The 72,089-nt window shown below is 38.5% G+C and overlaps 2 protein-coding genes and 1 pseudogene across 2 annotated transcripts; 2 read left to right on the top strand and 1 right to left on the bottom strand.

Moving 5' to 3' along the window:
- Window positions 1–11,703: 11,703 nt before the first annotated feature.
- LOC149152973 (pentatricopeptide repeat-containing protein At2g33680-like) lies at window positions 11,704–35,751 on the top strand. The gene is made up of 4 exons (XM_089443653.1): window positions 11,704–11,965; window positions 34,372–34,932; window positions 35,067–35,467; window positions 35,560–35,751. The coding sequence occupies exons 1-4, from the start codon at window positions 11,704–11,706 to the stop codon at window positions 35,749–35,751; spliced, it is 1,416 nt and encodes a 471-aa protein (XP_089299779.1).
- Window positions 35,752–35,865: 114 nt separating this feature from the next.
- Window positions 35,866–36,576, top strand: LOC149152972 (pentatricopeptide repeat-containing protein At2g22070 pseudogene; annotated as a pseudogene).
- A 1,884-nt stretch (window positions 36,577–38,460) lies between these two features.
- LOC149152971 (uncharacterized) lies at window positions 38,461–46,343 on the bottom strand. Its single transcript, XM_089443652.1, has 8 exons — window positions 46,300–46,343; window positions 46,124–46,219; window positions 45,759–45,828; window positions 45,508–45,674; window positions 42,812–42,907; window positions 42,642–42,706; window positions 39,131–39,200; window positions 38,461–39,046 (listed from the first exon to the last, which is right to left on the bottom strand). The coding sequence occupies exons 1-8, from the start codon at window positions 46,341–46,343 to the stop codon at window positions 38,866–38,868; spliced, it is 789 nt and encodes a 262-aa protein (XP_089299778.1). The 3' UTR covers window positions 38,461–38,865.
- Window positions 46,344–72,089: the final 25,746 nt, after the last annotated feature.

The raw sequence follows: 72,089 nt of genomic DNA, 5'->3' as shown, positions 1-72,089 counted from the left end.
TAGTTGTCCTTGCTATTGCAATGCTTTCCCTTGCTGCTATAAAGATTGCCTGTGCTACTATGAAGGTTGCCCTTGCTGCTGCAAAGTTTGACCTTGTTGCTGCAAGTGTAGCTGGACAGTTCCTGGGGTTATACCCTGAGGATATTGATAGTTCCCGAATTGGATTTGGCCATACCCACCAGGAATAGCGGGTTGAATAGGCTGAACGTAAGGTCCAACTTGAGGGATGTAAGGTGGATTAACAAAGGCTTGTGAACCATATGGGACATAAGCCTATTGCAACGGGGCCTGAGCCATATATGGCTGCTGGTACTAGGCGTTACCTGACCCGGATAGACCAAAAGGGTTAGGAATGGTGCCATAAAAAGGTTGATTCATTCCAACCATGTGAGTTTGTAATCCACTCACACTGGTTTCACTTGACATGAGAGGAATATTTGGATCTTGCTCCCCAGGCGGCGACACAGTCTATCCACTCGATGGAGGGATAGAATAAATTACGAAGACCTAATCTAAGACAGTCGGTTGAACTGAAAGAGTTGGTTGAAACGATGAAATAGGTTAGGATGGAATGGTAGGTTGAACCGTAAGTGAAATGACTGCAATTTGTACAATTAGTCGAGAGGTTGTGTTCTGAATGAACGAACCTGACATAAGCATATCAGTAGAATACCATATGGGGTTCTGATAGAATGATGAGGCACTAGGAGTACCAGAGACTAACTAAGATAAAGTGGTATAGCCATGTGGCAACATGGGTCCACTAGTTTCAGGATAAGAGAGAGACGAGACTCTTCCTGTATAAGGAAAGCCTTTTGGAGGGAACTCATATCCCTACTCATCGTTTAAGTATGGGTAGTGGAAACTTTCAAATGACCTGGAAAGGAGACTGGGATTTCGCCTTCTGATTGCATAGAAGGAAACAACTGGCAACGAGGAACCAGAGATGTACAAGGAGATAACTCCAAAGGAATACCAGGCTGATCGTACAGACTATAAGGTTTCTGAGGAGATATCACAATAGGATAGAACAAAGGGTTCAGAGGATAGACAACCAGCCTTTGTGGACTTTCAGGAGTCTGCAGGCTCTCAGGGGTCTGGAGAGGATTATCAGAGGAATCCGGATCAGATTCTTGAGGTGACCAGGAACCTGATGGAGGTGGATGAGAAGACGAAGGTTGAATACTTAGAACAATTCCAAGTTCAATACCTTGATCCTCAAGTGATTGAGGAAGTTTTGGATGAACTCCTTAGGAGGACCCTTTAGAAGCAGACAATGAAGGGGAACTATGAGATGGACTCAATGGTTTAGCCATGATGGCTTCCTCTCAACAACAAAAAAGGAAAGGAAAAATTCGTTTAGGGCTTTAACAATCTTGAAATTAACAAGAAATTACTCAATTTGGTATAAGAATAAACTGCTTGGGATCGACATGTTTATCATGGGTAGTTAATTTTTAGAAATAAAAACATTTCCTTTTCATCTTTTAAGAGTCGAGAAAAGGAAAGAAAGGTGAATCTAGTTGCTTTCAATAGTTTTGCGATCTTGAAAGGACAAGGTGCTCGATGATATTTTCAAATTTAGAGAGTCAGAAAAGATCAAATGACTGCTCAGGTGAATCTAGGTAAAAGGAGTACCAAGTAACCGTGAACTGCAATATACACCTTAGCCAATAAATTGACCAAGGACTTGACATACATGCAGGAAATCTCACTGAGTGATGTGTTCAGTGTATCACGTTTACAGGGCGGTAGAATCAGCTTCATGTGGATAAAGGATTGCAACCTAGGGGGGTCTCCCTTTATATATGCGATGGTACGGGGATCACAAGTCCGTGCTAGCGTTGTCTAATGCCGAAGCGAATGACAACTGCTAAGTTTTTAAGACGTCGGAACACATCTCTAACCTAGACCACTAGATATGATTGTTAATGTTTCAAATTCTCCTTAGGTTAATTGATAGATTTTAAAGTTGATCTTGTAATTATGTGTCAATTTCAAGGCCTTAACGATGTTACCTGTTCCTAAAATGCAAACTATATGACGAAAAGAAATCCTTTAATTCGATGAAAGCTATCTATGTAGGGAAGAAGATCACTCAAATCATGCATCGAACCAAATGAAAAAATGCATCCATAACAATCTTCAAATGCTAAATGAAAAAAATGAAATCTAATCTTTCATATGATAAGCAAGTGCAATGCTAAAACAAATCTTAAAGAAAAATTTCCTTAAGATATAATGGTGATTTTTTCTCTTTTGCAAAATGCAACTAATGTAATCTAGTGAAAAGTGAAAAAGAATGCAAGCAATCCAACAAATATGAAAATCTCTTTCACATCAATGATTTGAATGCAATTCAAAATGCTTCAAAAAATATGAAAAGAATAACTCTTCCACTTCGAAACATAAAAACTTCAAAGAAAACACTTATTTTTTTATTCCAATGAGAATCGATTTGTAATCTATTGTTCGTCAAATGATGCTTAAGTAACTTTCACAATATCTGTTAATGAAAACAACTTAAGGCACAAAAACCAAAAAGTGAAATGCAAAGTATGTCTGAACACACAAAGACTCTTTAACACAGGCAATTGATCTCTGATTTATGATGGGAATACCAACGAGTGGACGAAGGTTGACCTAGAAGACTTAGAACCCTAAAAGGCTAATCAAACTTCAAGAATAATAAAGCCAAGTTAAAAGACAATTACAATTAGAGAATGAGAGATTCAATGAAGAACACACTGGAAAATCATAGGGAGAAGGCAACTAGAATTGAATTAAGAGAGAAAAGCCTAAATTTCTTAATTTTCTGCAATCATTCGCACCTGTCAGGAGTAAATTAGCGATCATTGCTACTGCAACTAGAAAACCCGTGATATCATCGTGACTGTCAGGATCTAATCCACAATGGTCAAGGAAAACAAAAAATAAATCCAAAATCTTCAATAATAACTCAAGTTAACAGTCTTCAGGCATCTACGAGATAGTGACACTGACTAAAAACAAGCAACGAAGTCTGAATATCAATGGTTGATCAAAATTGTCAAAAAACAAGGTGCAGGAAGGAAAGGAAAGGGTCATAGGCTCCCAAGCGGAGTTGCCATTTTGTTTACAAGGTTAATCCTCTTTGTGGAAAGATATGATCCCTCTAGCCCAATGAGTGGGTCTAGCAACTGAAGGGACAATCAACTAGACATCTTCCTATATTATAATTGAAAAGTAGAACAAAAGAGATGACCTACCTTGCTCTGATGCTAATCCGATTTCCTTTGTTGAGATCCTCAAACCGCTTGTGTTACGGACTTGTTCCTACTTCTTTCAATGCTTATGTACCTGCACAAGTGACCAAGAGACAACAAAGCATGCCAAAACCAATAGAAAATCCAATAATAAACTACTTAGCAGATCAAGGAATGCTAAGCCAATACATACATGAACATATATATATTGGGAAGACGAACCAACAGTTGTATTATTATTTAAAGAATAGAGTGGAAGCTTACAACTGTAGCCTTGATGTTGAAAGGCTCTCCTTGAGTGGTAATCCAAGTCCAAGCCAAGAAACTCTCCAACACTCCTTCTCCAAGTCTAATGAATAACCTCTAAGCACAAGCTCATCATAGGGGTGCAAATGGACATAGATCAACCATTTGGGAATGGTAGAGGGGAAATTTATAGGTTGGGAGAGGGAGTTAGGCCTCCTCCAAAGATAGGATTTGGCCCAAATCTCAAGGAGGTAGCTCATAGGGATGAGACAAAGATGTCAAATTAGGAGGATTCGACCTCATCTATGAGAAACCACCTCCAGCTTGCCACTCTGGAAGCTTCTAGATCACGAAGCTTCTCATCCTCTTTGGGAAAACTTCTTTTTTAGACCATCGCGGTTATGAGAGAGAACAAAGATATGCCATCATTGGATTAACAAGGTGCAATAGGCGATCATTGCGTTTTTGAGCTTCATAAGGGCAATGACTCTCATTTTAGGGTTTCAAGAGCCATTTCTGTAGGGAAAGCTCCAGATATTTTCCAAGAAAGTTAAAGGAGGGATCTGAGCTATATACATGAATGAGTATACTGTATAATGATCATGTTTTAGGCACTTCTGGGTATGTCATAGGGAAGTGCAGGAGGCATGACAAAATACTGTGTAACAGAGGCTGAAATATTCTAAAGAAAAGTTGTCTAGGTTGAGAGAGTAAGCCCAAAAACCCATGCAAGTGTCAAAATGAGATCAATTCAGTGGCATAAGGATGAGAGAGCACTAGAAGGTAAAACAACTCATTTCTAGTGATAAAGGGAGACTAGATGACCCAGTTGGAGGAAGTTCTAAAGGTCATACGACTTTCCAGGATAGCAGTGTGAGCAACCAGTCAGGTAGTGCGAGTAGGCTAGGAGGAGGTTGAATTATTTTGGGAGAGGGGGAATTTTCTCCTAAATATTTTTGGCGAGATTATCTATAGAGGATTGCCAGTCAAGAATCTAGATTATTGTAGTTATATTTTTTGTTGCATAATAATAAAATAAACCCTCATATGCTGCATCGGTTTTCCTTTTGAGGTTTTTCTAGGGATGTTAGTCCAAAAATATTTATGGCATTTTTATTGTGTATGCATCTATTCTTCTCTGTTCCAGTTTATTTGCCAAAGTGTAAATTAATTGTGAAGAATTGCAATGTGATTTATTCATTATTTGTCGTAAGAAATAAAATGCATAATTAATCAGTTAGAAGGACAATTTCCAGTTGTTCCAATTTCAAGAAATTTTCACATGGTATCAGAGCTACATTAAAGATCAGATCAGAGGCTCATAAGTGAGAGTGAGAAAATTTTGTAGTTTTAGAGGGAATTATGAGCATAATTATTTACGATTTGTGTAGGCCACCAGAAAAATTCGATCAACCTTAGTTGCAGATATTTGTAGGTGTGGATTTTCTAGATAGAGGGTTCGAGTGAGCAGATCAATCAGTTTGAGAAGATATGGGCATAGCTGGTTTGCAACAAGTTTTGCAACAACAAATAAACGTTGAGTGGAAGAGAAAAGTACACATAGGAAGAGGAATTTCCATAATTTCTCAGAGGATTTCTAGATCCAATTTTCAGGAGGAGATCCAAGATTTCTAGTTGCAGTAGGCCATAGCAGTTTTGCACTTAGCCAATGCGAGCTTTAGGAACAACAAATCATGTGCTAGATTCTGGAGAAAGACTTCTGACTGGTTGAGAGAGTTTCCCAGTTGAGGTGTTGTAGGTTATGTGAGAACTGAAGAAGGACTTTAGGAAGCAAGTAGTAGTAGATATGCATATACCTAAGAGAGTATGAGTAGAAGAAAGAGGCTTTGCAGGAAAGGGAGGAGATTCCCATTTATTTTCCATTATCTTTTAAATTTTGCAGAGATGGCTACATTAGGTATCAGACATCATGATAGACTTGATGGAACCTCGAACCTTGGCATCTAGAAGGCTAGGATGTTATTCATGTTGGATGAGCATGACCTAAAGGAGTTCGTGAAAACAATTATACTTCTACCGATAAACCCTATATAGTTCTAGGAGTATAGGAAGAATATGGACAAAGTAAAGAGGATGGTCTTGAAAAAAGTTCAAGTTCATATTGTTCCACATATTAGAGAGAAAGAAACAACAAAGGACATGTGGGATGTTGTTTTGAAGTTATAAAAAGATCCATATGAGAATCAAAAACTGGTTCTCAAGGAGAAGCTGAAGACCACAAAGACTGTAACACCCTCCTCCCACATCAACCCAAGTAACTGACCAACCTGGGTAAACATGTGACGAGAAGTTACTGTGATATGATTCAACTCCTTGTGTGTCAATTAAGGAAGTGGAATTGGAAAAACACATCACGTAGACCTTCCACATCAACAAAAGAACTCCCAGGAGCCATCCCAACCACTCAGGTAACCATTCCTTTAGACCAACTAAAGTTTTATTGCATCAAACCCCTGGAAGCTTCCTTGATATGGAGCAGGGTGTGTGTAGGAGACTCCATACGATCCCACAACAAGGGCAAGGGAGTGTCCGAGGACTTTTTTCCTCGGTGTGGTGCCTGTGACTCTGAGATTTGTTCCACTTTTTCAAGCCCAGAGCCTAGGTCACTACCCAGATCTCAATGACACCTTCAAAGATGAAATTTCACAGCGGAACATAGAAACATTTTTAAAAACATAAAAAAATACTAGACTAGACCCTTACTAGCCATGATAGGCATTTCATCAAACATGTCACAAACATGAAAGCTACATGTCTTAACAACAAAACTAAGGATAGGGGTCTCATACTTATATGAAAATCACTAAGAAGCATTGATTCCTAAACAAATTAGCTGCAATTTCATTTATTAGGTCATAGATACATTGTTCATTCATTTAAAATTAAAAACATGATGAGAGCCATGCATAGACAATGTCATAATACATGTTCATAACCAACATAACAACAACAAAAATACCAAGGAAACAATAACCATATAATCCACATATAAACCAATATAATACTCATGAATTAACAAGGAAGAAAACCTCATACTAATGAATCAAAGGCCAACCAGGTTTGGGACTTCCACCAACCACCCGACCATAGACATGGTTGAGCCAAATCTCTCTTCAGCCAGTCACCCCCATGCCATATTCCAAGCATGAACGTAGGATTTCATGGAACAATCCATCAATACTGAACCTGGGCTTCTAGAGGCCAAACCTCCTCAACCCATCAAATAGTGATTCTACCTCATGTTCATACGTCACAAACCATCACCAGATTAGTCTCTACCAAGCCTTCCAAGGTTCCAAAGCATTTATTCTAGCTGAGGCTTCTAGGACTAGTAACTCAACCCAGAACTGTAGTCGAGCTTTCAGAGCGTTTGTCAAACTAGGGCTTCCAAAACTGGTAACTCAAACCACCAAGTGCTTCCAGAGTGTTTTTCCAACCAAGGCTTCTAGGGCTGGTAACTCAACCCAAGCTGTTACAGGGCTTCTAGAGAATTTGTCCAACTAAGGCTTCTAGGAACTAGTAACTCAACCCAAGCTAAAGGAGACATGAGAACCAACCAGAAAAACAAAGAAATGAAACCACAACACCATGACTATCCCGAAAATGGCAAGGCTAGGAAAATCCACTGTCAATCTAGGCAATCCTCCATGCCAATGATAGATCATGACCAATAAACCACATATATATGCCACACATGCCAAAACTAGTAAGGAAAACAAACATGCAAATCAATACCTGCAAGAAAAACTCATTGTAGTTGCTGATCCCAATGTCCTCTTTCACTTTCCTACTATTCCTTTTCCTTCTTGCTTCAAGCATCCAAGTATTCTACACTCTTCAAGAGTGCTCCAAGAAAACTCTAAGTGTCCAAGAGTATGAGAGAGAGAGAGAGAATAGAATGAGAGCTCCAAAACTGAACTAACAAAGAGATACCAACTGATCCTCATAAGGCTTTTTATCAAAGAGTTCTCTAGTTTTCTTCATTTTTCCATTATTTTTCTTCATTTTCCTCTTCACATGATGTTAGGGTCCAACCCTAACCCCTTTATTTATGTAATAAACCCAATAGGGTCGAGTCATAGTTATAGTAGTTAAAGAGTCAATAAAACTTGTATTAATGATTGTAAGTGGTTGACCCGCATTTAAGAAAGGGGCCACAATTAGTTACAAATGGGCCATAATTAATAAATAAAGTGGTTAACCCATGTTATGCAAAGGACCGCTAGTTGTTAGGTTGTTGAAGGTAATTTAGCTATAAATAGTCATAGTTAGAAGGGAAAGATCATCAAGTCTTATTTGGTAATCAAGCTTTTCTCTGCTGGGGGTTTCCCCCCTCGAAGAGGCAAGTGAACATTGATTTTATCTCCGAATAATAAAATACTTGTTGTTTTTCTCATTTCATTCTATGTTTTGGGTTGTATTTCTTCACATATTTGGTATTCTGGAATTTCTCACAGGTCAAGAGCATAACAAGTGGTATCAGAGAACTTTCTATGGCTGGTGGTACCTCCATTTTCGGTAGATTTTTTTTTAGGCTAGAGACATGTTCCAACGTCTTTAAACCACGTGATCTATCATTGAGCGCATAAAACTATGGATTTGGGGAGGTATGCACGCAGGAAATACAAGAGGTGGTTACGCTTGTTGGACTCCCTTGTAACCCCTGTGGGTACCCCTTCGAGTAGTAGTGCATTAGACAGAATCGTGCACATAATTCCTTCCACGTACCCTTTGGGTATATCAGAAGCCCCCTAGGCTCACCTAAAACCTTTCCTTAGATAAGCCATCAGTTGTCTTGCTGCTACAGTACATTGAGAACCACACTCAAGGAGATTACTCGTGCATACGATAGGGTAGTCGGGTAGTATGACTAAGGGTACGGTTGATCCTCCTTAGTTAGTGGCCTGAAAGATTGGGTCGAGTACTATTGTTGGACCCTTATGCATATTGCGATCTGTAGCACCTAACACTCCTTTGTGACCATAGTTCCCTTGACTCTCTAAAGATCACCCATTATCTTATTTGAAATATCAGATCCAACAGTTGGGGTTCTACCACCGTAGTACAATTCAGATATTGCAGGTGGGGTTCTGTCACCGCTGCACCAATCATATCCACCTGTTGGGGTTCTTCTGCTGCAGTCCAACTCACATTCAACCATTGAGGTTTCGTAGGCATATCTGACCCTCTGCGCAGTGAGGCTTGTGGATATTATACTTTGGGCTTGATTTTCGCAGGACATTGGGCATGATCAAGTTCTCTGGAATTTGGCCACTGTAGTATTGAGGCATTCTCGAGACGCTTACAAGAGACTTAGCTCGTAAGATTCAGGATGACGAGCTGATCGCAGTGGTACCATTCACTTGTCAGCTTCAATTTTCTGGTGGTCCCGAATTTTTTTGAAGTGACTTCAAGTGATCGATATTTGTGTATGGTAGAAACCAGAGCTCAAGTCATGGCCAACGAGAAGATCGAGTGCAATGAAAAAAGGCTGGATACTTTCCAGGAAGATCTGCAGAAAATTACACATTTCATTTCACAAGTCACTACGAGCACGTCGGGGTCACATCAGGAGGCATCTGGTATTTATGAACACCTTGAAGGAGAATTTAGCCATCATATTCACTTCCACGGAAATCACCAACATTCCCACCCTTCACCACCCAAGATGGACATGTATAAATTTGATGGCTCTAATCTGGTAGTATGAGTAGCACAAATGGAACAATATTTAATTTTGAATGATATCCGGGATGATCCAACTAAAATACGTGTGGGCACCCTTTACTTGGACCAAGAGAGGTGGAAATGGTGGCAGCGACATCAGAAATGCTATCTCGAGAAAAAAACTTGGCAAGTGTTCTCAAAAACCCTTTGTGACCGCTTTGACAGAGAATCTATTTTTTTTGGGTCGTCTTACTAAGCTCCGATAGATAGGCACAATAAAACACTACATTTCAGCCTTTGAAACATTGGCCATTAGAAAAGAAGGTCTGGGAGATGAATTCTACTTGGAATGTTTCATAAGTGGTCTCAAAGAAGCCATCCAAGCACATGTTCGGATGCACCACCCACCTACTAGGATAGATTCTTACACAAATGTTGTCAAAGTGGAATGTGCTTTAGTTTCCCAGTCTACTTGTCCAAATTTCATAGCCAAGGGATGCCCCACCCAGCCTCAGGGCCCTACCCAAACACTTAAGGTTCAAAAGGTGTGTCCAACAGAAATGGCTGAAAGAAGAAAACAAGGATTGTAATATTATTGTGATGAAAAATATTCCTCGGGGCATAAATGCAAGGAACCAAAATTATTTCAAATTGATGTTACTGATCACAGCTCATCTGAGGAAGCCCCATCCCTTGGGGGACCAGAGGATGAAGTTGAGGAAACCCAACAGGACAATGAGCTCATAGCTATGCTAGAGGAACCAACTATCTCGCTACATGCTTTGGTAAGCATTTCTGCGCCCCAAACTCTCAAAATCAGAGGCTTTCTTAAACATCGCCCTCTAGTAGTATTGATTGATAGTGGAAACACTCATAACTTTATCCATAAGTGAGTTTCCGAAGCTATTCAGTTTTTGTAAAGGCAGTCTATAATTTCCAGGTCCTTATTGCTGATGGGGGGACAATGAAATGTGAAGGCCGTTGTGAAAATATTAAACTTCAGATGGGAGACTACCACCTAAAGACCCACATGTTTGTGATTACCATGGGTGGTTATGACATTATCTTGGGTGCTGAATGGATTCGTACACTAGGCCAAATCATAATGGATTTCCAAGAGTTATATATGAGATTTAAGCAAAAATATCACATGCATACAGTCCGTGGACTCTAGGCAAGTGCTCCTTCTATCATCAGCTCACATCGAATGGAAAATTTGTTGAAAAAGGGCCATCTTGGAGTCATCGCCCAGTTTAATGCCTGTAGGTTTTAATCCCATACATAAATTACCTGCATACGAATTCTAAAACACATAAAATAAACAATGTGAGATTATAAAACATAAAACACATATACACAGAGATTTTCCCCTGGATTCCAAAACCGGGACTACCAGATTGATTTTTCATTATGTTACTTTCAATGTTACAATACATATATATACATGCCGAAGCATCTAATACCATGGATCGAAAACCATTGCACTCAAAACTATGTGCAAAAACCATGCACAAAACCATAGATAGGTTTGCCCACCTAATATAGGGTCCAAAAGAAAAATTCCCCAGGGCATAAAGGGGGGCTACCCACCCCCCTCAAACCCCCTATGACCTGCTCGCTACGCTATCAGTGCAACGAAGGGGGGGCTCTGCCCCCCCTCTAACCTCTCGATTCACTAGGGGGCTAGTCGTGGAAAGAATATAACACAACCAAACAATGCCATCTAGGCCATAGAATCCACTAATATTCATATTCATCCTGAGATGCAGCATGTCCTAAACTGCCACCAACAGGTTTTTGAAAAACCTAAAGAGATTCCTCCCTCTAGAGGGGAACATGATCATAGCATCACTTTGGTCCTAGGGGCACAACCATTGAATGTGCACCCATATCAATATCCTTTTGCCCAAAAGAATGAGATTGAAAGAATCATCAAGGAACTCCTTGAAGCTGGTGTTATTCGTCCTAGCATTAGTCCTTATTCATCACCAGTGATCATGGTGCTCAAGAAAGATGGGGAATGGCGCATGTGTCTAGACTTTTGGGCCTTCAACAAGCTCACTGTCAAAGAAAAATTCTGTAATCTGGTTGTTAATGATCTGCTTGATGAACTACATGGTGCTCAATTCTTTACTATGTTAGATTTTCGCTCTGGCTATTACCAAATATGCATGAAATAAGTAGACATTCCTAAGACTGCTTTCCGAACTCATGAAGGCCATTATGAATTCTTGGTCATTCCATTTGGTCTCTGTAATGCCCCATCAACTTTTGAAAGCCTCATGAATCACCTGCTGAAACCATATCTCCGAAAATTTGTCCTCGTTTTCTTTGATGACATTATCATCTACAACTTACCCAAGGAAAAACATATTCAACATGTAGACCTGATCTTGCAACTGCTCCGGAATCATAAATTATTTGTCAAATTGTCCAAGTGCTCTTTTGGCATGGAAGAAGTCAAGCATTTGGGACACACTGTGGGTCGTGAAGGTGTCAGGGTTGATCCCAAAAGATACAGGTAATGCAAGAATGGACCCAACCAAAAACCTTGAAGAGTTTGAGGGGATTCTTTGGTCTCACCGATTACTATCACAAATTTGTTTGCAATTACGGTCGCATTGCTAGACCCATCACTAACCTTCTCAAGAAAAGTTCATTCGTTTGGACTGATGCAACACAACAGGCGTTTGTGGCTCTCAAACAGGCCATGTTTTCCACTCAAGTATTGGCACTACTCGACTTCACCAAATCTTTTGTGATTGAAAGTGATGCTTTAGGTACTGGTATTGGTGCTTTCTTAATGCAGGAAGGTCAACCCTTGGCTTTCACTAGCCAACAACTGAGTGGGAAACATCTGGGACAATCTACCTATGATAAAGAGATGATGGGCATTTTACATGCAGTAGATACCCGACGACCATACTTATTGGGGCAACGTTTCCAAATCCACACAGACCATCAAAGCATCAAATATGTTTTGGAGCAACATCTATCCTCACCACAACAAAATAAATGGCTGGCCAAAATGTTTGGATATGATTATGAGATTATTTACAAGAAAGGGCGTGACAATGTAGTAGAGGATGCTTTATCATGCGAATTTGAGGATGACAACACCCTTCTATCAATCTCTCTTCCCATACCAGATTGGATTGAAGCAGCCCGTAAGGAATGGTTTTCACACCCCTCTCTCCCAACTCATTAATAACTTAATACCAGATCCTAATTCCTCAATTGGCTACCCTTGGAAGGATGAGATTCTTCGCTACAAGGATCGAGTAGTTATATCGCCGAAATCCACCCTCAAAACGTGCATTTTGGTAGAGTTGCACTCATATCCCACTGCAGGGCATGCAGACTTTCAGAAGACTTATGCTCACACTCGTCATTCTTTCTTTTGGACGGGCATGAAAATTTAAATTCTTAATTTTGTAGCTGAATGTGACGTGTGTCAATGCCACAAAGGATAAACAATCAAGTTACCATGAACCTTACAACCATTGCCAATCCTTGTCTCCTCTAGATGAATTTTTCTATGGATTTCATTACTGGTCTCCCAAAGTCAGGCAAAAAATCAATCATCATGGTGGTTGAGGACAAAATTTCTAAATATGCTCATTTTTGCGCTCTACTCCACCCATTTACCCCCACTTTGGTGGCTTAATCTTTCATGGACCAGATCTTCAAACTGCATGGCATGCCCACTTCCATTGTGTCTAATTGTGACCCAAATTTCACTAGTAACTTTTGGCAAGAACTTTTCAAGCTACAAGGCACCCCACTCCAACTAGGTACTTCCTATCATCCCCAAACTGATGGTCAAACTGAAGCAGTCAACAAATGCTTGGAGACATACCTAAGGTGCTTCACTTCAGAACAGAAACATCAATGTGTACAGTGGCTACATTTAGTTGAATGGTGGTATAATACTAACTATCATGAATCCAACAAGATGAATCCATATGAGGCAGTATATGGCCAACTCCCACCTTCACCTATTTCTTATATCCTGGAATGCTCTAAGGTTCAAGTAGTGGATCAACTCCTACATAACGCTGCATCCATGCTAGCTCATCTCAAAGATAATCTCCATCAAGCTTAGAATCGAATGAAGCAACAGGAAAACCAACATCGTTCAGAGTGCACATTTCAAGAAGGGGATCAAGTATTCCTGTTGCTGCAACCATATAAGCAAACATAGCTCAAAGAAAAGGGATTCCAAAAATTAGCTCCAAAATTCTATGGACCTTATCAAATACTTCAGCGCATTGGAGTAGTAGCCTACAAGCTGGCCTTGCCACCAGCTTCAAAAATTCATCTAGTCTTCCATGTATCATGCCTCAAGAAATTCGTGGGGAACAAATGTAGAATTCAAACCAATCTAGTTGAATTGGATGAAGAAGGTTCACTCTGGCTCTAACCTGAACAGGTCCTCGATACTCGTGAAATACATCTGCGCGGCCGCACGATCAAGGAAGTCCTCGTCAAGTGGAAAGACACCTCTCCAGAAGATGCGACATGGGAACCAAATACTATTCTACAACAGTTTCTATAGCTTCAGCCTTGAGGACAAGGCTGATTTTGATGGGGGAGGGCATGTTAGGGTCCAACCCTAACCCATTTATTTATGTAATAAACCCAATAGGGTCGAGTCATAGTTATAGTTAGTTAAAGAGTCAATAAAGCTCGTATTAATAATTGTAAATGGTTGACCCACATTTAAGAAAGGGACCACAATTAGTTACAAACAGGCCATAATTAATAAATAAAGTGTTTAACCGATGTTATGTAAAGGACCACTAGTCGTTAGGTTGTTGAAGGTCATTTAGCTATAAATAGCCGTAGTTAGAAGGGAAAGATCATCGAGTATTATTTTGTAATCGAGCTTTGCTCTACTGGAAGTTTACCGCTCGAAGAGGCAAGTGAACATTGCTTTTATCTCTGAATAATTAAATACTTGTTGTTTTTTTCATTTCATTCTGTGTTCTAGGTTATATTTCTTCACATATTTGGTATTCTAGAATTTCTCGTAGGTCAAGAGAATAACATACGAAACTTGTGACCTTTCACCTCCCTTTTCTCCTAATTTCCATTATTTTCATAAATAAATGTGCCAAAATTCCACTTTGCCTTTCCAAAGCCTTTGCCATTTCCTTTTCCAATTTCCTTATCCATTAATCAATCACCAATTATCCCTATCACTATGATTTTTCCCAACATTCAACTTAGAATAAGTGTCCCATCAACCGTGGTTATTATTTTTGCCTTTATTAACTTTTATTACATGGAATTTTCACTATGGTTGTTATAGAACCCTCCCCCTTAGGGGAACACCGTCCTCGGTGTTCAACAACACCTACAACCAACAAGGCTACTGTAAGAAAAACATACTTCCCATGGAGCTTTATAACCTAGCTCGTTACAATATTTACAATGATCATCATGCTGAGAAGTAAACCAACATGACAACATAACAAGTATAACATCATAATGACATGAAACCCATACCGCTTATTGGAGCTTTATAACATATCTCATGGCGGTATTTACATCCATATACATATGTACATATACCAAACATAACCAAAAAATGTATAAAAAACATATACCAAAACATCCACTCAACCAGTGAATAAGGAAGGATACATAACCCGCATCTGATCTTCCATCTCCCATGTAGCTTCAACAGGCCCAAAGTGCTTCCATTTCACTTTAACTTCCTCGATTGCTTAGTTCTGGAGCATGAGCATATTTCTATATAAAATGCATTATGGTTCAGGCTGGAATTCTCCTTCTGGCTCCACCTACAATACAGACCAGTCAATCACATGATCAACATCTTTAGTATCCTTCTTAAGCAATGACACATGGAAAACATCATGAAATTTCACTGTAGGGGGCAATGCAAGTCAATAGGCTACTGGCCCAATCCTTTCAATAATCCTGAAAGGTCCACAAAATCGTGGTGCTAGCTTAGCACATGATCCAATCCATAAAGAGATCTTCTTTGGTTTGATGTGCAAGTACACCTGTTCCCCAACCTATAACTCCTTCAATAACCTATTCCGATCTTCATAGCTCTTCTGCCTATCCTGTGCTACTTCCAAATTCTTCTTGATTACCTGCATTTCATGTTCCATGTTTTCCAATATGTCTGGTCCAATCAACACCCTGTTAACTGGATCACTCCAACTGATGAGAGTATTACAACTCCGCCCATATGCTTCCTCAAAAGGAATCATCCTCAATGACTCTTGGTACCCATTTTTGTAAGTGAACTCTACTAGTGGAATGTACTCTTCCCACTTCCTCTGCTGATGCATGACATACATCCTCAACATGTCCTCTAATATCCTATTGACCCTCTCTGTTTGTTCATATGTCTGCGAATGGTAAGATTCACTGAAGGCCAATTCTGTGCTCAAACCTACAAATAACTCCTTACAAAACTTGGAAGTGAGCTTCACATCCCTGTATGACACAATATTCTTTAGAAATCCATGCAATTTAACCATATTCCTGATGAATACCTGTGCTACATCACTTACTGAGAACGTAGACTTCACTAGAATGAAGTGCGCTACCTTTGTCAACCTGTCCACCACTACCATGATGGAATCATGTTGTCTCATTGTCCTCGGAAAAGCTGTGATAAATTCCATAGAAATGATCTCCCATTTCAACTCTAGAATCATAATCGATTGTAGTAGTCCACCTGGATGCTTACACGTTGTCTTCACTTGCTGACAATCCAAGCACCTAGCGCAAACTCTGCTACGTTTCTCTTCAAATTCGACCAATAATAAAATTTCTTCATTTCTTTCATTGTCTTCTGATAACCTAGGACTTGGATATGGTTTCTCATAAAACTCCCTCAAGATCACCTTCTTGAACTCACTGTTATCTAGTGCATATATCCTGTCCCTAAATATATCCAATCCATCTTCCATAAGATTATAGTGTACATCCTATGCACCTACATTATGCCTGTACCTATACCACTACCTATACCCATACCACTACCTGTACCTGTACATGTACTTGTACCTATACCACTAGCTGTACCTGTACCTGTACTTTGCTGCAATCTATGAATAATCTCCATATACATGTCATCCTACTGACTTGTCTGCAAGATCTATCCTAAAATATGTCCTATAGGAGCTCATAGATGTTATGTGATTTACCTGTACCTGCCTGCTAAGAGCATCTGCTACCCTATTCTATTTACCTTTGATATACCCAATCTCAAAGTCGAACTCACTAATCGTGGCCAACCACCAAGCTTACCTACCATTCAAGTTCAGTTGGTCAAATAGATACTGAAAACCATTGTGATCGCTCATCAATACAAACCTCATGCCAAGAAGATAATGCATGCACATATTCAATGCATGTATGATCGCTGAAAACTCAAGATCACCTGTTGGGTAGTTCTGCTCATGCTCATTCAGTTTTCATGACTCATAACATACCACCTATCCATCCTGCATAAGGACTCCACCAAGTGCTCTCTTGAAAGCATCTGTACATACAACAAACTCTTTGTCTGGATCTACAATCTTTAACATTAGTGCATGTGTCAACAACTGCTTGATCTGATCAAAACTGGTCGCACACTCCTCTGACCATTCAAAATTATCACCTTTCCTTTGCAATGATGTGATATGATAAGAAATCTGTGAGAAGTTCATGATGAACCTCCTATAATAACTTGCTAACCCCATGAAATATCTCACCTCATCCACATTCCTGGGAGCTTCCCACTCCAATATAGCTCTTACCTCTTTTGGGTCCACTGCTATGCCATCCTTGGAAACCACATGTCCCAAGTAGTGTACCTCAATCTAAAAGAAACTACACTTGCTGATCTTAGCATACAAATGATGCTCTCTCAACAATCTCAACGCTTTGCTAAATGCTCGACATGCTCTTCTTAATTTTTTTAATATACCAATATATCATCAATGAACACAATAACAAACTTGTACAAATACAAATGCAACACACTATTCATTAAGCACATAAAGGTAGCTGGAGCATTAGTTAAATCAAATGGAACTACAACAAACTCATAATGCCCATACTTGGTCCAGAAAGTTGTCTTGTAGATGTCCTCTTCTTTAATTCGTACCTGATGATATCCGGATCTCAAATTAATCTTCGAGAACATTGCTGCTACCTTCAACTCATCAAACAAGTCGTCAATCCTTGGTAACGAATACCTATTCTTGATGGTCACTTTGTTTAACTACCTGTAGTCAATGCACAACCTGAGAGTACCATCCTTCTTTTTCACAAATAGTATCGTTGCGCCCCATGGTGATTCACTTGGTCTAATGTATCCCCTGTCCAACATTTCCTTCAATTGCAGCTTCAACTCTATCAACTCAAGTGTACTCATCCTGGAAGGTTCCTTTAATGCGAGAGGTTCCCCTGGCACCAACTCAATAGAAAAGTATACTTCCTTGCGGGGTGGAAACTCTGAAACATCTATAGGAAATACATCCTGAAACTACTGTAGAATTGGGTACCTACTCAAAACATTTACATCCTCAGCTTCCTTACCTTTGTCACTAGAAATGTGCACTGCAAATAACACACACCCTTTCCTATGACTGCGCTTGGCCTGCATGGCTATCACCATTCTAACTGATATTTCTTTCTTCTTACCCCACAAGACTCTTTGTTCCCCATTTTCATCCAAGCACTCAAATTATGGCTTTGTCATAAAAATCCACCTTGGTTCTATGAAGGTACAACTAATCCATGCCCAACAACATATTGTATGATCCCAACATCAATACATTCATATGTGCTGAGGTAGGAATATCATTCAAATCAAATGTACAAGCTCTTACTCAGTGATGAACTTTATTTTTGGTACCTATAGCTAACTACACTAACCAAGACTTTGCATGCACTTCTTTATTCAAAGTGCACTTATCCACCAGGTCAGGGGTAACATAACTATAATTAGATCGAGGGTTAATCAAAATAGAAACAACTCAATCAAAAATCTTACTGTCCATCTCAATGATAGATGCCTGATGGTTTTCCTGTCTGTTGTCCAGCGCTGCATAGCTACGAAGATTTTTTTTCCAACATCCCCAATAGTATGTGCCTCCTGATCAATGTAGATCTGTGATCTACCACCTTGATGTTGTGGACAATTTTTCCTACGGTACTCTCCTCCACATGTCCAACACTGCAAAGGCTTCCAACCTTCATCCTTATTCTTCTCCTCAGATTGAAGTCCCTGTCCTCTGTCAGATGCATTGAAATTCTTAGATGGTGTTGCATTCTCTTTATTACCTATACCTTGAGGTCTTGCTTACTTCTTTTCCCATTTGCCTTTGTTCTTTGCATTACCTTTCCAGTCCAACTTAGTGTCAGATTTGTTCTTTGATGGCTCGTAATAATGCTTTAGCTTCCAGATGGCCTCCTCCAGTGATCTGGGCTCATCAAACTCAATCCTACCTTTGAATTCTATCGAGAACCCACTGATGAATCTCTAAATCTTGGCCTTCTCCTCCTTGAGGTAAGGCACATACCTCAGTAGCTCCAAGAATCTGCTAGTGTACTTCTCATTGGTTATGGATCCCATCTTCAACTCATAGAATTATTTTTCCCTGTCATCAAAGCATCCCCCCATACTGCTTCGGGTGAGACTGTAGCCTGTGCTATGCAGGTTATTTCCGAAAGGGCTAGTAGTGTAGGGTTTTTATGGTTGCCACAACTAACTCTGAACCTGGGTCAGGACCCCCTAAGTCGACATTGTTGCTGAGCTTCATAACATGATGATTTCAGAGGTGTTGACTTCCTTTGTTTGCTAATGCATAGGTCATCACAACATGATGCTTTTGTCTATATGATGTAATATTTTTTGTGTTAAGGCCTCTTTCTGGCATTCAATCTATTGTTGTTCCAGCCCACATTCTAAACCTTTGTCTTCCAGTTACCTTGAGCAATTTCTCTTAATCAAATATGACATTCTTATAGTGCTAGGCTTGGCCATGGATGATGTTCACCTTCCCCACACTTTTTACAACTGTCGTACACCCTTCCAACACTTCATCTCACCATTCTTTTCCTCCAAAACCCCTCAGCCAACTTCCTGTAGCAGTACAGGACATCATGTAGCAATTCAAGACATCTTGTAGTAGTTTCCTGTAGCAAACTTGTTTTACCCATATCTCCCAAACAATATACTGGATTGACCTGAAATTTTCTAAGAATGTTTCCATCATACTTATGCACCTCCCCATAAAAAAATATTGGCCAATGCATGCAAGAATTTCTAAAAAAATTAAAAATGGTTGTAGGTGATGGAGGTCGATTTCTCGAAAAATGTGCACTGGAATTTTCTGAAATTGCTTGGGCATGTTACCATCATTGATCCGAATTGGATCCATGAAGAATAATCAAAGTACCATGACTTTATCAGATTGGGACAAACCTTGAATTCAAGAGCACAGAGTGATCAGAAAAACCTCTGAACAGTGGCAATTGGCAGCCAGCGTGGAACGACGAGGACCTCGGTCAAAGCGTGCTGACCGAGGCCCATGGAGACTACGCAGGAGGCAAAACTGGTACCTGGGAAGCCCGGATCCGGAAATGGAGGCAGTTTCTGATGCACGATTAGCGCTTAGCGCGCATCGCTGGGCAAAACCCCTCGAAATAGAAAGGCCCCGAAGCACTCGTTCGCATGGAAGCCAAAAAATCGCGGGGAAAAGCGCAAAAGGATAAAGGCGGGACCTGTGCTCCAAAATTGACGGTATATCGGGGGAACCCTTGAGCGGTAAGCGGATTTGGCTGAAACCTAGTGATTCCATTCAGCGCCAGACGCATGGCAAGCAGAGGAGAGAGAAAATTGCCTCTCATCGCACGCTAATGGTCGAGCAAGTCAACTGCACGAAATGTGCTAATGACGTTGGATTTGGGAGCGCCAGATCTAACAGCTGAGAACGCACTTGATGAAAGAACTAGATTTGACAGGGGATTAAGCTGAGATCTACAAAGATTTGAGATCCGATCTGATCACTGAGGTGGTGGATGAGTCATTTCCCGACGAAACCGAAGAACCGAACCGACGAGGAAGAGCTGGTGCAGTTCGCAAGAGGACAAGTGGCCACTCCCTGTGAGCCGATGACCATGACGCAGAGACAGGGAATTCCAAGCGAACAGTAGCAGGCGATCCGACGGAGGAAGAAGGGGAATCAAACAGTCGTGAGATCGATTGGCTTTAAAGCCATGAATAGACAAAGCAGAAGACACCGAAGACGGGGAAAAGAGAAGAAAAGGAAGAAGACAAAGAAAACGAAGAAAAGACAGTGAAGCAAAAAGCAAAAAGACACAGGGCCCAGCTAACCACAGGCAGCGTCGAGCACTAGAGAGCTTGAGAGGTTCAAGCCATCCCTGAGAGGATCTATTAGGATTGAGCACCACATTGGGCTCCTTCCATTAAAGACCAGAAAGGTCAAGAGCTGGTAAGGAAAAGAGTCTGTGCACTCTAGTGGCTTAGGGAATCCAAGAACCACCCTGCCAAGCAAATTCTGTTTTAGGAGACTCATATTGAACTCATTCATTGTAATTCTCTCCTTTAAAGACACAATAAAATAAGGCCACCAATGAAATCTTGACCAGAGACGTAGCCCTGGAGGATAGGGTGAACTCCTTATTAATTTGTTGTGTTCTTGTATTTTCTTACTGTGTTTCTCTGTTGTTTTCCATTTTCCAGTGTCTGTGTATTTTGCAATCTAATCGATCCGTTGCCTAAAATAACATAGACACACACCAACACGAGTCTGTAATACCTTCATTCAATAAATCTTTAACTGAGATCACTCATAGGGTGATTTTCAGATCAATCATCCATATGCATCTCCCCATGAAATGGCTTGGCAAATGGATGAAAAATAATCGAGAAAATGTAAAAATGGTTGTAGGTGATGGAGGTCAATTTCTCAAAAATTGTTCACCTGAATTTTTTGAAATTTCTTGGGCATGTTACTATCATCCATATGCATACCTCCATAAACATATTCGCAAATGGATACACGGTTTTCAAGATATGACAAGAATAATTTTCTGCTCTATGTATTTTTACTTCTTGTAGCAAAACAGAGCCTTCCTGTAGCATTTTAGGACAACAAGGAAAATGAGTGGTAAAAGGTTGGGAATGATGAGAAGATGGTGCAAAAAGACAATGGAAATGGATTGGCATGGCCTTAGTCCTTCTGGAGAATCTGAGCAAAGGAGGAGAAAGTCCAAGTTTGACTTCCTTTGACTAGGCTTTTGATCAACTTTTCTTTTGGTGGCTAACTTGTTTTTGTTGCTTTCAGAGGTTTGAGAACACCTGCATTGATGAGAGAGAGAGATACATGGAGAAAAGATTTATTTTTTTACCCTTTTTTTTCTTCTAGGCCTACTAGCCGCCTTAACGAGGTTTTCAACTAGTAGGTTTGTTTAGGTGCCTCAAATGAGGTTTTCACCTATGATCTTTTCTTTTTCTCTTTTTTTTATCTTTCTTCCAACCCATTGACCGCCTCATGGAGGTTCTCAATCAATGAGCCAATCTCAGGCACCTCAAAGGAGGTTTTCACTTGAGATTTTATGTTTCTCTTATTTTCCATTTTTTTTATTTTTTCTATCCTACTGTACTTGAAAAACAAAGTCTCTTTCAAGTATAAGAATACTTCCAATGGAGCCATGTGCACATCAAGATGACAGATAAACTCACGTGTAGGCTTGAAATATATGCTTTGACATGTACCTGAATTTTAGAGACCAAATGATTTGATTGAGCTGAGATAAAAAAATTTATTGAAGAAGAGTGTGTGGCTGCAAATTACTGATTGTTTGGAACCATATTTCAATATATTTTTTATGCCCCTATTGCACTTGCTGGTTTGGATCATCTTGGATGTCTTCTTCTTCCATGAAGTTCAGATCTACTTCTTTTTGTTGATTATTCTCTTGAAAACATGGATGATTTGATGGTAAACATGAGGGAACTTTCTCAATCTTTGATTTTGATCTCTGCTCTTCATCAAGTGCAACCCATGATTCTTTGGTCTTCTCATTTGCATCTTGTTTTTTTGAATGTTGTCCTTCAATGACATTAAGAGAATCTCTTTTTTGCAATGTTAGTCTTGAGCTAATATGAATACCATTGAGATCAAGAGGAGATGTTTGAAAGTGTTGTGCCTCAACATTGTAAGTGGCTTGAGATACTTCCTTGCGTGGGTTTGGAAATGGTGGTACAGGTAGTTGAGTGGGAATGGATCTTTGAGATGGATGTGGTTGGGGTTGTGGTTGTGGTGGAGGTGGATGGTAGGGATAGAATGGATTTGGGTATGGAAAATATTGAGGAAAATATTCAGGATATTGTGGATGACACCCATAAGTTCCTTACCAACCTTGTTTCCAAGATTGGTTTTGGGGTTGAGATGGCCAAGGTTTCCAAGAAAAGGGTATGTTGTAATTACTTTGAGATGGATGTGCATAATCTTGAAATAATGAATTAGGCTCTTGAATCATATAAGGTTGAATAGGCTATCATGGTCCTCTTGGAGCTACATAACATAGCTACATTGGAAATTGACTTTCTCCATTGTCCTCTTGGTAAACTTCCTTCAACCTTGGTAGTGAGGGGCAATATTTAACATCATGTGTTTCTGTGTGTACAACACAAATATCAACATCTTCTTTTTGCTCATTTTGTATTCTTAACATATCTACTTGTTCACTTAGATTGCTAAGAATTTATGTTTTAAAGCTATAAAGCAAATTTCCAAGTTTAGCTTGACTTGCCAATATTGATGTTGATTGACCTACTCTTGCCCTTCCTCTTGATATGTGTTTGCATGTTTCGCAAATTTCTTCAAATGATAATTGGTATACATCACCTCTACTCATGAGATCAAGGAGATCAATCCATTCATCCCTAATTGTTCTAAGTAAGAGGGTTTTAGTGTGTTAGATCCTAAATGATGTAGTTTTTCCCTCTTAACATTATACATGAACCTCTTTGTTAGATCCTCAAGGCACTCATCATTTTTTTTGTTCATTCTAAATATTTCTTCTTTGAAATCATGATCTTTCTATTTTTTTAGAAATAGATTTTGCATATCATTCCATGATATTATTGAATTAGTCCCTAAAATCATGAACCATTGAAGAGCTCTATCCTTCAATGTTGCCGGAAAAAATCTCAATTTTTGAGTGTTTAATAAGCAACCATAAGATCTACAAACAATTTCAAATTCAAAGAGAAAGGTTTCTGGATCCTCTGACCTTAGACCATGAAAGTTTGGAAGAAAATATGGAGGGATGTTCTTCACACACACATTGACATCAGTATCTTGAATGGAAATCAAAGAGGATCTTCTTCATTGTCAACATATCCATCCATTTCTTCTACCTTTTATGTCACATCTTCTTCTTCTACTTGCAAAAGTGGATGGTGGTGCGGCTATTACTGCACCACGTGATCAAATGGGGGGGTTGGTGTTGGAGAAGTATATTTTTGTTTTTATAAAAAAAATTGAATTAGAATGCTAATGCAATGCAAGATGCCTAATGCAATTTTTGTGTTTTTTTGAAAGTAAAAAGAAATGAAACAACTAGGGAAAAAACAATTCATACTTTGGCACCTCCCTAACAATGATGCCAAAAAGTGATGAGCCCCAGTATTGCAACGAGAATGTTGCAACTCCAAAGGCTACCAACTTTAATTATCAACCCGGGGTTTGTACAAACCTAAGAGTTATTGAAACTATATGTGCAAAGTACAATGTGTCCTTTCTTCACTATCATGATGTAATGGAGTGAATGTAATGAAATCAAATCCTAAAATAATTGTAGAAATGGAAATGTTCGTAATGGAAACCTTAACCTATTGCAGGAAAGTAAATACAAGGAAAGAAACCTTATTCTAATTTCATAAAGAAAATATCATGAACTAAATATCAATCATTACATTTCAAAGAGTTCAGATCCATTGACAGAGTTCATTGGATGTGGCAATCAAGAAAATCATCATTGTATTATCCATTTAATAAATTTGTCTATTAATGCAAATTGTTGAGACATTTTGCATGGGTAAAAAGATAAGTCCTATGTGGTGTTTATTTCTTGTCAACCATTTATTTAGAGCCTAGGGGTCATGATTCAAGCCTAAGTGATGAAAAACAATATTTTTTAGCAAACCTAGCCAAGTATATACACGCTGGAAGAGTGCTACATGAAACTACAAGATGCTACAGGAAGTTATAATTCACTGAATGACCAAGAAAATCCAATCCAAATTGGATAGGAAAATTTTCTTTATTGACTAGGATGTCTTAGGTCTCCATTCCAAGTGGAATCATTCAAAAATACCCCTATTAACCCATGCTAAAAAATAGCAGAAAATTACTAGTCTAAAATCTAGAAATTCAAGAACTAGTGAGCTAGTAAATCTATCAAACGGCTAACCTAATCAAATGAAAATGTAATCGGGTAATTTTTTTTATTAACAAGAATTTTTTTTGATCTAATGCAAGTGGAATAAACTTGATTGAATCTTGTTAGCATGTTCTAAAAAATAGCAGAAATTTACTACTATTTGCCACAAAGGGACTTCTAGAAAATTATATTTTGGAATAAGAAAATTAATCCAAGTAGCTCAATGATTACTACGACTTTCCAAAGCTGTTCCAAGGATGAAATTATGTTTTTGGTCATGAAAAATAACTTAATTCAACCATTTAACGCAATCCTACAACAAAAAATCATCAATACTAAATGTAGAAATAGAAAAAACAAGAATAAGAGATGCATGTGAATAAGAAGTGAAAGGAAGAAAAGTAAATGCTGCAAAAGGGGTTTGAGGCTCCTGGGATGGCCAATCTTAAGGAAAATCAGAGTCCTATAAAGGAGACCAAGATTTAGAAGCTGAACATGGCACCAATCTTCATTATTTCCATAAATACAATTACATCCCTGCAAGAAATGACAATGGAGCTACAAAAATATGAGTTCTCTCCACAAGGAGACTAATAAAAATTAATCCCTAGAGAAAAATTCGACTTGGTACTTATACAAAATGATTAGGAAGCATTCCCCATGAAAGGAGGAATATTTCCCCTCCAAAATCCCTCAAATAGTGGATCTGGTCCCAACACTAGGAATTTGCATTAAATGACAGGGAACACATTCCTAGATTTTCTCAATTATTGGAGCTCCAGAATCTGTGCAATAATTTTAGAATATCTTGTTGATTTATTATCTAATATTGATCCTCCTGTAGTAGGGAGCAAGCCCCTAAATTATCTCCTCCAAATCTCCATAATCTGCCCAATACTCTCACAATATTCTACAAAAATAAATAATATTAGGCACACATATGTAATTATCCACAAACATTCCTAATGAACATATTAAAGCTAAAACAATTACTAAGTGTAGAAGGATAGGTTTAATATAGCCTTCACATGCCTAACAAATGTTAGATGGGCCTTAATTTATGCCTAATTTGGAGGCCCATCACCCTAGTTGAGAAGTGACATGAAGAATAATGCATATGTTGTGTATATGGCATTGTCACCTCCATGTTTGTATGAAACCCCGGGTTGATAAAGTAAAGATGGTAGCCCTAAGAGTTGCAACAATCTTGTTGCAATACTAAGGCTCATCAAAACCAATAGAGGGAAGAGGGATTCAAAAAATGCTATATAAGAAGGTCATTGGAGAAGCAAAGAGAAGAGAATGTTATGCTGGCCAAATTGCTATTAGAGAAATCCTTCATTTCATTGTTGAAGCAGAAAAAGTATAACACTATTGTGTTGGCATAATTTCTTCTTAGCAATCCATCACTCTAGTGTGGAGAGTATTTCACCATTGAGAGAGCCTTGATACTTCTACAATAGAGAGGAGAAGCTTGCAAAGAGAGTGAAGAAAGGAACCTCCTTGTTGAGGATGTTTTAGCACCATATATCAAAGAATTCTCTTCCAATACTTCGTATTCTACTATTTGTGTTTATCTTCTACCACCGATAGTCAATAAAGGGAGCCATTTTCCATATTTGTGTTGACTATTTTCTTCATTAAGAATTATTTGTGTGTTTATTTCTTTGTTTTAGTTTATGTTTGTATATCCATTGTTTTCACCATTTGCAATGCTTTGTTTCTTCATGTTTTCCCACTGACAACAACCAAACTACTTGTATTTGTTTGTAGGGAACAACCAACTACTAAGAAGGTGTCTTTTGGTACCCCATTGCTACAAAAACACTACAACACATTTGAGAGGATTAAAAAAAGAAGGCTTGATTAGGAGGGCACAATCAAACTCATCAAGGCTCACAGGCAGCCTTTAAGGTGTGCTTATGCACTCAAGCTAGAGGGAGAGAACTCAAGGGCGTATGATGCAGGTTCGAAGCATAGAGGAGAATCATTCGTTGTTTCATGATGTTCTCATGCGTTCAAGGAATCTAAGGAGGGCACAAGGGTGCACACCGAAGGGAAAAAGGGGTCATGCTTCAACCCTTTGAAGTGCACCCATTCACTCAAGAGGAACACAAAGGGCGCAGGGTGCATAATCGAAGCATGAAGGAGAAAACATCTATTGGTTTAGGGCATTATCATGTGCTCAAGGAAAAAAGGAGTGCACAAGGGTGCACACCAAAGGGACGAAGGGGTCAGGATTTAAGCCTTCATAGTGCGCTTGTGTGTTCAAGAGGAATTAGGAGCACGCAATTCTTTGAGTCGAAGGAGTATTCTCAAATGAAGGCTTCAAGCTTCGTGATTGGGTTGTGCACTCTATAAGATAAGGATGAATACTTCTTGCTTCAAGAGTGCGCCATGTGATCAAAGGGAAGGATGAAGGCTTAATGCTTCAAGAATGCGGCATGTGCTCAAATGCTTCAGGCTTCAAGAGTGCACCATGCGCTCAAAGGCTTTAGGCTTCAAGAGTGCACCATGTGCTCAAAGGGTCCTTGTTATTCCGAAATGCACTTCACTATTACAAAGTGTGCTTCTTCATTTTAGAGTGCACTTTGTTGTTTCGAAGTTTTCTTTGTTGTTTTGAAGTGCACTTAGGCTTGGGAGGGTGCATTTCTCTCCAACAATGGCTACTTGTTTATCTAGAATGTTCTTTTCACTGAGGGAGGCAGCCCAAGGCTAGGTGACTTATCCTTATGAAGTACTAATGCACTGTGATAGGGAAAATACCTGAAAAAAGATTTATTTCACAAGTACAGGAGGAAAATATACATCAATGAAGCTCATGAATGAGTTGCACTCATCGCCTAGTAAGGGGGTTAATGCCTTTACAACTTGCACTGAATAGGAGGACCAAAAAGAGCTCTTGAAATGGCTAAGAGTGGGACTAACATAGTAAGATAAATAAATGCATCCTAACATGAATCAAACATGGACCACACACATAAATTCCATCAATACAAGTCAATGGAATGCACATGGCTCATGAACAATAATCACACCTTAAAAGAACAACAAAGCAACACCTATTTCTAAGTGCAACAATTGAAATGTCACATTACAACATAGAACACAAGTTATGAACAATTTTTTCACTAATACCAAAAGGTGCGCTAAGTTATAGGAATGTTCTGGCACATATTCTAATGATATAGAACATTTGTGTAATGTAGAAGGGTGTGCCAAAACTAACTTTGGTGGTATGTGGAGGTGTGACACACGTAGGAGTGAAAACACGAAAGTGACACCTGTAATAGGAGGAAATCATGAACATGACACTTTCAAAATGTGAACGAACTTAAAATCGACACATGCCAAAGCGAAGATAACATGAGAACAACACTTATTAAAGTAAAATAAAGTCAAGCGACAATTGCGAATGTGAAAGTGACACTTGTGAAAGCAAAACTGCACAAAATATGACATTTGATAAAACTCATAAAAATAGAAGTACAAACGCAACAAACTGGAGGGGACTATCAATAAAAGTGCACAATGACTATTGACATGAGTTGAACATCACATAAGCATTGCCTTGATGGACAAGGCTATGCCTGTCCAAGCTTGCATAAAGGAAGTGCTCTCATGAATTCATTGAAGACTGAGCATGTGTGTGCAAGTGACTTGAAGACTCAAACTCTTTTCAAAACATCAAACAACCATGGAGTAACCATAGGATGACAAATCATAAGATCCCCAATAAGCTCCAAATTCAAGTGTGGGAAAAATTGTGGAAGGCAGCAACAAAACTTGGGTAAATAAGAAGCAAGTTTAGCGTTGGGAGAAAACATGAGCAATCATCTATATAATTTTTTTTTTTACTATGTACAAGGCTTGGATTCTAAGGTTTGAAGTGTTAGATTTTTTGGTCTATAGTTAGAGTATCTTTCTTGAGAGAAAGTGAGTTTCTTCATGCTTCAAACTTAAATTTTTGTATGATATATGCTTGATGACTTTGGTTTGAAGTGATGTATTTCTATTGAGGGTTTGAAGTGATGAGAGGGAAAAACATGATTCTTTTGAGGCATAATCTTGTGATTGAATTATGGATGATACTTTTTTACATTTCTGTGAATGATGCATCTGTCATTGTTTTGCATTTTTTCATGCATAATTCTCCATCATGAAAAAAATATTTTTCAATTGATGTGGTTATCAAATAGAAGTGAACAATATTGTATTTTTTCAAATAACTATTTATTTAAAAAAATAACAATTTAAGTGTTTGTGCATTAAATGTTATTAAATAAATGAATTATTTATTTTACTTGATGATAAATCTTTATCTCCTATTTGATACTAATTAACATTTTCTCTTGACCAAGATAGGAAAAAAAATATATTATTAGTTATATTTCATTTACTTAAATTAGTATAGATGTTAGATTAGATTCATGATTTAATTAGATCAGCTTTATAGTCCATTCAAAATATGTTTTGGTGATAGCCGATCCTTTATTCCAATGCATATCACCACATCAAATGAGAGAAGATCTAATTGGGACTTGCAATCATGATCCTCTGTTATTGTTGTTGGTATAGAAATTTTTCTAGCCATCAATAGGTTGACAATAATTTAAAAGCTATCTTGAATATTTTATCACATAATACATTGCAATACTAATTAAGGGATATGTTGCATTATGAGAGTAAGAGGTTACATCTAATGTGATATTCATATAAATTGATTTATTTCGACAGTTTCATCAAGAGTTATATTGCATTGTGACATTCCTAAGTTTATGTTGGATTGTGACCTTACTCAATAAGTGTTTCACATTGAAACATTCATCTCAGCTAAATTTGTTAAATTTCTATGGCCCTCAATGTTTATGTGGCATCATTATGTTAATTAAGGGTTATGCCATATTGAATTTGGTTGATTTTGGTGGGCCATGGTTGAATATGGTTGACTATGGTCGATTATGTTTGATTGTGTTTGAGTGTGATTGATTATGGTTAAACATGTTTGACCACGTTCACTATGGTTAAACATGGTTAACCATATTTGACTATGATTGAAAATGCTTGAACATGGTTGGTCATGTTTGGCCATGGTTGACTATAGTTGGAAATGTTTCACTATGATTAACTATCGTTGGCTATGGTGGCCCATATTCAACCATGGTTTAATATGGTTGACCATGTTAGGTTGTTGTTAATGATGGTTGGATGTGTTATACCATGCTTTACCATAGTTGACCTTCTTTCACCATGGTTTATTATATTTGAAAATGTTTGATTATGATTCACTATGCTTGACCATAATTGACAATGTAAGGCTATGGTTAAATAGCTACATTTATCAATGGTTATGTTACATCATAACATTCATTAAGGGTTGATCATGGATGACTATGGTTAATTATGGTTGACCATCTTCTTTTTGCATCTTCTAAAAATTTTCTTGCTTGCATTATATCACATGTGAACTTCCTTTAGTTGCATATTGCACCTAAAATAACTTTGGCCATGGCATATCACATTTCTCTAACCTCTCCTTTGTTGTGAAATCATACATCATATTAAAGTTTCTATATGTGTGACACTTCATACTTTCTTAAAATTTCCTTCATAGAGACAAAGGGAAAATCTATAAGAGAACTCCTTTGCATCTCCCTAACATTACTTTTTGAATCTTTCTTTTCTTGGAAGTGATTGCATGAACCAAAAGTTTGCAATTGTGTGACTATCCAAGAGGATGGAGTTCTCTTCCCTTTTGATATATCACACAAATATTTTATTCATCGAACCTATTGCATCTCCTCAAACTTTCTATCTTTGTGACACATTGCATTGCATCAAAGTTTTGTTTCATATGATACAGAAAGGACAAAAAATATTTCTCTATGACACTATATATATATATATATATCACCTAAAATTCATTTTGTTCTGACTTATTGCATTAGTGCAAATTTTCCTTTGTCATGAAATATTGCATCACATCAAAGTTTGTTTCCATATGGCACATTACACTTTTTCAAACTTTCCTTCATTGTGAGAAAGGAGAAATTTCTAAAAGAGATCCTCTTCATCCTCCTTGACATGACATTCTTCGAAGCTTTATTTCCTTGCAAGTCATCATGTGGACTAAAATTTTCCATTTGCATGGCATATCGTAGAGGATGAAGTTTTATCCCCTTAGGTTATATTGCACAAAGTTTTTGTTTGTCCATCACATCTCTTCAAATTTTGTATCTTTGTTACATAGCACAATGCACCAAATATTCTATGCACACGATACATTAAGAATAAAATGCTAGTATGCATAAGAGAAACACATAAGAGATACATCATTGATAATGAGAGGATGAATGGCTAGAAATGCATGCTGCCAATCAAAAGGGTGCTAATGGTTGTGGATGAATTTGACAACGATAAAGTGACTTAAAAGGTGGTGGACATTAGGGGAATTTTAAGGTAAAAAATGGACCTCAAAATAAAAAATGTACTAACAAAATCAACCTTAAAAGAACTAATAGGATTCAATATGATAATGTCATCCTCGAGAGTAAATATTACTTGAAGAGAAAGGAGGAAATGTTCTTTTTTTAATCATATTTTTTACTTATCTCATTATAGGTTTACTCAAATTTCAAGTTTGAGTATCCACTATGCATACCCTTGAGTAGACCAACACTAATTGACAATACAAGAAAAAACATATTTCTTTGAAGAAAAATGTTTTCATGTATTTTCAATTTTTACAAGTGTGAGTCTACTTAAACTATTCAAAGCAAGTGCACGTTAAATGAAAAATCTAATTCTTCATTCAATGAGTGCTCACACATGAAATTTGAGTAAACCTTTAAGGAGATAAGTCAAAAATATGATTAAAAGGATAATTTTCTTTCTTTTTATTTAATAATTTATTATTTTTTTCTCAAGAGACCTAATTTAAATATCAAAATTCCTTGGACATCTACTTATTTAAACATAAATGCACATTTATGGTTCAAAGTAGCCTAATAGTCATCAAATATATTTTGATAACCAAAAGAATGTAACAAATCAAAATCAACACATTTATTTATATCAAATGTATAAAAAAAAAATTGCACACAAACAATTTAGAGAAACCCAACAATCATTGAATGAATATAGGCTACCAAAACAATATAACAAGTAAAAATCAAGCACATTTTTGTAACGAAAAAACCTTAGGGTGTAAGTAAAGTTATGTAAAACATCTTATTGGTTTAGGTCAAGAGTATTTGGGATAATTGTTTGCTACCCCTCTATCCAATTTCAATTCATGTGAGGGACATGTTGACCCATTGTGATAAGGCTTCAAGAGTAGGCAACCCCTAGGATAGAGCTCTCTTGTGGGGTTGAGGATGTCTTAGCTCTTGCTCAATCATAATTTATTTGTATATTTGGCTTGTAGATTGTTAGATATACTTTTGGTGTTATAGTGACGGTCAATAGATTTGATCTTGGACTTCACCCAAATTATTCCGTTGAATTACCGATTCACCATATTTGAAAAAAAAATACATAGAAAGTGACGAGCATAAAAAAGATTCATTTGGTTGCATGAACTAGAAAACCTTTAATGGCTATTCAAACATTGTATCTTGAAACTAAAAATTTAAACATATAAACTAGAATTGTGTTGATATTCTATATCTCTTTCTTTATATATATATATATAAAATTATACCGATATAAAACACCAAATTAATATATAAAACTCACTTATCTATAATATAAAAGACCTACCTATACACCACAATTTAATTACTAAAACATACAAAAATGTACTAACCCTAATAATTTATCATAAGGAAACACATTTTCCTTCTTCCATCCACCGTCTCCTTTCCTTTATGCCTCTTATGAATTTTGGTAAGTCTAGATGTTGGTTATTAATCTCCACCAACCAACTTGACATTAACTTGCACTGTGGATGACATTTTTGGCCACAAAACAGATGTTGGAAAGCATTTGTTAACCCCAAAAAAAAATCACTTTGTGACGTGCAATTTTCCTTGTCAAATTCCATCTTAGGTGCAACCGACTTGGAGCGGCCGCTACACAGAACTTCCTACGAAAGACTCCTACCTGGATAATGACCAGATGGTTGTTCTTCATTGGTCGGATTAATGGACTCATTAACCGAGGAGGTAAATGCAAATCTCTAGTAATGTAAGATATTTACATTGCAGAAACATTTTAGATTTATTTATGAATTAACGTTCTGAATGGTTTTTACATGACGGAAAAGGAGTAGTCTAACTAGCATTTGCACCTCATGTTGCAAAGGAAACGCCGTAAGGCATAAAGTGTGGAAGAATAGGAACATGTGAATGGGCATTGTTTAAAGCAAGGGTGGATGATAAAGAGTTGCAATTGAGATTGTTAGTTATGTGTACGCTGAATATAAATATTTTATAGATAATAGTGTGTAGAAAAATAATGACATGTGAATGGACATTGTTGAACGCAAAGGTGGATGATATTGAGTTACACTTGAAACTATTAGTTATGTGTGTTTTGAATATGGATAAGTAATAGTAGTGTGTGGAAGAATAGAAACATGTGAATGGGCATTCTTGAAAGCAAGGCTGGATGATAATGAGTTATAGTTAATGTTATATAGAGGTTATCCATTATTCATGTAACAGTTGTTGTTTATGTGAACATATTTTTGTACATTATTTTAAGTTTCTTTTTGTATTTGGAGATTTTGTTTTTCCATATGTTACATATTTAAGAACGAATTGTCACTTTTAAAGAGGGCACACAAGGTTGCTAGCTGTCACAAACCATCATGAAAGTAAAAATTAAATGTCCTTTTCCTACTACATGGTTCTGTCAACTAGGTGTTTCGAAAAATACAAGTGAAAGCCATCAAACTCCTTGCTGAAATCAAACTCTCTCGTGAAATTTTCGTAAATATAGGGATGCACAAATTCCTTAACTTGCCAGAACTCTATTAAAACGACATTTTTCACTACTAACTTCATATGAGATGTTATGAACTTTCTTTTGGATAAAACCTCAAATGTGAAATTTTCGTAAATATAGGGATGCACAAATTCCTTAACTTGCCAGAACTCTATTAAAATGACATTTTTCACTACTAACTTCATATGAGATGTCATGAAATTTCTTTTGGATAAAACCTCGAATGTGTTTTTAATATCCCAATTCAACTCTCGGTGACATTTTTGTAGATATAGGGATGCACAAATTCCTTAACTTGCTAGAAATCTATTAAAATGACATTTTTCTCTACTAAGTTCATATGAGATGTCAATTAAACTGTTTTATTATTATTATTTTAGTTTAATGTTTCATTATGCATACTAAATCTTTTTTCATATAAAACTAAATTTGAATGTTTACTCATTTACAAATACTACAACACATACTCCTTTTTTGGATTGATGTTTATGAGTAGTAGGCCAAAACTTGCCAAATGCTTAAATTTCTTTTCCAAAATTTTAGAGATGCCCATTTGAAAACCCTGGATATATTAGTGTCTGATATGAACAAGTTTCGAGCTTACTAGTTGTTGGGGTACAGAGTTTTCTGTAAATTGCTACCAAGCAAGGAAGAAGTCAAAAGTGGATTGGTATTAAAACCATGGCCGCAGCTCAAGGACCTGTGTTCTTGTCCCCAAATAAGGATGCATGCCAAGTGTTTGACACAATCCCTGAATGAGATGTCTGTTCATGGACTACGGTTCTTACAGGCTATGCAAAATGTGGGTATGTGGAAAATGCACGATGTCTGTTTGACAAAATGCATGAACGTAGCATAGTTTCCTGGAATGCAATGATTGCGGCGTATGCTCGATGTGGTGATCAGGTTGAAGCCATGGATTTATATGGCCAGATGCAATGGATGGGCACAAAACCTCATGGGTTCACCTTAGCCAGCGTTGTAAGTGCATGTGCAAGCATGGTGGATTTGGGATATGGGAGGAAAATTCATGGACAGGTTGTTAAGCTCAGATTTGAGTCAAATGTATTTGTTGGGACTCCTCTTGTTGATATGTATGCCAAATGTGGGAGAGTGGATGGTGCATGCCAAATGTTTTATTTAATGCCGGTTCGAAACAATGTTTCTTGGACTACCATGGTTGCAGGATATGCCCAAAATGGGCAAGCGAACGAGGCCACAAGGTTTTTTAATGAAATTCACCAGACCGGTATGAAGCCAAATGAGTTGACATTTGTCAGTGTCGTCAATGCGTGTGCTATTCTCATTGATTTGAGGTTTGGCAGACAGGTCCATGCGTACATTATCAAAAGTGGATTCCAGTCCCAAGTTTCTATGTGCAATGCTATTGTTACAATGTATGCCAAAACTCAAACCATAGAAGATGCACTATGTGTGTTTGATAAAATGCAGGAGACTTAATCTCATGGAATGCAATTATTGCAGGATATGCACATAATAACCATTATCAAGAGGCCTTAAAGGTTAGTTTCCAAATGAAACAGATAGGTGTGAAACTGAATCAATTCACTTATGCAAGCATTCTCAGTGTAAGTTGCAGCTTACCTACTTTTGAAGAAGGTAAACAACTTCACGACCACATTATCGAGACTGGTTTTGAATCAAATATGTTTGTTGGAAGTGCTCTTGTAGACATGTATGCTAAATCTGGCAGCCTACAATATGCTCGTCAAGTGTTAGACAAAATTCCTGAACAAGATGTGATCTCTTGCAATGCAATGATTGCAGGGTATGTGCAGCATAGGTATAGTGAAGAGGCTCTAAAACTCTTTTGTCAAATGCAACACACTGGTTTGAAGCCAAATGAGGCAACTTTTGCTAGCATTGTTAGTGCGTGTACCAACGTAGCAGTGCTTGAGCATGGAAGACACATCCATGCCCACATTCTCTGTATGGGGTTTGAGTCACCCATGTCTAGATGTCTATGGTCAACGCCCTAGTTACTATGTATGCCAAATGTGGAGGCATAAAAGATGCACGAAAAGTTTTCGAGAAGATGATTGAGTGTGATGTTGTCTCATGGAATGAAATGATTGTTGGTCATGCTCAGCATGGAGATGGGGTGGAAACCTTGAAACTTTTTGAGCAAAATGCTACTGACAGGCATTAGTCCAGATGCCATATCCTTCCTTGGTTTCTCTCTACTTGCAGCCATATAGGTCTAGTAGATTGAGGACATTATTACTTTCATTCCATGAGGCATGAACATAACATCACACCAAGAATGGATCATCATGCTTGCATGATTGACCTTCTTAGTCGTGCTGGTCGTCTAGACGAGGCAGAAGATTTCATCAATAAGATGCCATTTGAACCTTATGTCAGTATCTGGGTGGTACTACTCAGTGCTTGCAGAGTTCACGGCAATATGGAAATAGGAAAGCGTGTCGCACAATTTCTTTTCGATTTGGAGCCGAAAAATACTTTGGAATATGTGCTGCTTTCAAATATCTATTCTGCAGCTGGCAGGTGGGATGATGCAGCCAAGGTTAGAAAAATGATGAAAGACAGAGACGCTAAAAAGAAGCCAGGGTTCAGCGGGATTGAGGTCAAGAATAGAGTACATGCATTCATGTCAGCAGATAGATCACACCCACAAATAGAGGAAGTTCATGCAATGTTGAATACATTGGCTGGGCCAATGGAGGAGGCGGGTTATGTACCGAACAAAAACTTTGTCCTCCATGATATGGAGGATGAACATAAGGAACATGTCCTCTACCATCACAGTGAGAAGCTAGCCATTGCATTTGGGCTTATGAGCACACCTCCGGGGGCCCCTATTCGAATAATAAATAACCTTCATGTATGTGGTGACTGTCATAATGCTGTCAAGTTTATTTATAAGATTGTTGGACGTGAAATTGTAGTAAGGGACGCTATACGTTTTCACCATTTTAGGAATGGAACGTGCTCTTGTCAGGATTATTGGTAATACAAGATGAAGTTTGAGCACTATTTGGGAGTGGGTTGAATGCTTCTCTATACTATCCTCTATTGGTCTAGAAGTTGCTTCTTGTGACACGTGGAAATAAGGAGAAACATGCTGAGAATATGTCAATTGTCTCGTAGCTTCTTCATGTGGAGCAAGCTCACCTCTGGTAAGTTTCATACAAGATTCTGCATTGCTTTGATAGCATGAATGGATGCGTTAAAAATTTAGTATGTTAAGCTTGATTATTGACAAGACGGTTCTGATCTTGTTGCATGACACATAAGACACTTTCTTTTATAGTACTCATTTCTAACATTTTTGGCTGTCTTTATAGCTGCACCAGTTTGGCAAATTGTCAAAATTTCCCTTTGGATAAATGTTAGGAACATCACTTTCTAAAGAGAACAAAAAAATGGGTGAGAAGCAACATTACAAAACATATGTTTTTTCACAATTCTGCTTTTTATATGTTGAAGTGTTAATTCAGTCATTTATCATTATTGAGTTGCTAAGAAGGAGGGATGCAATCGATATTTCTTGATCAGGAAACCAAGTTGAACTTTTAAATGGAAGGGAACAAATGGCATGTTGATTAATGTCAAACATTGATAAATCCCAACTTTGGAACGGCGCGACATTGTTTATGTAAGCCCCCATCATTGTAAGTCAGGTTTATACTAATTTTATATTATTTCAGAATCAAGTTTTGATTTAATTTAATTATAATTTTAAGCTAGTAAAATATCAAGTACCCTAGAAGAATAAGACCTTTAAATTATGGTCCAATTAAATGTTTAAAAATTATTATTATTTTTAATAATATTGAAATATAAATATTTGTTTTTCAAAGTTAAACATTATAAATTACATTGGTCAATAAATCAATAAACAAAAAAAATACTCTAATCTTATCTCAGTAAAAACTAATAATAATTATTTGTTTTTCAAAATTAAACATTGCATAATTACATTGTTCAATAAAGTCAATAATCTTTTTATATTGTAAAGTCACTTTTTATATTGCAAAGTCTTACCTCAGTAAAAACTAATAATAATCCAATTACTATAAGAAAATAGATCCTTATATCATAAACAAATTATCTTTATACTAATTCAATATTTAACTTCACCATAATATTATATAGAAACTTAACATATGTTCTTTCTCAATAAAGAAATAAAAAATTACTTGTTTTATATGGAAACTCATTTAGAATTGAAGTCACAGAGGCTTAGAAACAAAAATGGGATATTGCCTAAAACAGCCTGCATATCTTGACAATTGTGAGTTATATTTGCCTAAAACAGCCTGCATATCTTGACAATTGTGAGTTATATAATCCGTGGTATTATCTTTTTCTAAGAAGACAGAAGGCTCGAAAAAAAATGGGATATTGCCTTAAACAACCTGCATATCTCGACTTATTGCAAGTTATATAATCCGTGGTATTATCTTGTTTTAAGAAGACAGAAGGTGCACTGGAGCAACAATATCATATAATGGATTGAAAATAGAATGTGTTGTAATCGGATCGAATAACGGATTGAAAATATCAAAATTAGCAGACTGAAAGTAGATTCTGTATCCAGTAACAAATTTGGCATCAAAATAGTAAGGATGCCAGATTAAGCGACATAAAAAAATTGACAGAAAACAGATAGAAAATATCAAAAAATTGAAAATAAATACTGTGCACAGGAGCTCCACAATATTTCAGAACTGTGAATAATGGATAACTTTGTGTGATCATGCCTCGCATGCATAAAAGGCAAAGAAATAAGTTATTTAACCTGAATTTTAAAACCCTCCAACTCAGTATACTCTCATAATATAGAGGATCCTTTATTTTTTAAAAGCAAAGGAATATCAATGCATGTATGGTATCTGCAACTTTGAATAAAAGGCATGGTTTGACCACTGAAAAAACCTTGTGTTCTTTAAAATATTATTCATACAGTTTTTGTCTCCATGGACAAAAATAGTGCTTTCAACAAGTCAGCCAACCAGCTACCCTTGCAAAGGACAGAGGAGGTTCAAACATATCTAGAAAGAGCAGATCTAATTTTCTCAACCAATCTCTCATGCAATCCAAATTGACATGATTTGCCAAGAAGACAAGGCTCCCAAGGAGTCAATCATGCAGCTTGTTGGACTTATTTATATACTAGATCTTTATTACACAACACCTTACATGTACTATTTTCCACAATAATAATTTGAAAATTTTAAGTAGGGAGTCAAGATGGCTTTACAAATATGGCACTGTTTAGGCCTGACACCTGGTTAAATTAAAATATATACCCTTTAACGAGGAATATGAACGGCACACAGATAAGGCACACAGCAGCAATGGTGGGGACAACAACTCCCTGATCAAAAGCCTTTTTAATACCCCCTGTCCTGGTGACATGTTGATAGATCAAGTATGCAGAAGCCGCTATGGAAATGACCATTCCAGCTTGAGTTCCTCTGCAAACCAACAACATCCCATAAACTACCATCCACATTTCTAAACACCAATCCAATCATTTGTTAAGGAAAACAACAACTTGCCTCAGGTTCATGGCTTGATAAGGAGCAATAATCACCAGTAACACAAATAAAAATGGCAGTTCCAATTCCCCTGTTCCCAACAAATTAAGTTTGTCAAACACTACAGTTATGTCATGCAATTCAACTCAATATACTGTGCAGGAAAGAACGACCAAGTAAGTAAAATAGGATGGCATTTGAGTTCTTGTGACTCACCAAGAATGTAGTAAAATAGTCTAACAAGGAAGACCAAAAAGGCAGTCCACAAACCATAATCACCTCTGTAATAATGTAGACAAACAAATCCAAATGTGGGGCGAAGTTTAAACTCTCAGTTCACTTCAATGGAATTTGTCTAATTTTGCAACTGGGAAATACCTGGTCACCTGATCCAAGAAATGACATCTCTAGGTGCCTCTAGGGCCAACAGTGGAGCAAGGAAAGATTTTTCGATGGCTGTGTGCTTTGATAACATCAAAACCCTGCAACACCATAATTGAATCATTTTTTGCCTCAACAACTACTTGAGTCCCAAAAATAAAAGTTGAATTATGACTCAAAAAAGCCTAATGCCTTTTTTAGAGTACTGACCTTTGGATACATTCTTGGATATGTGGGCACATTGTAATATTTTCCTACTGCTATTTGGATTTGAATCCATGAATACATTCTAGGATATGTTGGAATTTCTGTACACCCTACAACTGTTAAGAATGTTTTTTCTTGTCCCATTTAATGACAACAAGGAACCCACCTGTTTTTGAGGAATTAAGTAAGCTAATGTGGGTGTCCTAGCAAATAAAAATGTATAGCTTGTTATAGTTAAGTGTTTCTTGTAATGGATTTTGTTAATCTCAAGGTAATGGACTGAATGTTTATATGATGTGCATAGTTGACTATTTCCAAATAAAGGTATGCAAAGAGTGAACAATGCAGAAATATTTTTAAATGAAAACTATCAACTGATTTTTGATGGACATGAGCAAAGTCAACTGTTTGACTTTGATCATATCAATCATATCGGGTATTCCACTATAATAAGGTAGCTTGCCATCACATATATGACAACTACAAGTTAAATTTTCTAAGAGGATTTGAAATCTTTTGCATCCCTGTTGATGAAAATTGTTTCACCATTGATTGCCTTTAGGTTCAAGGATTATATCAGAGGACACGCCGATAACATTTGTGGATTATATTTTCTACTTGCTGAATGTTGTAATCAATGTACTGAAGGAATTTTTCATAAGCTAATGGTTCATCTGAGGATCTAAATGTGTAGATTACAGAGGGCTTGTTTAGGCCTGCCTCTGAGGGAAGTCTGAGGATCTCTTATGATACTTGGAGAAAGGACCTACAATTGACACAAAGTCAAACGCTTGTTCACTATCTATGCAACAAATTCCAGGTGATCAATGAGAGGTTTGAAATGATATGATGGCATCCAATATTGACTACAGCAGGATAAATTTGCACATGTCAAGTCTGATGAAATTTTGGGCTTCGGGTTTGTAAGCCCTAGAAGATCTGAAGCAAATCTTGAGTTAATTCTAAATTCTGTGGCATTATTGAAGCCGTGGCATAAAATCGGATACTTTGAAACAAAACCTGAGCCCCATTCTAAATTGATATTTAGACTTTTGTTGTAGTGAGTTTGTGCTTGTTGCTGTTCAAGGGTTCATTAATAAACTGATGTTTAACTTTCCATGGCTATGTTGAGCTCATAATGATGCCATTGACTATAGTAAGATTGTTGGTTGTGTCATGATTAATGTATTTAAGTATGCTGAGTGAAAGGCTGCCTGAGCTAAGATGGCAATTGTTGCCATGATGACCAGGAAGAGGTTTTATACTGCGATGTGTATTGCTCTATCCAAGAATCTTTTTTACTAAAGCCTGCTACTGCCAGTTTTGTTGAAACAGGAAGGGTATATGGAAGAATCATTTATAGCAGGAGTGCTAACAGGAGAGTGGTGATACAAGTTAAATTTTCTAAGAGGATTTGAAATCTTTTGCATCCCTGTTGATGAAAATTGTTTCACCATTGATTGCCTTTAGCTTCAAGGATTATATCAGAGGACACGCAGATAACATTTGTGGATTATATCTTCTACTTGCTGCATGTTGTAATCTATGTACTGACGGAATTTTTCATAAGCTAATGGTTCATCTGAGGATCTAAATGTGTAGATTACAAAGGGCTTGTTTAGGCCTGCCTCTGAGGGAAGTCTGAGGATCTCTTATGATACTTGGAGAAAAGGCCTACAATTGACACAAATTCAAACTCTTGTTCACTATCTATGCAACAAATTCCAGGTTATCAATGAGAGGTTTGAAATGATATGATGGCATCCAATATTGACTACAGTAGGATAAATTTGCACATGTCAAGTCTGATGAAATTTTGGGCTTCGGGTTTGTAAGCCCTAGAAGACCTGTAGCAAATCCTGAGTTAATTCTAAATTCTGTGGCATTATTGAAGCCATGGCATAAAATCGAATATTTTGAAACAAAACCTGAACCCCATTCTAAATGGATCTTTAGACTTTTGTTGTACGCGAGTTTGTGCTCGTTGCTGTTCAAGGGTTCATTAATAAACTCATGTTTAACTTGCCATGGCTATGTTGAGCTCATAATGATGCCATTGACTATAGTGAGACTGTTGGTTGTGTCATGATTAAATGTACTTAAGTATGCTGAGTGAAAAAAACCTTGTGTTCTTTAAAATATTATTCATACAGTTTTTGTCTCCATGGACAAAAATAGTGCTTTCAACAAGTCAGCCAACCAGCTACCCTTGCAAAGGACAGAGGAGGTTGAAACATATCCATAAAGAGTAGATCTAATTTTCTCAACCAATCTCTCATGCAATCCAAATTGACATGATTTTCCAAGAAGACAAGGCTCCCAAGGAGTCAATCATGTAGCTTGTTGGACTTATTTATATACTCGATCTTTATTACACACCACCTTACATGTACTAGCTTCCACAATAATAATTTGAAAATTTGAAGTAGGGAGTCCAGATGGCATTACAAAAATGGCACTTTTTAGGCCTAACACCTGGTTAAATTAAAATATATACCCTTTAACAAGGAATATGAATGGCACACAGATAAGGCACGCAACAGCAATGGTGGATACAACAACTCCCTGATAAAAAGCCTTTTTAATACCCCCTGTCCTGGTAACGTGTTGATAGATCAAGTATGCAGAAGCCGCTATGGAAAAGACCATTCCAGCTTGGGTTCCTCTGCAAACCAACAACATCCCGTAAACTACCATCCACATTTCCAAACACCAATTTAATCATTTGTTAAGGAAAACAACAACTTGCCTCAGGTTCATGGCTTGATAAGGAGCAATATTCACTAGTAATACAAATAAAAATGGCAGTTCCAATTCCCCTGTTACCAACAAATTAAGTTTGTAAAACACTACAGTTATGTCATGCAATTCAACTCAATATACTGTGTAGGAAAGAATGAGCAAGTAAGTAAAATAGGATGGCATTTGAGTTCTTGTGACTCACCAGGAATGTAGTAAAATAGTCTAACAAGGAAGACCAAAAAGGCAGTCCACAAACCATAATCACCTCTGTAATAATGTAGACAAACAAATCCAAATGTGGGGTGAAGTTTAAACTCTCAGTTCACTTCACTGGAATTTGTCCAATTTTGCAACTGGGAAGAACCTGGTCACCTGATCCAAGAAATGACATCTCCAGGTGCCTCTAGGGCCAACAGTGGAGCAAGGAAAGATTTGTCGATGGCTGTGTGCTTTGATAACATCAAAACCCTGCAACACCATAATTGAATAATTTTTTGCCTCAACAACTACTTGAGTCCCAAAAATGAAAGTTGAATTATGACTCAAAAAATCCTAATGCCTTTTTTAGAGTACTGACCTTTGGATACATTCTTGGATATGTGGGCACATTGTAATATTTTCCTAATGCTATTTGGATTCGAATCCATGAATACATTCTAGGATATGTTGGAATTTCTGTACACCCTACAATTGTTAAGAATGTTTTTTCTTGTCCCATTTAATGACAACAAGAAACCCACCTGTTTTTGAGGAATAAAGTAAGCTAATGTGGGTGTCCTAGCAAATAAAAATGTATAGCTTGTTATAGTTAAGTGTTTCTTGTAATGGATTTTGTTAATCTCAAGGTAATGGACTGAATGTTTATATGATGTGCATAGTTGACTATTTCCAAATAAAGGCATGCAAAGAGTGAACAATGCAGAAATATTTTTAAATGAAAACTATCAACTGATTTTTGATGGACATGAGCAAAGTCAACTGTTTGACTTTGATCATATCAATCATATCATGTATTCCACTATAATAAGATAGCTTGCCATCACATATATAACAACTACAAGTTAAATTGTCTAAGAGGATTTGAAATCTTTTGCATCTCTGTTGATGAAAATTGTTTCACCATTGATTGCCTTTAGCTTCAAGGATTATATCAGAGGACACGCAGATAACATTTGTGGATTATATCTTCTACTTGCTGCATGTTGTAATCTATGTACTGCAGGAATTTTTCATAAGCTAATGGTTCATCTGAGGATCTAAATGTGTAGATTACAGAGGGCTTGTTTAGGCCTGCCTCTGAGGGAGGTTTGAGGATCTCTTATGATACGTGGAGAAAAGACCTACAATTGACACAAAGTCAAACTCTTGTTCACTATCTATGCAACAAATTCCAGGTGATCAATGAGAGGTTTGAAATGATACGATGGCATCCAATATTGACTACAGCAGGATAAATTTGCACATGTCAAGTCTGATGAAATTTTGGGCTTCGGGTTTGTAAGCCCTAGAAGAACTAAAGCAAATCCTGAGTTAATTCTAAATTCTGTGGCATTATTGAAGCCGTGGCATAAAATCGAATATTTTGAAACAAAACCCGAGCCCCATTCTAAATTGATCTTTAGACTTGTGTTGTAGCGAGTTTTTGCTTGTTGCTGTTCAAGGGTTCATTAATAAACTTATGCTTATCTTGCCATGGCTATGTTGAGCTCATAATGATGCCATTCACTATAGTAAGATTGTTGGTTGTGTCATGATTAATGTATTTAAGTATGCTGAGTGAAAGGCTGCCCGAGCTAAGATGGCAATTGTTGCCTTGATGACCAGGAAGAGGTTTTATACTGCGATATGTATTGCTCTATCCAAGAATATTTTTCACTAAAACCTGCTACTGCCAGCTTTGTTAAAACAGGAAGGGTATATGGAAGAATCATTTATAGTAGGAGTGCTAACAGGAGAGTGATGATACAAGTTAAATTGTCTAAGAGGATTTGAAATCTTTTGCATCCTTGTTGATGAAAATTGTTCACCATTGATTGCCTTTAGCTTCAAGGATTATATCAGAGGACACGCAGATAACATTTGTGGATTATATCTTCTACTTGCTGCATGTTGTAATCTATGTACTGAAGGAATTTTTCATAAGCTAATGGTTCATCTGAGGATCTAAATGTGTAGATTACAGAGGGCTTGTTTAGGCCTGCCTCTGAGGGAAGTCTGAGGATCTCTTATGATACTTGGAGAAAAGACCTACAATTGACACAAAGTCAAACTCTTGTTCACTATCTATGCAACAAATTCCACGTGATCAATGAGAGGTTTGAAATGATATGATGGCATCCAATATTGACTACAGCAGGATAAATTTGCACATGTCAAGTCTGATGAAATTTTGGGCTTCGGGTTTGTAAGCCCTAGAAGATCTGAAGCAAATCTTGAGTTAATTCTAAATTCTGTGGCATTATTGAAGCCGTGGCATAAAATCGAATATTTTGAACCAAAACCTGAGCCCCATTCTAAATTTATCTTTAGACTTTTGTTGTAGCGAGTTTGTGCTCATTGCTGTTCAAGGGTTCATTAACAAACTCATGTTTAACTTGCCATGGCTATGTTGAGCTCATAATGATGCCATTGACTATAGTAAGATTGTTGGTTGTGTCACGATTAATGCACTTAAGTATGCTGAGTGAAAAAAACCTTGTGTTCTTTAAAATATTATTCATACAGTTTTTGTCTCCATGGACAAAAATAGTGCTTTCAACAAGTCAGCCAACCCGCTACCCTTGCAAAGGACAAAGGAGGTTCAAACATATCCAGAAAGAGCTGATCTAATTTTCTCAACCAATCTCTCATGCAGTCCAAATTGACATGATTGTCCAAGAAGACAAGGCTCCCAAGGAGTCAATCATGCAGCTTGTTGGACTTATTTATATACTAGATCTTTATTACACACCACCTTACATGTACTATTTTCCACAATAATAATTTGAAAATTTTAAGTAGGGAGTCAAGATGGCTTTACGAATATGGCACTGTTTAGGCATGACACCTGGTTAAATTAAAATATATACCCTTTAATGAGGAATATGAACGGCACACAGATAAGGCACGCAGCAGCAATGGTGGGTACAACAACTCCCTGATCAAAAGCCTTTTTAATACCCCTGTCCTGGTGACGTGTTGATAGATCAAGTATGCAGAAGCCGCTATGGAAATGACCATTCCAGCTTGGGTTCCTCTACAAACCAACAACATCCCATAAACTACCATCCACATCTCCAAAGACCAATTCAATCATTTGTTAAGGAAAACAACAACTTGCCTCAGGTTCATGGCTTGATAAGAAGCAATAATCACCAGTAACACAAATAAAAATGGCAGTTCCAATTCCCCTGTTCCCAACAAATTAAGTTTGTCAAACACTACAGTTATGTCATGCAATTCAACTCAATATATTGTGCAGGAAAGAACGACCAAGTAAGTAAAATAGGATGGCATTTGAGCTCTTGTGACTCACTAGGAATGTAGTAAAATAGTCTAACAAGGAATACCAAAAAGGCAGTCCACAAACCATAATCACCTATGTAATAATGTAGACAAACAAATCCAAATGTGGGGTGAAGTTTAAACTCTCAGTTCACTTCACTGGAATTTGTCCAATTTTGCAACTGGGAAGAACCTGGTCACCTGATCCAAGAAATGACATCTCCAGGTGCCTCTAGGGCCAACAGTGGAACGAGGAAAGATTTGTCGATGGCTGTGTACTTTGATAACATCAAAACCCTGCAACACCATAATTGAATCATTTTTTGCCTCAACAACTATTTGAGTCCCAAAAATAAAAGTTGAATTAGAGTACTGACCTTTGGAAACGGGCAAAAGCAAAAGCAAATAAAACGTGAGACATTTGTGTATAAAGATCTAAAGCTGAAATAAAAATTAAATTATGAACCCCAAGAGAGCCTTTGAGGTATTCCATTTTCTGAGAGGAATATATTGACAATTGGAAACAGCCAGAAAGCAAAAGCTAAAAAGCTCAACAGATTGTTGTAGTAGAAAAATCTAGTAAATTGAGGTTGCCTATCCCAAATTAGTTAGCATTCTGAAGGAGCCCCTTGTCTCAACAGTAGGCTTGAGAGAGATTGTCCTTAACAAAGTTATCCTTAGCAGAGTTTTGAACTTGAGAGAGATTGTCCTTAACAAAGTTATCCTTAGCAGAGTTTTGAGCTGATCTTTAGAGGGGGGGATTGTATAGCTGGAAAACCAATCCGAGATGCTCTAAGAGAGATTGTCATTAACAAATTTATCCTTGGCAGAGTTTTGAGCTGATCTTTAGAGAGGGGATTGTATAGCTGTAAAACCAATCCAGGATGCTCTAAGAAAGGCTTATCTAATCATTGTTTTACACAAATTCTGCACAAAACGAAAGATGATCGAGAAAGCAATCATACTCACTTAATTGATCAACCACTAAGTTAGTAGGAGACACCACTTCATTGAAAACACCACTCTGTTATCCATATCATTAGGTTAGTAAGATAACACCATTTCATTATAACTAAACTTTAAACTGTATCCGACCAATCATCACAACCATTGTGTGACCAACCCTCACAACCAATGTGGATCAAAAATATTTATGCAACTACAATACAACACAACATGAATGGAATCATACTCACACGGCCGCAACGCCAAAAAGCCAACGGAAAGCTTTGGTTGAGAGTGCACCGCCACAACTGCTTCTTGGTATACTGTGAATGAACTTATCCACTTCCGATCTCAACAAACCCGAGTTCATGAAGGACGAGGAAGTGGATCTGTCGATAAAACCCCCCATTGCTTCTTAATTCCACATTGCCCACTCATCATTTCAATTCAAGCAGCTCAAAATGAATTCAATTTGTTCAAGCAGCCCAGCATGGAAGAATCTTAAGGAAAAAACAAGAAAGCATGAATAAGTGAGTTTTATATGATAGAAAATTAAAAACCTGCGAGAGGTAGGAGGGGTTGTAAAACGGGCATTATTGATCATCTTCTGCTGCTACTTTGGAGTCCTAATGGGATTAAGGGCAGAATTAACCTTGCAGAGCGAAGGCCCTAGATTCACCACAGATGCGCTTCCTCCATACATTAATGCCATGCTCATCATCCTGATCAAAATGATTTATGAAACTACAATACAACACAACATGAATGGAATCATACTCACACGGCCGCAACGCCGAACAGCCAACACAAAGCTTCGGTTGAGAGCGCAACTGAGCATTCACACGACCGCACCACCGAACAGGCAACTGAGCATTCAGTGGAGAGCACACCGCCACAGCTGCTTCTTGGTATACTGTGAATGAACTTGTCCACTTCGGATCTCAACAAAGCCGAGTTCATGAAGCGCACTGAGGCTAAGGTCGGTGAATTTCATATCGCCATTTTCGTCTATCCGACTTCCGGTGATATGAAGCCATTTTCGTCTCTCCGACTTCGGTGATATGAACCCGGCTATGGCAGAAATCGACCGCGCTAATCAACGGCTCAACCTCTCTCCATCGTCTAACATATAATCTGACGGTATTTGAGGGTGACAGATAGACAATAAGGGGAGTTCATTTCAGAGGGGAACGCCTTACGGCGTAACTAGTCGACTATTTCCCCTTTGCTTTTTGCACTCTCCCCTAGCCGTCCACCATCCTCCAGCAACCTCGAATTTCTGTGACGCTAGTTGTCTATTCTGTTACGTCCTTCGCTCTCTAGCTCTGTTATCGTCTCCCATCGTTTTCCAACATTTGTTGCCTGACACCCATCTCATCCATGTATTTACCATGCCATGGATCCATCGAATATAATTTAAATTTGAAACTTTGAAATATTTACGCGCTTGAAAGTTTAAATATCCAGATTTGAAATCTGAATCTCGTCATTTTTTGCCCGGTGTTTTGTTCACTGGAAGTTGCAGGCGAGAATTCTGTAGAAAGTAGAGGAAGAAATTGAGGGGAGTATCGTTACTTGTTCGGGGGCGTGAAGGGTACGTGCAATGGTGGAAGGGAGTTGACCCTCCTGTTTGTATGTTTCCCATGCCCGGACTTCTCTCCAAACGGCTTCCCCGCCTGTTTCCTCCGCCAACTTGCAACCTCTACTTCCAGACGATTTGCAGATGTGGGTGGAAAATGTGCAGATCTCTCTCAAAAACCCATCAACATCCCTAGTCCCAACGCTTCCAGTGATCCGATTTTCTGCTTCTGCAACAGAAGGCTTTGATTCTTTGCTTTTGTTAGCTATACTTTTTAGCTGCCACAATGTTGTTCATTGTTGAATCTATGTTGCGGCAACTCCCTGGGGTGGAAACTCCCTTTACTTTGCGGCAACTCTTTGTAGCTTGTTAAAATACAATATTGTATATTAAAATTAAGGATTTATATTTGAATTTTCCTTTGGAGGTTGGTATATGAAGCACATGTGTATAATGTAGAGACAACGAAATATATCTATGGGCATGGCATGGATCCCAAGCCCCGCTTTTAAGCTTGTGCTTCAACCTAGAATTTTAATAAATAAATGCTCAAAATATAGTTATGGTTTCAAATGCTTGCTAGAAGGTGGGTTATTTGTTTCAATCTTCTAGTTCATGGTTTCACTAGTTACTACATTACCATCCTAGTTCCACTGTTGAAAATTAAAGCATTGCTACAATGAAAGAAATCTCTAGATAACTTTTGGTTGCACGAAAGGCACATCATTTATGAGACTCATAACTTCAAGAAACTAGCCATGATGGTGCTTTGAGTAGAAAGCACAAACTAGAAAAAACAAATCATTATGGTGCTTTGAACAAAATGAATAAAGAGATTGTTTCAATCTATTACTGATGAAAAACTTACTACAATTACTCCAAACTAGTGGTTCTAATTTATTGTTGATTAATAATAGATAGTGGTTTCTACAGTAATACAGTAATCAAACCAGTAGTTTCAATTACTACTACATTTTATATAACTAATCCAACCATGTTGTGGAATATGTAATTCTTAATTGTCTCAGTTGTGATTATTTCTATCTTGAGGACTCTGTTCCTAACTATGTTCCTAGATTTGTGTGTGGTTGAGATATTCTTTCAACCAACAGATTATGTGTTCAAGATAGTTTTCCTATCTTGAGAAAACACTTCCTATATATATGTAATATCATATTTGATTAATGAATGGTAAGATAGTTTGCACTATCTTATTTTAACATGGTATCGAGGCTCCTAAGGGCCTATCCTCCCTTGGGCTTGGCCCGTCCGGCTGACGGAAATAGCGAGTATGTACATTTGTTTTAAGAAAGTATAATGTGTTAATTTTTGTTTGTCCATATAAATAAAAGTTGAATGAGCGTGGTGCAGACAAGGCCTGGTGCTAGAGGAAGCTGACATAAAGCCTGGATCTTTGTCAGATGAGGCCGAGAGTATATCAAAGCTTTCTCTTGATCAGGCAGAGTATATCAATGTGCATGTTGAGGGACCTTACAAACCTGCATTGTGTAGACCTACGTTGGAGAAAAATTGTGTTTCTCCCTCGTGGGCCGTTGTAGTGAACCCAACGAGAATCAGCGGATCGATTCATAATTCACAGTGGTGGAGATGTGGGGTATCGATCCCCGCACCTCTTGATGAGATCCGTTCGACAAGCTGCAGAGAAGACAACATTGGAGAAGATGTGTTGTGTTGGGACTTTTCTGTTTAATTCCAAAACAAATAACTTGAACAGAACAGAGATTGATGCTCTGTTTTTACCACAGGATCTTAGCACAGCGGAACAATTTTTTTTTTTCCAGAACACAGGGTTTTACCCACACACATAAAAACTTGTATTCATTAAAAGACTGTTGTTACAACAAAAACATATTCCTCTTATAGAGGGACTTCACCAGGAACACTTTAGTTCCATACAAAAAAAATTACTCTCTCTCTCTCCAGAAAATTTTTCTGTCTCAGCTTGCACAAAATTACACTGCTATGTGTGCAAAATTTTCAATACATTCACTGCCAAAAAAAAAATCTTCTCGTCTCATTCACGCTGCTGCATATTTCATTTCAACAACAAAAAACTTTCTCTGCACTGCTGTGCATTACTGAGAGGAAATTACATTTACACTGCTGTGTGTTTTTTTTGATATGCGCTGCTGCATACTACACTTTTCTCACAATGGACAACTAACTAAAAAAAACATAACACTTTGTTTTACTTGTGCGGTAAAAACAAAATACAACTCCCGTGAATAATAAAAAAATAAAATTAAAAGTTTTTACCTACATCTACCAACCGCATTTACAATTTTGATTTCCGGTCATCTGATTCAATCTGAACAAGATGGAGTCCCATGCTGCGAACTGCTCGAGGCTGTCCTACTCATCCTTAGCCATGCTGCTCTTTAACTGCGGTAGCTGAGAATTCATTGCGCAGGTAGCTGAATCGCAACCTGCTTCTTCGCGCGTCCAAAAAATCGGGCAACTTGAACAAATGGATCAGTTTGACTAAGGTGCGATCTGCGATAGCGATCAGATCGCATCGCGGAATCGCAATCGGCATAAGAACATAGGGCGGAGCATTGATCATATGGGCGTGATATGCGATCTGTGATCGGATCGCATCGCAACATCGCTTCGGAAGACATCAAGGGAACTTGACAAAAATAGGTAGGGATGCGACTGGCGATTTGCGATTAGATCGCATCGCAAATAAAAAATTTTTGCTGTCGCTGTTTAATTTTTGCTGCAGTTGAAATTATCATTTCAACACTCCCCTTTAATTTCAACTACTGGGTTATCGGTCATACCCAGACATTTCCTCAAAACTTCAAAGCTTTTCTGTCCCAGTGGTTTGGTTAGAATGTCTGCAACCTGCTCCTGAGTTCTGCAATGTTGGAAGGCAATTTCTCCATTGTTTACCAATTCCCTGATGTAGTGAAACTTTGTGTCAATGTGTTTTGTTCTCTTATGAAACACAAAATTCTTGGATAATGCAATAGCAGAGCTATTGTCACAAAATATCACAGTTCCTTTTACTTGCTCTTGGCATAAGCTCCTTAACATCCTTCTCATCCAAACTTCTTGACATGCTGCTGCTGTAGCTGCCACATATTCTGCCTCTGCTGTAGACAACGCTACAATAGGGTGTTTTTTAGAAGCCCATGAGATGGCTCCTGAACCCATGTGAAAAACAAAATTGGATGTGCTTTTCCGATCATCTACACTTCCAACCCAATCACTATTAGTGTATCCAACTAAATCTGAACATTCTGAGACAGTATATAGAATGCTAAACCTTTTAGTACCTTTAACATACCTCAAAATCCTTTTTTATGCCTGCCAATGTGCTTCTTTTGGCCTTTCCATGAATCTGGAAATTAAACTAACAACAAGCATTATATCTGGCCTAGTTGCAGTCAAATACATAAGGCTGCCAACTATTCTCTTGTACAAACTAGGATCAAAATCCTTGCTGTTGTCCTCTTTGCTGAGTTTTAATCCCATCACTGTGGGAGTGATTGCTACCTTGCTCTCCTACGTATTAAATCTTTTCAACACTTCATTAACATATTTTTCTTGTGAAATAAAAATCCCATTTTCATTTTGATCTACTTCTATTCCTAAGAAGTATCTTAGCAAACCCATGTCAGTCATTTCAAATTCCTCTTTCATGACTGCTTTGAAATTTTCAATGAGATATTCATCATTACCTATGAAGATAACATCATCAACATATAACACAACGATTAGCATTTTACCATCCTTTTCTTTGATGTAGGGGGTGGGTTCTCCCTCACACTTGTCAAATCCATTTTCCAGTAGATAGGAATCTATCCTACTGTACCATGCTCTTGGTGCTTGCTTCAGCCCATAAATAGATTTCTTCAATCTGCACACTTTATGCTCTTGGCCTTTCTTTTCATAGCTAGGAGGTTGTTCAATGTAAACCTCTTTCTTTAACACTCCATTTAGGAATGCTGACTTCACGTCCATTTGGTAAACTTTCCACTTGTTTTGTGCTGCTATGGATAGCACTGCTCTCACGGTTTCCATTCTAGCAACCGGTGCGAAAGTTTCCTCATAGTCTCTCCCATACTGCTGCTTATATCCTTTGACAACCAATCTTGCCTTGTGTCTTTCTATTTTGCCTTCAACATTACTTTTGGTCTTGTAGACCCATTTAACTCCAATGACTTCTTTTCCTTTTGGTAGTTCAACCAAATCCCATGTGTTGTTTCTTTCTATGGCATTGATCTCCTCATCCATAGCTTCTATCCATTTCCTATCCTTAATTGCATCTTCGAAATGAATAGGGTCATCAACACGACAATATAATGCAAACAAAGAATTCATACCTTCATCATAAATGTCACTTAAATTTCTGAACTTCTTACCTCTTTCATTTGGTGTGCAAGTGCTTGAAGAAGCACTTGAATTTCCTCCTTGTGGTCTGCTTGGAGAAGCACTTTCATTTCTCCTCAAGGGTGTCCCTTGCTGTCCTTATGTTGGCGCTACTGTTTGGGGATGTATTTCAGCCATCTCCTCCTCATCTTCATCATGAGACAAACAGTGTTTAACATTCACTGTTTTCTCTATGCTTCCATCCCAAGCTTCCTCCTCAATGAATTGAACATCTCTGCTCACAAAAAACTTCTTGATAGATGGGATATACAACCTGTAAGCTTTGGATTCCTCACTGTATCCAATGAAAATACATTTCTCCCCTTTGTTGTCCAACTTCCTCCTTAGCTGATCTGGAATGTGTGCATAAGCCACACAACCAAAAAATTTCATGTGGGTGACTCCTTGCTTTCTCCCACTCCATGCTTCTTCCGGCACTCTGTTCATGACTGCTTTTGTAGGACACCTATTCAAAATATATACTGCACAGTGTACAGCTTCAGCCCAATAATCATTTGGCAAATGCTTTGCCTTTAACATACTCCTCGCCATATCCATGATTGCCCTATTCTTCCTTTCAGCAACTCCATTTTGCTGCGGGGTGTACCTAGCTGTAAACTGCTTATGGATTCCATTTTCTCTACAAAACCGTAGAAAGTCTTTGGAGATATACTCACCTCCTCTATCAGTTCTTAGAACTTTGATATGCAGCCTGCTTTGGTTTTCCACAAGTTCCTTGAAATTCCGAAATTTTTCAAACACTTCACTTTTGTTCTTCAAGAAATAAACCCAAGTCTTTCTTGTAAAATCATCAATGAATGTTAGAAAATATTGGCTTCCTGCTAGTGATGGAATTTGCATCGGTCCACATAAGTTTGAGTGGACAATCTCTAAGGGTGCCTTTGCCCTTATGCTTTTCCCTGATGGAAAACTTTCTCTGTGTTGTTTCTCCAAGATACAACCTTCACAAAGGTTGTCCGGTTTCTATATCAATGGTAATCCTCTTACCATTCCTTTTCTACTCAACAAGTTAAGACCTCCAAAGTTGAGATGTCCAAATCTCAAGTGCCACAACCAATTTTCATCCTTTGGTTCGCTTTTGAAAGCCTCTTGTGTAACTGCTGCAATTACTTCTTTATTTTTTAAATCTGCCGTTATCCTGAGAAGGAACATCCTGTTCCTTGTCATTATCACTTCAGCAATACATCGTTTGCTGGGTGCTCTATCCATGATGGTGCATACATCATTCACAAAGAAGACATTGTAACCCTTTTGAACAAGCTGTCCAATACTTAAGAGGTTACATCTCATTCCGGGAACATAATAGACATCTGCTATGGTTTTGTTTTCAGCTTTCTTTGTAAATATTTTTACTTCTCCTTTTCCCATAACAGAAATTTTACTATCAGTGCCAAGTGTGACTTGTGATTTCACATTTTGATCTAAAGCAGAAAGCAGGGCTATGTTTCCTGTCATATGGTTGCTGCAACCGGAGTCTAGAAACCATATATCATCACTATTTGTTTCAACCATGTTACAAGCTAAAAGCACATTATCTTGGCTGATATTTTCTCTAGTGATATTTGCACTAGATCTATTATTTATATCATGCTGCTTATTCTTACATTCATTGTCATAATGCCCATATTTTTTATAGTAATAACATTGGACATTGGTTTTTTCATACCTTTGTCCTTGAGCATGATGTTGTCCACTTTGTTGGCTGCTGCCTTGGCCTTGGTTCTGATTTGGATTGCTGCCTCTTCCTTAAGCATTTGCTGGACTGTTCCTTCCACCTCTGTTTTGGCTTCTGCCTCTTCCTCTCTTGTTTCCTCTACCTTGACCTCTTCCTCTTCCAAAGGACATCTAGGTCTTGAAGGCTTGCTCTAGAGATGAGTTTTCATTTCTACTCAACCTCTGCTCATGTGTTATCAGTGATGCATGAAGTTCATCCACTGAAAATTTTGTGAGATCCTTTGTCTCTTCTATGGTGGTGACAATCACATCGAACTTTGAGGGTAGGACCCTCAATAGTTTCTCCACAATCCTCCTTTCTTCAAGAGTTTCTCCATGAGACCTTATCTGTGTGACCAAACCAATCACATGTGTGAAGAATGAGTCAATATTATCTGACTCCTTCATGCATAGGTTCTCAAAATCTCTCCTCAGCAACTGTAGTTTCGCTGTCTTCACTTTCTCCATGCCTTGATAGGCTGTCTTGAGATTTTACCATGCTTCTTTGGATGTCTTGGCTGCTGCTATCCTTGGAAACACACTCTCATGCACTGCTTGATACAAAAATACGAGGGCTTTTGAATCCTTCTTCTTATTTATCTTCAATAGATCTTTCCCTGCCTGAGTTAATCTATTAAACTCATCTTCATCTCCTGGTTCTTCAAACCCATATTCAACAAGTTCCCATAAATCTTGTGAGGCAAACATGGCTCTCATGGTTATTGCCCAATAGTCATAGTTTTTCCCATTAAACTGTGGGAGCTGAGTGTTAAACATACCCATGCTGGTGCTGGTGCTCGAGCCAGCCATTCCTTGCACTCTAAACTATGCTTCAAATATTTGACTGTGTATTTAAAAATAATTGAGAAATACCTTGGATTCTTTTGCCTGAGTCTTCACTCTGCTGGAGAAGTTGCTGCAGTAAGAATCCTTCCTTCAGCTTCTTTGGCACCTTCAAAGAGCCTGGACAAGCTCTGATACCACTGTTGGGAATTTTCTGTTTAATTCCAAAACAAATAACTTGAACAGAACAGAGACTGATGCTCTGTTTTTACCACAGGATCTTAGCACAGCAGAACAAAAAAAATGTTTCCAGAACACAGGGTTTTACCCACACACATAAAAACTTGTATTCATTAAAAGACTGCTGTTACAAAAAAAACATCTTCCGCTTACAGAGGGATTTCACCAGGAACACTTCAGTTCCATACAAAAAAAATTACTCTCTCTCTCTCCAGAAAATTTCTCTGTCTCAGCTTGCACAAAATTACACTGCTGTGTGTGTAAAATTTTCAATACATTTACTGCCAAAAAAAAAATCTTCTCGTCTCATTCACGTTGCTGCATATTTCATTTCAAAAACAGAAAACTTTCTTTGCACCGCTGTGCATTACTGAGAGGAAATTACATTTACACTGCTGTGTGTTTTTTTTGATTGTGCTGTTGCATACTACACTTTTCTCACAATGGACAACTAACTAAAAAAACATAATGCTTTGTTTTACTTGTGCGGTAAAAACAAAATACAACTCCCATGAATAATAAAAAAATAAAATTAAAAGTTTTTACCTACATCTACCAACCGCATTTACAATTTTGATTTTCGGTCATCTCATTCAATCTAAACAAGATGGAGTCCCATGCTGTGAATTGCTCGAGGCTTTCCTACTCGTCCTTAGCCATGCTGCTCTTTAATTGCGGTAGCTGAGAATTCATTGCGCAGGTAGCTGAATCGCAACCTGCTTCTTCGCGTGTCCAAAAAATCAGGGAACTTGAACAAATGGATCGGTTTGACTAAGGTGTGATCTGCGATAGCGATCAGATCGCATTGCGGAATCGCAATCGGCATAAGAACATAGGGCGGAGCATTGATCATATGGGCACGATATACGATCTGTGATCGGATCGCATCGCAACATCGCTTCAGAAGACATCAAGGGAACTTGACAGAAACAGGCAGGGATGCGACTTTCGATTTGCGATTAGATCGCACCGCAAATAAAAAAAAATTGTTGTCGCTGTTTAATTTTTGCTGTAGTTGAAATTATCATTTAAACATGTTGAAGATCTGCGTTGACGGAAATTACCTATGGAGCATCCTTCATTGGACAAGAGCTGTCCATTGAAATTGTAGCCAACGTGTGGAGTGAAGAAGCATTGCCTGGGGACTTGTGCAGACCTGCATTGGAGAAAAGCTGGGTTGAAACCTGCGTTAAGCATACCTGCATTTTCGCAACAGTCCTCAGTTTTTTGTCTTTAAATAAGCCTTGTTAGATTGAAAGAAAAAATTCCAGTGCTTGTGCGTGAAGCATGTAACACAATTAGAAGAGTCTTCCTACAAGTAGATCGAGCCATCAGTGGGAGCAACATTTTTAGGTGGAGCAGGAGAAGGAGCGAAGAAATATTCACCACTGCCAACCACTCAACCGTTGTTCCAAGAAATTTTCGATTGATGGAAAATGAACCCATTGCCAAGACCTAGAGTTTTCATCTCAAAAGATCCAGATTGGTTGAGAGAACAATGGTAGAAAGAGGAGAGAAAGACTTTAGGGATGGGACTGTCAAAGATGTTATCGATATGCAATCTTGGATAGGGATTAGAGATGGGACTGTCAAAAATGTTATCGATATGCGCTCTTGGACAGGGATAGTCATTGGGCCACATAATTCATTATTTGATGGTTGTTGTTATCTCTTGAGTACTCGTTGTTTTGTGTGTGTTGAGATGGTGATTGCATCTCAAAACTGTGTGGGGCCAAGTGATGGCTATTGTAGTGTTGGCAAGCTTTGGAAGACTAGTGTGGCTGCTAATGTGAACCCCCACAATCGAGGAGAAGAAACCATGGCCATTCCAGCTTTGTAATGAGTTGAGTTATATTTATTGCAAGGATCAACAAGGCAATGTTATGACTCCATAGGACAACACATAGTTCTAGAAGTAACTTATGAGAGCTTGAGGACTAAAGAGGAAACTCATTCTACATGGGTGAAGATCGAGAAGCCAACTTTTCCACTATGTCGCCAATTAGTATATGTTTGGTGAAATGAATTATTTTTTTGAATTAATTTTTGGGTTTTATAACTGAAACATGTTGAGCCTGATTAACTTAACATGTAAATGTTATTTGTTAGAATTGATCACTTTAACAACAACGAATTGAAGTTGGAAAGATTCAAGATGAAGAGACCGAGTTTGGATATGATTTTAGAAGAAGTTGATTGTGGCAGTGGATATTAGTTGGTTGATGCAGCAATAGATGGACAAACAAGGTGAAATATTGTGTGTTGAAATGAAGCATACTCATAGTATATGTCGCATACATTAGTAAGCAAGTCTAGGATGTTTTGTAGTGGTCATTGTAAAGTATGTACCTGGTAACTCCAAGAGATGGAGTGTGAAATGTAAGCCTGATGAGGCATGTGTATCCCCATAAAGTTTGTGGTAATCTTAAAACCACTTTGTATTTGTAGTGTCAGTTTGTGGTAAGCTAGAAACCACATGTAAGAGTGAAGTGGGACAGAAATTCCTATTGGCATGGTTTATGGTTAGCCAAGAAAACCCTCGACCCAGTTGAGTCGGGTCTTTGGTGAGCCCTAGTGGCTACAAAGCCTTAGTGGCTACAGAGCCTTCGTGGCTACAGTGCCCCAGTGGAAACGTAGGAGCCTCAATGTTCATAGTTTCAGAGTCTGGGTGGTTAGGAGTGACATACTTTACTCACAAGAGAAATTTATTTTCTCACAGGTCTCAGCGTATCTCCAGTTGAGCACAAGGCATGGTTGAGAGTGATATGATAAAACCTAGAGCATGGTTATGGGTAATCGAAAAAACCCATGATGACATTAGAGGGGGATTTACAGGTACGTGTACATGTATGCAATTATAATGGTTGATAGAACCATGTATGTGAAGGACATTCTACAAGATTGGCAGTTGTAGTGGTAAGAACCCATGCATTCCAGTGGATGGTTGTTCCTTTATATGGACATCAACATATTCTTTTGTTATTTTTTACCACAATTAGACTTTGCAGATTGACATCAAGACAAGTACTCATTAAGGGGGTGTGTTGGAATATGTAATTCCTATTTGTCTCGGTTGTGATTATTTCTATCTTGAGGAGTCTGTTCCTAACTATGTTCCTAGATTTTTGTGTGGTTGAGATATTCTCTCAACCAACAGATGATGTGTCCATGATACGTTTCCTATCTTGAGACAACACTTCCTGTATATATGTAATATCGTATTTGATTAATGAATGGTAAGATAGTTTGCACTATCAGATTTTAACAAACCCTTGGTTCCAATTTATTGTTGATTAACCACAACCACTCGTTATTATAGTACTCAAACCAGTGGTTTCATTCATTGCTACAGATAGCTAATCCAACCATTTTCATTTACTACTACAGACTATTATAGTTGATCCAACCATTGGTTTCAATTTCGGAATCAATGAATCATGGAGACAACATATTAGATCCCTTTTCTTGCCATGGAGACAGTTATTACAGTAATAATGACATACTCAAATTTTATCATTTATACATCACATGCATGTCATTCATCATTAATTCTGATTTCCTTGAATGTTTAACCTAAATTTTGACATTTTATGTCAAAATGAAATTAATTGCATAAAGTAGAATATAATGAGTAAAAATGAATACTCATTTAAGACATTTTTATATTTGATATTGTTGATACTACCATTGGAATGATAAAACATGGTTCATGTTTACATTACAGGCTATAAACCTGCATCTTTTTTGGTATGTTGTTCTCTTCACATGACAAACAAAAAAGAGTTGAACAATCTACTGAGGAATTGAAACTGCTTTGTTAATATGTTAATTTATCCAACCCAATAAGCTAACTCGTCCTATAGTCTAGCCACCATATTTAATTGATATTACCAACAGGTGACAATGCTTGAAATCTTGAATCTACTTTTCATACTACAATTTAATGTGAATCACATCTTATGCAGTTCATTGTAGTCTACGTCTTATCTATAAATTATAAGAAGAGGAAAATATTAAAACACAATCTCATATACCACATTTACTTTCAGCCCAAAAACAATTAGTAATCATCCAAATCCCCTTTAGTCAACCCCAACCTTGAAGAATCACCAAACATCTCATAACTATTATAGCCTTGTACATAAGAATATGGAACTAAAATAAAGCATTATATCTAGAATAAATCCATTATACACCTATAACATTACAGTCAAATAAAAATATTATAAATCCATACATATAAATACTACTCAAAACCTAAAAAAAATAAAACATGTAAAAATGATAAAAGAAAAAACCACCATGCATCTCATAACTATCCAAATATCCATATTATGTCATGTCCATAATCTTGACACATCCATACATATGTCTACTAAAAAAACTTATATCTGGAAGAAAATAATCATAAATAATCATAAATAGACATATGAATATTCAACCGAGCATGTAAAAATGTCAAGATAAAAAACCAAAAAAAGTTGTATTCAAATTAAAATCATAAAACACCTTAATATTATTCTAAATCAAGAAAACATTTACCTACGATTAAATCACCCCTACTAACCTAAAATATCTTTTTTTTTTTTTTTTTCTAGAAACTCAACATCATCTCCTAACGAGATGTGAAGAGCTCACGAAAAGAATGGATAAATCATGTCAAAGAAACAACAAATATGTAAAAGCTCACAAACAACGCTTTTATTCCCACAAAATGTGACTTGATCAATTCTTACCAATAAAAATGTTGGAAACGAAATTGATCTAAACCATTTGTTTAGGAAAAATATGATACTGCCACATCACTTCACTTATGGAGTCTTACCATCTTGTGCTTTCCAAATTATCTCATTTCAAATATACATAAATATTAGAATATGCTTCTACCGATAACACTAATTCAACATTGGCATAACATTATCTAATAATGTTCCATTCATTCTCTAACGTGGGGTGTAAGTTTTTCTTAAAGAAATTTGTGGTTACTTTCTCTAAAATGAATTCACTAACAAAGTTTAGTGCTCCAAGAGTGTTGTTTACATTGTTTTGGGAAAAAAACTTTACACATTTTCCTAGGAGTTCATGATTCACATTGGTTTCACAATGCATCCAATTTAAATCTAATCTTTATAACTATTTCACATATTACTCATTTGTTACACAATTTGGAAGTTCAAGTGTTCCAATGCTTGTTTAATGCTAATTAGTTTTGTTGTAGCATTTTTGGTTTTGATAAGTTAGTATATTAGCAAAAAAAAAAATAAAAAAAATCAAAATATATTAAAATGCTAAGTTAGAATATGGACAAAAACAAAACAGAAAATAAAATGTTAGGAATATTTATTATGATGTCCATATCAAAGAAAATGATAGGTTAGATTGCCCTAAAAAAGGAAGGCAAAATAAATAAAATGTTAGGCAAGCAAAGAAAGAAAAAATAATTGCTTTAGTTGAAAAAGAAATAAATTTGAGGCAGCTTGTTTAAATGCGCCATTAAAGTTTGTTAAATTTTGTTAATAAAGGTTAAGTTCTTAATTAGAGTTTAATTTCCTTTTATTATAAAGTTTGACATTTGTAATAATCAAAGTGCGCATAACTTTATCCAAAGTCGGAAAAAGACAAAACATCAAATCGGCACGTGATAAGCGCCCATCATCTTTCGACGGACAGGATTAATGCCGCCCAGATCAACAACAGAGGTATCATTTCGGACCCCCCTCAGCCGTTTCTCGTTAACGCGAAGGGGGGGTCCGAAAAGTTGTTTTAATGGTGGCCAATTTTCATTATGTGTCAACCCCATAGCATTTCGGACCCCCCAAGTGCAAAACCACAAACCACCTTGCCCCCGGAAATCCCACCAACGGTTCTCAATCTTCAAACGGTTAACCATTCCCGTGCATCACATCACCCATCCATTACCCCTCATCCACTCAGAAGTTACCACATCATTAATCTGTTGTGCTATACGCTCCGTCTCATTGCAAATTTACCTTATCCATTTTCAGTCCCGTTGGATAATTAATCCCCACTCCTCTGTCATAAATTTCCTACGGTTAGTGTTAAACGATAATTAATCAATCCAAATTACAAATACATTATGACCTTACAATTTATTACTTTTCCACCTGAAGCGATTATCCTGCAAACTCTAATTTCTTCTCTCATTGTGTTTCTCTTTTGAGTCAGTTTTCCCATTCCCCTCGCAGTCAAAATGGCCCCAAGGGTAAATTATAGAAAGTAGTTGAAGAGGAAAACCCATATGAAACCTCGATCGATTTGGATTACCTTCCCCGTGCAGACTCTCCGTTCAAAATCGCAGATTGTGAATGCGAATTCGATTTTCATGAATTGCATCTTTGGTTAAGACAGAAGTATATAGATAAGGAAGACCCCATTCGATTCCGGGAGACACTCCTACCCTTCTTCTCCTTTCCAAAAACTCACAATTTTCTAGATTTGATCACCTGGTGTCAAACCAAATATGATCCTATGTAAAGAACAGTAATGACTTAGAATGGAAACATTCTGATCACCATTACTGCTCAAAACATTGCTCAAATGCCGTTGATACCTTCCTCTGACTCCCTTAGCTACTTCTCACCAGAATCTCTCATGGGCCTATAAAACAAACTTACCTTCCCATAGAGAGTTCTCATTTTTGAAATTATTCTACTAGAAGATGCTGAACTACCCAAGAGAAATCCACCTTATTCATCTTCTATGTTCTCTTAAGCTACTAGACATATCATCTCCCTACTGTCATACCTCTTTTGGGGCCTTCGTTAATTTTGAATGGTTTTGACCAGTTTTAATTGATTGAAGGATGGGAAAGAGACAGATGGTAGCAATGGTTGGGTGGCAGAAGGAACAATTGCGGAGGAGTGGTGGCAAGGTGGCAGCGGAAGGCAAAGGCAGCCAAGGAGACAGGAAAGCACAGAAGCGACCAAGAGAGAAAGTAGTCGAGCGAGAATTGGCAGTCCAGGAAGGACATAAAAGGGGAAGACCAGAGACGAAGAAGGTTGTTGTTGAACTCGCCAGAGGGAGAAGGAGTTGGTTGCAGAAGAGATACATAGTTGCAAGTGCCGAATGAGAGAGTGCTAGGATCCTAGGGACTTGGTTGCAGAACTAATCTAACCCGAGTGATTGGGCTGGGTATTTTATGTAATGTTTATGGCGAATGTCGAATTATGATGTATTCTGTTATGTTAAGTTAATATAAGACAAAGTTTATGGAAATTGAGACTTCTAATGTATTGAGTATCGTGCATAGTGGGCCCATTAAAATTTTAAATAGTCTATTTGTTGCATGTAGATGGTAATTCATAGATTGATGCAAGGATGTTGTTAGTTCTATGTTCTTTATAATGGATCTATGCGTATGATTTAAGGATACTATTATCTATGTTTCATGTATTATGGATATGTATGTGTATGATCGCTTGTGCTCGATTAATATTCCCTCGACCCTATACTGAGCCCTTCTCCCTTTTGGTAGCGACGTCCTCGGGTGAGACTCCTTGCCCTTCAGGGCATGAGGTGAAAATTTCGGAGCTGTCCTAGACTACAGTGGATCACTGTTGGCCTCCTGTGCCTAAACCCAGGGTCTTTTCCCTAATGATTCTTTTGAGCCAACAAATGGTTCCATTGCCAGGACCTGAAGTTGAGAGAACTGGTTCAGAATATGGTGTCAAGGGTATTTAAAAGAGAGATCAGAGACTGGTGGAACCATAAAGTAGATCAATTTGTGGCAGAGAAAGCTTCCCGCAGGAATTGACCAATTGACAAAGTACGTGAGGGGAGTTTCTACGCTGATAGCATAGATGACCAGTATGAAATTTTCTAGTGCAAGTTCCCTAAGGACCTATACAATTGGTTGAGAGAGCTGAAGAGGCAGAGTCAGTCAAGTGGCTTGATGACAGTTCGCCATAGTTGGACTCCGTCCGATACTACATTATTATAGCAGCTGGATAATGATCAGACGAGGGTAGTCGATTTCTGGGTGAAGACTACGGTGGAGGGGTACGTGGTCGAGTTTGCTACAGAGAGCTACCAGTCCTTCTCAAAGGAAGAGGATGTGTTCAGCTCTGAGCTGAGGGGGAGTTGATAAGGGAAGTCCCAATGTGGATTAAGATGTTTTTGGTAGAGGAAGGATTGCTATCTTTACCCATTGCAGGGATGGAAGCATGAAACCCCAGTATCGGGGGAAGGAATTAGAGGGGGAAATGCTACCTACAAAGGGATAGGGATGCTATGAGGGGATGGATGCAGAAGGATTGAAGAGAGATAGGGATGTTAGAGCATAGAGGAGGGCACTGCTAGTGGACAAGTGGCAGGCAGGAGCAGCTCAGGCTCTAGGGAAGAGAAGGAGGGGACCCCACCAAATAGGAGTGGTGATGGGAAAACCCAGAGCTGAGATGGGGGGAGAAGATGGTGCTAGGAAACTCGAGTGCAGGAGAGAGGAATGTTGGAAACAAGAAAAGGAAGAAGGAAATTTCCTGCAGGTTGTGGAAATAGGATTGCAACAGGAGACCAGAGGAGGACCGTCTTAGAAGGTTGCAGAAAGGGAATTGCAACATGGAACGGACGGGGGATCTTCCCTATAGGTTGCAGAGGTAGACTTGCGAGATCAGAAACCATATTGGCATGAGGAAAGAGATGACGAAAATGTGGGTGATGGGATGAGGAGGTTGTTCGACAAGGAAGAAGCATCCATTAAAATTCAACAACCCCAACTCTGAAATATAAGTGGCGTTTTCCCCGACCTTCCCTTGGTACTTTATCACAAACCAGAAGAATTTGTCATTATCTTGGCCAAGGCAGTGCGAGTATATGGTGCGTGGGAGAATTACAGGACTGGTATCAATAATGGAAGTAGTACAAGAACCAACTATAGTAGTAACTTGGGACTACAAGGATCCCAACAGCTGGGAAGAAAAGGTTTTGTGTTGTTAGCCCATACTCAGAGCAGTATGGTGGGATCATTTACCAGATACTCGGAATTTGCAGGAAGGGGGAACGAGGACGTGGAGTAGCACTGGTACCTATGCAAAGCCATCTGGAGGGCCCGTCAGACTGTGGATAACGTTCGGGCGGTGGAATTCCAGACCACACTAAGAGAATGAGCTCTACTCTGGTTCATAAAGTGGGCAAAGTAGAACCATGATCCCACCATAGATGATATTAAGAAGGGATTTGTGAAGGAATTCAAGGTGCTGCAGATAGATTTGCAGGGGTTATCAGATCTATGGGAAATTAAGCAAAGGGAGGGTGAGACTGCTTGGGAGCTCATGCAAAGGTTTAGGGATGCCATCACCAAGCTTAGTTACAAACTGAACCCAAACAACTAGCGAGATTGGTTTATCAAGGCACTCTTGCCCCTGACTAGAACACCACTGACACAACAGAAGATAGGAACCCTACAAGATTCATTGGAGCAAGCCTCCTAGATAGAAGCAATGGCAGGATATCCCTATGAATACCGAGTAGTCACGAGTCTGCAAGATCCAGTGATCACGGGCCTGCAAAGCCAGATCACGAACTTGACCAAGAAGCTGAGGGATCTCTAGCTCGTACGACTATCTAGGCCTAATGTTTGGTGCACCCATTACCTGGTGGAAGGGCATGTTGTGATGAAGTGCCCATGATTGCAGGGAATTAATCAAACAGGGGGGGTGGTGGGGTTGTTTGGGACCCCTCTTACTGCAGGAGTTTCGGCAATCAGAGTGCAAGGACCCTTCCTAGGAAGGAATAATGCAGACTTCTGCGAGATTTGTAGGACATATGGACACCTGCCGCTAATGTGCCCAATTCTGTAAAAGTATTCTAATGTCCCCAATAACAACTACTACGAGTTCTGTGCATCGACAACTCATCACACCGATCAGTGCCGAGCATTGGATGCTCTAGTAGAAAGATTGGATAGATCCACGTTTAGGGTCAATGAAGCGAGTCAAGGAGGGCGAGGAGGAAATGGACGTGGAGGAAGAACGAGACGAAGAGGACCCTTAAGGTGCTATAACTGCGATCAGAAAGGACATGTTGCAAGGGAATTCCCGCTCCCGAGGAGACCTTGGTGTTCGCAGTGCAGAGTTAACACCAATGCAACGAAGGACTGCCCAGAGCTCATTGTGAAGTGGGAAGAGAGAACCTAACAGCGAGGGGCAAACATGGTGAATGCTGAGCCTCAAACCGATGAGGGATTCCTCGCGACCAATATTGATATAGTCACTCGAGGAGGGAAGAAGACACAGGAGGACCGTTACGTCGAAGATCCCCCCTTGATCGTTAAAGCAGTGTCACCACGAAGGGCATATCAGCTCGAGCGCCAAAACCAGTATTATTAAGAATTAGCCAAATTTTTTGAGGCAACGACAGAAGGCAGGGACATCCAAAGACTACAAGTCCACATGCCCACTCCCACCCAGCCGATTGGGGAATGGTTTAAATTATTCTTGAAAATTGTTGAAGATGAGGCCATGTTGAAGGAATTACGGAAAAGCTTTAAGGCCGCAGTATCCATGGAGAAAGAGGAAGCGGGACAACCATGTGAAACCTTGCTAGAGAAAGTCTCCAGGAGAGTGAAGTGGAATAAGAAAAGAAGCAGAAAGGAGTTTTAAATCAATGCGCAAGTGGTAGGATTCCAGATAAGGGACACCATGTTAGATTTAGGGTCAGATGTAAACATCCTTGCCAAGAAGAATTTGGAGGCAATGGGGAAGCCACAACTGAAGTACTCACTAATTCGATTAAGAATGGTGAATCAATATTTTATATTGCTTATTGGGAGATTGGAAAATGTAGAGGTTGATGTAGTAGGAGTGAAAACACACACTGAGTTCGAAGTAATTGGCATTATGGGGGATAAAGATCCATACCTAGCACTCTTGGAAATTGACTAGGCATACGAAAACTATGTTGTCATAGATTTGAAGAAGGAGCTGATGATTTTTGAAGCGAATGGGATAAGGGTGATACAACCATTAGACCCCTACCAAGGACCTAGGTTTATAGAGCCAATAGATGATAGGGATGAACCGGGGTATTAGACCAACTATATACGCTCACAACGGGGAAAAGGGAGGACTAAATAAATCCTACAGCTGGAGGATCTGTTAGTTGGAGAAGCATTCAAAGCTCGGAAGATGGTTCTGAAGCTGCATGGGATGCATGGTAGCAGGGTGGATACAAAATGACAACTCGACGATGTGCAGTGATAAGCCGATTAAACTAGGGAGACATGGGAAGGGGCGACAACCCGAAGTACTATGGCCTTGAGCCGATAGATCGTTTCTTAGACAGAGTGGATCAAGACGTACCAAAGGACCAGAGAATTCCCTTTCTAGCCATTGCACTTATGGAAATGCCAGTAAGATGGTGGAAGGTGCACTGCCAAGTACCAAAAGACTGGAGGGATGCTAAGCAAGCAATGAAGGAAAGGTTTGGTAGGAAAGAAGATCGGCCACAAGATGAAGGGGAATACACGGGGAATTAAAGTCCCGAGGAGAACATAAAAAATTGCACGACCAACTGGGAAAGCTAGGAACTGCCAAGGAATTTGTGGGTACATACGTTTATACATACCCTTGGCACTATCCCCCGGGCTTGGTATATCCAGGAGGAGATATGGTGACAAACAACTAGTTGGGATGCCTTGGAAGCACAATTCATCGGTGATTTTTCATTCAGAAGTAGTGAGGTACAAATGACAGAGGTACTCCAGGCAGTGAAGGGGGTTATGTTCACCCCAGGGACGCTAGTTGAAGGGGAGCATGAAGAAAACTTTCTGCAGTGCTTGTATGATATGGAATCGTCAGGATTTGTGACCTGCAACAAAATTGATGCAAAACCAAAAGAGGATGGATTGGAGGGGCTTATACACCTGGACTTTGAAGAAATAGAGGGAGAAAGAGGGATTCGGGAGAACCCTTCGAAAAAAGGCGCCCATCTCCTACAAGTGAAGCTGAGAAAACAATGCGGGGACAAAAGATAAGCCCAAGATAACATCAGTGAGAGATTATTGGGACGAACAAACCACCAAAGAAAGTTTTGATTTATTACAAGAATACCAGGACTTGTTCCCAACTTCAGTGGCAGAACTCAAAGGGATAAAAGGTAACCCAGGAGAAATGAAAATTGTTTTGAAGGCATGTGTCCGACCAATAAAGCATAGACCATACTGACTGAACCCAAGGGTAAAAGAGAAAGTTAAAAGGGAAATTGACAAAATTTTGGATGCAGGGATCATATTTTCAATAGATGAGTCTAATTGGATAAGCCCCATAGTTATTCAGAACAATATGGATGTGACTGAAATTAGGGTATGCGTCGACTACAGAAGCCTGAGCAATGAATGTGTGCATGACCTGTTCCCCACGCCATTTAGTGACGAAGTCCTAGAAAATGATGTGGTAAATGAGGCATACTTGTTCACAGATGGGTTCTCAAGCTACCACCAGGTCCGGATAGCTGAGGAAGACAAAAAGAAAACAACTTTCACGAAGGAGTGGGGGTTGTACGCATACAATGTAATGCCATTCGGATTAAAGAATGTGTCAGTGGTATTCTCAAGGATTGTAATAGCTGCATTCCGAGATTACATTCATAATTTTCTAGAAGTTTACATGGACGATTAGATAGTATACAACCTACTGAAGAATAATAACAGCTTATTGAGAGTGATGTTCGAGAGGTGCAGATAGTTGCAAATCTCCTTAAATTAAAAAAATTTATTTTTGCAGTCCCCTTTGGAACTCTACTGGGCCATATTATTTGCAAAGATGGAGTCTACGTGGACGCTGCCAAGGTAGCAGTAATTGTCCACATGGAACCACCACACAACGTGAAACAACTAAGGGCAACTCTAGGCCACACAGGGTACTACAGACAGTTCATCAGGAACTATGCAGCCATAACAACCCCGATGGAGAAATATCTATGGAAGACGGAAGAATTTATCTGGACTAAGCACTATCAAGCAACACTGAATAAACTGAAAGAAAGGTTAGTAAGCGCCCCCATATTAGTGTACCGCGACTGGAACAAAATGTTCCACGTACACGTCGATGCATCTGGAATAGTGCTAGGAGCAGTCTTAGCATAACTGGGAGAAAATATGGACCGTCCAGTATACTACGCTAGTAGAAAGCTCTCTACGGAGGAAAAAAACTACACAACAACAGAATGGGAAGCTCTGGCAATGGTCTACTCTCTCAAAAAGTTTAGGCACTACCTACTAGGCACACCGTTCAAATCCTTTATAGACCATTCTGTGCTGAAGTACTTAGTAAACAAGCCGGTACTTGAAGGAAGAATATGCAGGTGGTTGTTACTATTTCAAGAATTCACGTTTCAAGTGGTTGTTAAGCCAAGCAGATTGAATGTAGGGCCAGATCACTTGTCGCACCTGGAAACAGGGGAGAATGACAGAGCAATAGACGATCGGTTGTTCAATTCCAACCTATTCAAGATAGAAGCCATTCCCGATCACTTGGAAGAGATTGCTACTTTGATAGAAACATGTCATTTCCCAGAGGGATACACGGAAACATAGAGGCAGCACTTGGTGGTCAGAGCAGTAGATTACCAGCTCATTGCGGGACACCTCTAGAAAATGGGCTTGGACCAAATACTCAGACGCTGTGTCCTGCAGCACAAAAGAAAGGCTATCCTATGGGAGTGCCATGCAAGGGTCGTGGGAGGCCATGTAGGAGGCAAGGCCACCACAAGAAAGATACTACACACAAGATTATGGTGGCTCACTATCCATAAGGATTCTAAAGCATTTTCCAAATAATGTGACATTTGTCAAAGGGTCGGTAAGTCTTCTCGACGTGATGAGCTAGTACTACACCCGGTCCATTCGGTGCAGATCTTTGATAAGTGGGAAGTAGAATTCATTGGGCTAATTTCTCCACCCGCAAGACACTCGCGAGCCCAATACATAATCACAATAACATAATACCTCATAACGGGGGCAGAGGCTACATCAGTGAAAGACTGCACAATAGAAACAGTGGCAAGATTCATTTTTGAAAATATTATTTCAAGGTTTGGATGCCCAAGGAGACTCACAAGTGACTAGGACACCCACTTTCTGAACGAAACAATTGAAGCTATGCTAATGACTTTTATGGTCCAACATAATAAGAGTAGTCCTTATCATCCGCAAGCAAACGGTGCAATAGAATCATTTAACAAAATACTGGAGAAAGGGCTAACAAAAGTCATATCTGCCAACCGGGATGACTGGGATGAAAGAATTCTAGCAACTCTGTGGGCATATAGGAAAACAGTCAAAAGACTCCACAAAAAAACTCCATTTTAGCTTGTGTACGACAGAGAGGTGGTGGTACCAGTGGAATTTATACTGCCCATCATGCTAATCTCAGAGGCTATAGGAATGACGGATAACAGTGCCTTGCGAAACAGGCTGAGCCAGCTGATGGAACTCGATGAAACCCGGTTCCTAGCATAATTCCATCAATCAGTCGAGCAATGAAGACAAAAGGCTTGGAACGATAGGCACATCAAGAAGAAATCATTTGAAGTCAGAGACCAAGTGCTCCTTTATGACAACAAGTTCCTGAAGTTCCCAGGAAAACTACAGATGCACTGGTTAGGCCCATTCATAATCGCAGAAATAAAAGAATCGGGCGCGGTAAGACTCACGCAACTGGATGGACTCCTACTGCAGGGATGGGTGAATGGTGCACACCTGAAACTTTTCCACAAGTAAATAAATAAATAAAATAAATAAATTATCTTTTAGTTCGAATAATAATGTTGTGGCCATGGTTGGGATACCGCAACCCATTTGTGGTCGGGGGGGAGGGGGGGGTAGTGTCAGCAGTCATATAAGTAGGCGAAGTCACCAGAGATTGGAAAGTGTCAGGGATCGCATTGGTAGGCCTAGTCAGCAGAGAAAGCAACCACACATGTCACCCTCGTCAACATAATACATGTAGGTCCGAACCTTTTCCAGAATTGATGGCTGCACAAGCACCCGTCCCATCCACTGTACTAGCAGTTATTTCCCGATTAAGTAATCAATAAGGAAACTGTCAAGATAGGATCGCAAAATATTTCCCATTATGCATAGAATTAGTTAATAAATAAACCCATCACGACAAAATAAAGATGTCATGTAGCCCACTCTATACCTTCCAGACCACGTCATAGTTGTCATGTACAAGTTGGCCGATGGTGGAAACATATAACTAGAATACATGGAAAGGTTGCCGGAGTAATTAGTTGATTAAAGCCTCGTCAGTCAGGGGATGTCGTGTCAGAGTTGGCTACATAAATTGTAGGATGATGCAGGGAACGCTAGAGTTTCAAACCACAGAAGAATTCCAAGATCACTATGAAGAAGAGGGGCATAAGAAGAGAAGCAAGAAAACTCTAGTACAGATAGTTTACCGAAGAAGAGAAACAATGGCGAAAGGAATAATATCAGTCCCACAGAACGTTCTTGATGCACAAATTGAAGCAATGGATGATCTATATGGGAAGTATGACAGGTCGAATCTGATCAACAATGACTTCATAGATGGATTCTAGTTTCCAGCCATGAAGAGGGAGGTGTATGCAGGAAAATTTCAAAGGGAGGATGACACCAGAGCCTCCAGAATCAGAGATGATTTCAGGGGGATACATAGGTCCACACTATTCCACCTACGAAGTTTGCCTGTATTCGGCACCCAATTTGCTGCCATGTAGTGCACAAAATTATTGGCAAGTAGGATGCATGGTGGGTCGCTATGGTTGGACAAGGAATACCCTATTCATGTCGAGGATATCAAGCGACTCAATAGGCTCGTAGAAGTTGGGAATGCAGTCAGCACAACTTTCCAGGCTGGGGTCAAGCGGGGAAAGAAGCAGATGGAGGACAACATCTACGCCAAATACAGGATAGAGTGAGGTGGGAGGGGCACGATGCTGGAAAAAATCAACAAGGATAATATCAAGTTTTCTTGTTATCTTATCGCAAGCAAAACAATGAGGCATTTCACAAGGAATGAGTGCACCTTGGACACCGTTTCAATTGCAGAACACTGCTGCCAAGGAGAAGTACTCAACTTGTCAGTTTTCATGCTCAACAAACTATTCGAGGCTTGTGAATATGTCTATAGGAGGAGCACTGGCTTTGTGTTCAGACACTTAGTAATGGCACTAGCAATGTGGAAATTGAGGCCACCACTAGAGAGGCAAATGGAAACCATTACTGAAGATCGACCAATTGTGCTCAAGTACGAACCGTGGAAGGCATCGGGGGATCCCAACACAAAGGAGATCAAGAAGAGAGATTTCAAGAGCTAGTAGGAGGAGATGGTGGACACCATTCAGTCCATTGAGAGGATACCCAACACTCTCTTGGATGAGTTCTTAGAAGAGCTTTGGTTTGGCACCTCCCACGCGCACACTTACCTAAGACCGCAGTGTGTCAACCTGAGCACATTCAAATTGAGGCCACAGAGGTTTAGCCTAAAG

The sequence above is a fragment of the Pinus tabuliformis genome, chromosome 9 (assembly GCF_031772625.1).
Source record: "Pinus tabuliformis cultivar Carrire ecotype Pingquan chromosome 9, CPIR1, whole genome shotgun sequence".
In the NCBI taxonomy this organism is placed as follows: domain Eukaryota; kingdom Viridiplantae; phylum Streptophyta; class Pinopsida; order Pinales; family Pinaceae; genus Pinus; species Pinus tabuliformis.
Note: the sequence above shows the minus strand (reverse complement) of the source record. Positions and strands in the feature narration are given on the sequence as shown.

Bases quoted from the DNA above. Each gene is read 5' to 3' on its own strand.
- LOC149152973 (XM_089443653.1), top strand. From the start codon at position 11,704: ATGCAAGAATGGACCCAACCAAAAACCTTGAAGAGTTTGAGGGGATTC. The intron at 34,933-35,066 runs GTGGATTCCAGT...CAATTATTGCAG, and splicing joins CCATGCGTACATTATCAAAA to GATATGCACATAATAACCAT. The intron at 35,468-35,559 runs GTTAGTGCGTGT...ACCCATGTCTAG, and splicing joins AGGCAACTTTTGCTAGCATT to ATGTCTATGGTCAACGCCCT.
- LOC149152971 (XM_089443652.1), bottom strand. From the start codon at position 46,343: ATGTCTCACGTTTTATTTGCTTTTGCTTTTGCCCGTTTCCAAAG. The intron at 42,908-45,507 runs GTATATATTTTA...ATGGTGTTGCAG, and splicing joins TTCATATTCCTCATTAAAGG to GGTTTTGATGTTATCAAAGC. The intron at 42,707-42,811 runs GTGACCAGGTTC...ACATTATTACAG, and splicing joins GATGTCATTTCTTGGATCAG to AGGTGATTATGGTTTGTGGA.